The sequence below is a fragment of the Gouania willdenowi genome, chromosome 17 (assembly GCF_900634775.1).
Source record: "Gouania willdenowi chromosome 17, fGouWil2.1, whole genome shotgun sequence".
Lineage (NCBI taxonomy): Eukaryota > Metazoa > Chordata > Actinopteri > Blenniiformes > Gobiesocidae > Gouania > Gouania willdenowi.
This window is the reverse complement of record NC_041060.1, coordinates 11,983,597-12,054,897: the sequence shown is the minus strand read 5'-3', so window position 1 is coordinate 12,054,897 and position 71,301 is coordinate 11,983,597. Positions and strand designations below refer to the sequence as shown.

At 39.0% G+C, this 71,301-nt stretch overlaps 4 protein-coding genes across 8 annotated transcripts in view; all 4 read right to left on the bottom strand.

Moving 5' to 3' along the window:
- Positions 1-3,368, bottom strand: part of LOC114479488 (D-threo-3-hydroxyaspartate dehydratase) — a 9,682-nt gene extending 6,314 nt beyond the window's left edge. For 2 of the 3 annotated variants that reach the window (XR_003675999.1, XM_028473186.1), the window contains exons 1-3: positions 3,328-3,368; positions 1,184-1,339; positions 966-1,095 (exon numbers count right to left, since the gene is read on the bottom strand). Coding sequence is in view for 2 of the 3 variants with exons in the window: in XM_028473186.1 (XP_028328987.1) it covers positions 966-1,095; positions 1,184-1,339; positions 3,328-3,362 (321 nt within the window). In the remaining variant the exon portion in view is untranslated. Of the gene's footprint in view, positions 1-965; positions 1,096-1,183; positions 1,340-3,245 lie in introns of all 3 variants that reach the window. The other variant, XM_028473187.1, reaches the window with a different exon arrangement.
- A 1,587-nt stretch (positions 3,369-4,955) lies between these two features.
- On the bottom strand, positions 4,956-23,574 carry col6a2 (collagen, type VI, alpha 2). 2 transcript variants are annotated; one of them, XM_028472495.1, is made up of 32 exons: positions 23,360-23,571; positions 18,581-18,663; positions 18,347-18,447; positions 18,061-18,204; positions 16,344-16,709; positions 16,238-16,258; positions 15,065-15,130; positions 14,881-14,979; positions 14,755-14,781; positions 14,592-14,618; positions 14,465-14,509; positions 14,318-14,371; positions 14,172-14,234; positions 14,024-14,086; positions 13,870-13,923; positions 13,751-13,786; positions 13,607-13,669; positions 13,451-13,513; positions 13,270-13,332; positions 13,132-13,194; positions 13,003-13,053; positions 12,824-12,922; positions 12,674-12,736; positions 12,506-12,541; positions 12,380-12,425; positions 12,132-12,284; positions 11,964-12,058; positions 11,119-11,300; positions 10,874-11,052; positions 10,741-10,779; positions 7,049-7,380; positions 4,956-5,764 (listed from the first exon to the last, which is right to left on the bottom strand). In XM_028472495.1, exons 2-32 carry the CDS (start codon positions 18,654-18,656, stop codon positions 5,495-5,497), a joined length of 3,039 nt encoding a protein of 1,012 aa, XP_028328296.1. In that variant the 5' UTR covers positions 18,657-18,663; positions 23,360-23,571; the 3' UTR covers positions 4,956-5,494. The 2 variants fall into 2 exon arrangements, with proteins under 2 accessions (XP_028328296.1, XP_028328297.1); XM_028472496.1 differs by lacking the exons at positions 4,956-5,764; positions 7,049-7,380 and adding an exon at positions 7,390-8,711 and having other exon boundaries at positions 23,360-23,574.
- Positions 23,575-32,079: 8,505 nt separating this feature from the next.
- On the bottom strand, positions 32,080-61,412 carry col6a1 (collagen, type VI, alpha 1). Its single transcript, XM_028472633.1, has 35 exons — positions 61,172-61,412; positions 60,392-60,521; positions 59,192-59,392; positions 58,952-59,111; positions 56,221-56,334; positions 56,100-56,120; positions 55,205-55,225; positions 55,064-55,108; positions 54,906-54,959; positions 54,747-54,791; positions 54,005-54,031; positions 53,885-53,911; positions 53,752-53,796; positions 53,616-53,669; positions 53,028-53,090; positions 52,890-52,952; positions 51,997-52,050; positions 51,599-51,634; positions 51,457-51,519; positions 51,107-51,169; positions 49,424-49,486; positions 48,082-48,144; positions 47,882-47,932; positions 47,753-47,788; positions 47,005-47,067; positions 40,399-40,464; positions 37,505-37,540; positions 37,152-37,188; positions 37,045-37,053; positions 36,447-36,580; positions 36,075-36,172; positions 35,163-35,349; positions 34,901-35,072; positions 34,788-34,817; positions 32,080-34,661 (listed from the first exon to the last, which is right to left on the bottom strand). Exons 1-35 carry the CDS (start codon positions 61,257-61,259, stop codon positions 34,057-34,059), a joined length of 3,024 nt encoding a protein of 1,007 aa, XP_028328434.1. The 5' UTR covers positions 61,260-61,412; the 3' UTR covers positions 32,080-34,056.
- A 3,070-nt stretch (positions 61,413-64,482) lies between these two features.
- On the bottom strand, positions 64,483-71,018 carry LOC114479796 (zinc finger protein 345). Of its 2 annotated transcripts, XM_028473656.1 has the most exons (7): positions 70,710-71,017; positions 69,267-69,469; positions 69,094-69,186; positions 68,526-68,621; positions 68,313-68,423; positions 68,122-68,251; positions 64,483-67,381 (listed from the first exon to the last, which is right to left on the bottom strand). In XM_028473656.1, exons 1-7 carry the CDS (start codon positions 70,720-70,722, stop codon positions 65,502-65,504), a joined length of 2,526 nt encoding a protein of 841 aa, XP_028329457.1. In that variant the 5' UTR covers positions 70,723-71,017; the 3' UTR covers positions 64,483-65,501. The 2 variants fall into 2 exon arrangements, with proteins under 2 accessions (XP_028329457.1, XP_028329458.1); XM_028473657.1 differs by lacking the exon at positions 68,526-68,621 and having other exon boundaries at positions 70,710-71,018.
- Positions 71,019-71,301: the final 283 nt, after the last annotated feature.

Genomic DNA, 71,301 nt, shown 5'->3' with positions numbered 1-71,301 from the left:
GTTCTTTTCATGAAATGCTGCTCCTTTTTTTCTCCAAACATACCTTTGCTTATTGTGGCCAAAGAGTTCTATTTTAACTTCATCAGTCCACAGCACTTGTTTCCAAAAGTCATCAGGCTTCTGTAGATGTTCTGTTGCATATTTTTGACGTTGTATTTTATGATGAGGTTGTAGATAAGGTTTTTTTGTACAGACTCTTCCATGAAGGTCTTGTTTGTGCAAGTATCGGCGCACAGTGGAAGGGTGCACCACCACTCCTGAGTCTGCTAAATCTTCCTGGAGGTCTTTTGAAGTCAAATGTTGGTTTTGGTTTACCTTTCTGACCAGACTACGAGCTGTTCTCTCCGAGAGCTTCCTTGGTCTTCCAGATCTCTTCTTGACCTCCACAGTTCCCCTCACCTGCCATCTCTTAAATATGCCTCGCACTGTGGAAACTGCAAGTTGAAGGTTTTGGAATGGCCTTCACAGTCTCCCGACTTAAACATTATCGAAAATCTGTGGGTAGATCTTAAAAGAGCTGTGCATGCAAGACGTCCTAGGAATATTGCAGAACTGGAAGCCTTTTGCAAGGAAGAATGGGGAAAAATCCCAAATAATAGAATCCAGAGACTTGTTGTTGGCTATAAGAAGCGTTTACAAGCTGTGATATCTGCCAGAGGGGGTGTTACTAAGTACTGAAGGTACTGATGCTGTAGGGTGCCCCGACTTTTGCACATGCCAAAATTATGTTTTTCATTTTTGTAATTTTGTTCAATTTATAAAATAAAATGTAACTATGCATTAATGTTTCCTGACAATATTGTCTTTTTTCCCATATACCAGAGAGACAGTAAATATGAATATAACTTTTTAAATATATAAAATATGCTGTTTTTAAAGGGGTGCCCTGACTTTCGCACACAACTGTAGTTCCTGTTGTTATCGAAAGGATGTTTACTTGAGAAACACGATGAGTGGAGCCAAACCTTATCAAAGGGAAGAGAGTAAGCATACAGGATGTCATCAAAGCCGTGATCGGCATAGAAACAGGCCTCTGCGAGGGTGGAGACCACTATGCACCTCCGAGATCCACCCGTCATGACATCAGCACACTCTCTATACACACACACACACACACACACACACAAAGTGGATGAGAACAGTGCCTCTGTCTGCTAATTCACAGTACATGATGTATTCATACAGTGTTTTGTGGGTCTTCATGTGTGGTCTCAGCTGGACTCCCAGTTTGTTGCAACGCTGGATCATCCTTTGTGCATTCCTCTTCACTTTGTCCACATCCACTACCAGAGCAGGGGTGCACAGGGCTGACAGGGGCTCACCCTCCATACTGCCTGCACTGTTTACGCACACACACGCACACACTGCAATTAAATTCTTAAGCATGACTGCCTTCACTCACATAATAAACAGACAAAGATACAATGGGCCATAAAAAGGGACAAACTGGTGCCGTTTCACAGACCACAAAAATCACAACCCTCTTATGCACTAGGGGTGTGGAAAAAATTGATTTCACAATATATCGCAATTTTTTGGGTGTCAATTTAAAATACATTGTTTTTGTTAAATCAATTTTTAAAAAAACTATATATATATATATATATACAGTATATATAGTTTTTTTCTTCTTCTGATATTTAATCAATATATTTCTTATTGTATTTTTCACATTTTAGTGGACGTGTGTTTTCTACTGCTGGAGACATTGTCACTTCTCAGCGGAGCAGCCTAACTAACTACTGGGCATGTTGAGCAGCTCCTGTTTCTACATAAAAACCTTGACAATTGTGCCACTTCCGCACCTCCACTCCGGGTAGATGGCGCCGTAGAGCCACTTAGCTGTGTGTAGTAGAGGCAGTCACAGTGGCAGAAAGCGGACCGACTCATAAAATAACAACGCCTCCACAGTACAAAGCTGACGTTTGGAAGTACTTACGCTTCCAACTTAGAGGGAGTAAAAACTTCTGCAGATTTGCCTCGTTCCAGTGAAATATTGTGGGAACACGACTAACTTGCGAGCTCACCGAGCAAGACATGATGCTGAGGTGTTAGCAGAGAAACAGCCGCATCTCTACGTTTAATTTGAAATTAACTGGGTAGAATATCACAATATATTGTGATAATTTCATATCGTGACCCAAGTATCGTGATACGTATCGTATTGCAACACCCTTGCCAATACTCACCCCTTTTATGTACAGATTTGATAATAGACCTGTATCATCCAAACCATGTTTCCCAACCTTTTTTCAGTCCTCTCTGTCATTTAGCGAGCACCCCTTACTTTACATTGATTATTGTTGTCAGCAGTCTCGTCTTTTCCTCCTTCTGGTCCAAAATTAACCACTGATTTAAGCCTTTTTTTGATCCGTTTCTGATGTTTTGGCCAGTTTGATCTACTTTTTCCTTCCAATTTTTATTTTGTTTAGTCAGTCTATGAAAAAAAAAGAACATTCTGAAATAAAAGGAAATAATGAACTAAAGGAAGACAATATTTCTTATAGGGTGTATACAAAATAACATTTTTATATGCCAACCATTTCCCCCAGTTTATAATCAAATTTTTTTTCCCATCTCAAGAATATTATCCATAATCATCATCCATTGTTTGGGGTTTGGAAGTTTAATCTTTTTTAAACTTCACATTTTGATGTATTTTAAAAAGTTGTGCCACAATTTATTCCCGATGGATGAGGAAAATGTCTGTGTGCATGTCAAATTTGTCATTGACAAATGTTTCTGTGTACCCCCTGAAATGTGTTCAAGTACCGTTAAGGGTACGCATACCCCTGGTTGGAAACCACGGATCTAAACAGTGATATCCATGTTTAAAAATGTCTCTCTTCAAACTTTACATTTTGCAATGTCACCTATTTAGTCTGTATTTTGTTCAAGTGTTAAGCCTACAACTACAGATTTATATGCAACATTTCTTTCATTTTTACACCATTGAGTCTAGTTTTGTAGAGTTTCAGGCTTCAGAGAGCAACTGACCTTTGATCCATGTAAAGTAAACACAAGGGCAAATTAAATTATTTAAATTACGTCACAAAAAGGGTATTTATAAGAATAAAGTCACATAGTTAACGTTGCAGCTTCAGTATAGTGTCAATAAGGTGCATTAGCAGATAAAACGTCTCTGTGCTCGTCACAACGACAGAACACGGTAGTTTAAAAAAAATCAAATGTATCTTAAAGTACAGATATAAGCAGATTTGAGAAGAAGAAACACTTTTTTTTACCTTCAGCGAACAGCAGCAGTAAATCCGGTTTAAACCCTAACCCTGACCCTAACGAAATACATTAAATAGAAAGTGTACGTACGGTGTCCGAGAAGGGCCAACACTGCATGGAAACATGTCACATGGGCTTCACCGTTAGAATAAAACTATGCCATTAAAACTGTGTCAAACTACGACTTTGATACAAGAATGAAGTCAGTTTAGATGTGTTGTAGAATTTACAGAGTTTACACATTCATGTCATTATCTTCTTTCGTTTATCCTTATTTTTATTTATTTTTTTAAATCCTGTGAAATGTAAATTAATTTCATAAAACATGAATGGTATATTGAGATTTGCTGAAAATCTATCTTATGAAATCAACTAGGTGAATATATTTTTGTTTCAGTGGTTTACATGAAAAGGCAGACCTGTTGGATTTTTTATTTTTATTTATTTTTATTTTATTTTTAATGTATTTATTCATTTTCTATATAATGTTTGTTATACTGTGTAACAAATAGACCAGGATTAATGCACAAAGTGACAAGATGCACCAGCTCACATATTTTTATGCTGTATTTTTATTTTATCTTTTCTTCATCTTTTTTCTTCCTTTTTTATACTGCATTTTATTTGAACTAGTTTTAAATTTGAAAAAGGCCCTGCCCATTAGTATGTATATAACTGAGTCTGTTATTCTCACCTGTTACCTGTAAATATGTATATATCTGTATTCTTTATTCTTCATAGATTATTTTTCTATTTACATTTCTATTTAAATATATATCGCTTATTTTATTGTATTGTTTATTTCACTTGTTTATCTTCATTGCACTATTTTCCTTATGTTTTTTTTTTAATTTTTTTTTTGTCTTGCGTGTTGTTCTGTGTGTAGCCTTCTGCCGTCTTTTTTATTGCACTTTTCATTGAGCTGACATGCCAGTACATTTCCTCACTGCGGGATGAATAAAAAAAATCTCTATCTATCAATCTAAGCTTGTGTTGTGTTTTAATTTGGAAAAAGAATAATAATTAAAACAAAAACATTTAAAATGTATTTTAATCAGTAATTTTTTTTTTTTTTTTTTTTTACACATTCCAGGTGGCCCCATTTAAATTTCGGGCGACCCCATATGGGGTCACGGCCCCATGGTTGAAAAACCCATTGGGATCATATCGTGTCATAGTTTAACAGCTCATGTCCAGCAGAGGGAGACATTGTTCACTTAACAAGGACTCCTGTTAAATACATTACATGGTCCATGTGTGTTTCACAGCATTTGGGTAAATATTAGATGTCAGTGATGGAAATAGGGATTTCTTCAAATAATTACATAATCATGCTTTCTGGCTACTTGTATGCGTTGTAAATTGATATGAAACATCCAGGAAATCAAAATTTGCTGTGAACTAGCACCAACATAATAATTCCAGCAAGTTATTTTTGTCTTCTTTTTGAATAATATGTTTCATTTATTCAGGAGATCAAAGTCAATTTCCTGAAAAAAAGTTTTCTGAATAAATGAAACCTTAACATATTACCACAATCACGCCTTGTTATGACTGGGAACAACACTTATCCATGGTTTTTTAATGCTTTTAATCATTGTTGTAAATACATGTGTGGAAATAGTGGATAATATTGTCAGTGAAGTGAACAACAGTGACCTCTCAGTCACTATTTAGTCCATTGTCACTGTCGTCTACAAACCTCACAAAACACACAGTTGGGGGTCACAACATAAAAGTTTAATGACTTAAGAGTTAACGTTTACAGATTTGTTTTTTTTTTTCCCCAATTAAAAATACACATGTTGAATCTTTTGTGTGTTTATGTGAAATGAAAATGTATATAACTTATGCCCTGTAAAAAAAGACACCTGGTGTGTCTTTTTGTGTCCTAAACAAAGGAAAGTAGCAACAGCACAGCTATATATTTTCAGAAACAAAGGCTTTGCCTTTATTGTTTGTTCTTTAGCACCTTTATTGTGAAAGGGAGAGGGGGGTGACAGAGGATCTATTAAAAAAAAAGAAGCAATAAAACCTCCAAAAAATTACACAGTATGCATATACCTCTTCATTTGGAAGCTTTGATACTTTGGTTTGAAGTGCTGACCGTAGATTACAAATAAAGAAAACAACCATGATTCAAACAGTGTAATTGTCTGTGTGTGTGTGTGTATGTGTGTGTGTGTGTGTGTGTGTGTGTGTTGAATGAGCTAGTCCTTCAGTGGACTCTAATGGCGGAGTGTGTTACAGTTCCTCATTAGCATATCCAGCGGATGAAGCGTTCAAAGAACGAAACTTTGTTCAGCGTGGTGTAGTCGTTGCCCCTAAAGATGGCCGACGTGTCCCCGAGTGTGATCTTGTGCAGCACCTCCTCATCAGTTTCGGTTCCCATGGCGATCACAGTGGGAACACCTCCTGCTCTTTTCATGGCATCCACACCTTCACCCAGCTGTTCGCTGGCTGTGATGCCATCAGTAATGAAGACAAAGGAGAGCTCTGCGTTACGGCGCGCCCCGCGGCCATTACCCTGCAAACACAGACGTTAACACAGACTAAAATTTAACATTTTAGTAGAGACTTTTAAATTATAGGCAGCCAACAAACGACTGAATTGACATACATTGTGAAACATTTGGATTTGTGATGCAACAAAATTCCTGACACCAAATATTTTCAGCCGAAAACCAAAAATGTACTTCTGGGCGATTTTCGGTTGAAAATTTTCAGTGGCCGGAATTTCAGAGCATTACTAATCCATTCATCCATCCATCCATTTTCAGACCCGCTTTGTCCTTTTTTAGGGTCGCGTGCATCACTAATCCAACAAACACTTTTCTCACCAAAAAAAATGTCTGGAAATGGGCCAACTTTACGAAAGTGTGTTTTATGTTTCTGTGTGACTTAGATAGTTACGTGTAGCCCACGGACCCCTACGCCGCAGCCTTACGCAGTGCTGCGCATTGACAGCATCTGGTTTCAGAGTCTGTCAGTGCACGTTTCTCAGAGATCCTCTGGACTTTATCACGACTGTTCTTGGTCCGCGTTATAAAGATCATTACTTGGATGGGATTAAAATGCAACCAACGCGCACAAGAAATGATACACGTCGCCATCAAAGCACACTGAGCACATGTGCGTCTTGGCCAAGAATTCTCATTTTGGTGCATCCCTAATTTGGATACTTGATATTTTACGCCTTGGGTTGGAATAACCCAAAATATCAGAAATGGATAACAATGCCAAGAGAATGCAAAATTCTCAAAAGGTCACCAAAAAAACATTTTACACTGACATTTCGATCCACATTCTGATGCAAAAAGCAAGAAGCAAGAGTGATGGACACTGTAGGAAGTACCTTAACCAGATCATGCTGTAATGCTAGTATAACATTGGTGCAAGTGGCAGACCTACGCAATCAAATAAGATTAAAAACAAATAAGTATTCCAACAGTTTTCTGGGAACAGCTGATCAGCTTTTATATTTCGCCAGTCCATTTTCTAGCAAATTAAAAAGAAACTCTTTCTAAGAAGGTGGTGATTATCACTGTATGTTGGTTCTTTTTCGGCTTTAGCACATGTACAAGGAATGGTGGAAGAATGTTGAGCTTTGAGATTGTAGGGAGTTTGTGTTCCAGTGTGGAATTTTGAGAACACTGTCAACATGGTGGAGGCGCAAAATAATAGGAGTGCATGTTGGTTAAAGGCAGAAGGTTACACATCTGCACATCTGTCTGCACCCTGTGCTTTGGCATGTCAAAATAGGGCCCTTTATCTGTATTTTGTGCCACGTTTTGACTGATTTGGTCTGTACCTGGAACACCAGATTGTTGACAGCATGGATGATGGCACTGCCCAGAGCAGAGGAGGAATCCGTGTAGTTGACAGCTGCCAGCGAGTCAGCGATGACATTAAGATCGTGCGTTAGTGGGAATTCCACTTTCTGCTCAGTGGGACTGCCGTACTGCAGCAAAGCCAAACGTGCACTCCTGTCATCTGATGGACCATTGGCCAGGACTAGGCGGCGAGCCACGTTATCGATGAACTCTTTGGCTCTGCGGTGGTTCTCCAGTCCCATCCGCTCAGATCCATCCAGCAGAAAGACCACATCTACTGGACGCTGTACACAGCTCGCCACAGCAGGTTCTAGAACAGGCACACACACACACACACAAATAACAAAATGTTCAGAGGGTAACAGCTGGAGAACAGATGTACATTAGTTCAAAGCCAAACCAAAGTCAGGATATACTGTAATGTGCAGTATTTCCATGAAGTTAAGTTGTTTCAGTTCTTTCAAATATTCTCACTCCCAGGTTCAATGTCATCAAGAAAACCCTGTTTTTATTTATGTCTGCAGAGTTTTAATTATCTGCAGACAGGCAGAAAACACGAATACATTCTAGTTTAGAGAATACAGTACAAGATTAATGTCAGCAAGCTGCAGACACGTAACTCTAGAACACATGAACCTCTCTGAGGTCCACAGTTACAAGCCTAGCTACATGCAGAAAAACATGCACTCGGTTAAGGCCATGACATACAATAGCTCCTTCATAAAGCAAGAAAGGTGACTTATAAAAACATCTGCATACAGTACCTTATGACTCAATTACAGTAAACTATGATATGTAAGTATTTCCAACATGTTATATTATCCTTTGACCAATATGAGTCACTCATAAGGCAAAAAGTCAAAAGGAGAAAAAAAACGTAGCCATAGAAATGTGCAAACAGCAAAAAAAAAAAAAAGTCATAAATGGTGACTCAGAGATCTTGTGATCCATCATCATCAGTGGAAATTTCATCAAAGCGCTGCCGTTCCACCACAATTTTGGAGTCACAAAGAAAGCTGTGTCTTACAAAGGCCCTCATTTGTTGGACTTTCATCAGAGTAATACAACTATACACATAATAAAATAATCTGATATGAACACATGTTATGTGTGCACGTATGTTAGTTAAGTAGTTGCAGCATCAGGAATCCATATTCTCACATCACATACAGTAATCACACATTAGCTTATGACAGAAAAAAGCTATCTCATGCAGTTCTCTTGCATCAGCCCAGGTCTGTATTGCACTTGTGGAGGTAAAACAAATGCTCATAGTTTTTTTTTATCAACATAAAAAGTCCAGCATGAAGCTTTTTATTAGTCACTGTCGAAGGGCGTGGTTAGCATATTAGCTTCAGCAAAGATTTAATGCTTTCTCTGGGTCTCCCAATATGTCTCCATAGACATATTTGAAGGAGTCGATGAACAGTTGGGTCCACTGTTGTCTGTTGGATCCCTGGGCGAGTTTGGCTCTCTGGGCTGTGTACGCCATGGTTGCCACGCCAACCCCATACTGATGCTCGCTCAGGCCACTCAGCAGATTTGCCACAGCCCCCAAAGAGGTGGGGACAGCTGGGGGGCTGCCTTCCTCGGCTAGTGGCTTCCAGAGGGGCGGGGCTTGCCCTACAGTGCTGCCCCCTCCTGCAACAAGTGGGTGGAACAACATTGTGGGCGGGGTCCCACAAAAAATTGTATAACCAGATTACAAGAGTTTGCGCAAGCTTTGGATCACTGTCATGGATGAATGCTTTGCTCTGCAGTGCAGCTGTTTTAAATCCAGTAATCCCAGTATAACAATTGGTTCCTCAGCTGTTTGTCGGATGAGGAAATCTGGCTTTTTTTTTCCTTTATTGCACTACAAACATCACAAAGTTCATTCCTGGTGAGCTGTCCTGCATGTTTTAGATGCTACCATAGCCCAACAGCACAGTTTGTAAAGTAGGGGTGTCAAACTCATTTTAGTTCAGGGGCCAAATAGTTCACCAGTTCGATCACAAGTGGGGGGCAGATTTGAGGTGGGAAAATGAACAATTTCAACATTATTGTGCCAAAGTTTACACTTCCAGTTAAAAATTAGACAAAGTTTGAAAGGCATCAACAATATCTAAGCAATAAGTGACAGATACTTAAATGCCCTGTGATTTTGGGGGAAAAAAAATCTACTTTTAATTTACAATTTAATTATTTGGTAATTCACACAATGATTCATGTTTTCACTGTCATTTTCACTTTCTCCAGCGGGCTGAATCAGATGCTCTGAAGGGCCGGATTTGGCCCCTGGGGCTTGAGTTTGACATGTGTTGTAAAGGGAAGTTCATTATCAGGATGTCGGTCGAGCTGCATGATGACACTCATTAGATGCAAGTGTGTTGGTGCAGGGATATATCTAAAACATGCAGGACAGGTGCTCTCCAGGGCTGGACTTCAGCGCCCCCGGTGTTAGCTCTCATTTACACAACTCCATTAAGTTTATCAAACCAAAAATAATGAAGTGATCTACATCTTCAAAAAGCGACTTTATGTTTTGAATCTGTTTATTCTGTGAATCTGATGTAATTATAGCAATGATTCACTTCATTCAATGTCTTCTGACAAAACCAATTAACAAAATGTTAAAAAAGAATTATTGAAACATCATATTTTTATATGAACAGGAATTTTTCTTAAAATACTAAAAAATGGTTTGTTTATCAGAGTCCAAGTGTTTGTCCTGTGAAAAAGCAGTTTTTTTTGTTGTTGTTGTTGCAGCAGGACAGTGTGTGTTGCATTACCTCAAATGAAAAAAGTTAATAAATGACACATTAACAACAAACGTGTCCCACACACTCAAAATAATTCCACGTTTTATAAAAAGTAACAAAACAAACTACAAGAACGAATTCACACTGTGTTTAAAGAACTGTAAATCATTCAAATTATAGTGGTACACTTAAATAGTTCATAGAGGCATAACACATAGATGGGCAAGCAGTTATTATAAAATGGGAGCAGCATGTTTAGTAACTCCACAGTTCAAATATACCCTGCAGTCCACATATTTGTGAATAAATTGCATCACATTGCATTGAAGCTGTGTTTGTCTGAGTTGCAAAGATCTTCCTATCCTGCAAAAGTTAGGCCAGCAAACAGAATTCAGGGAACAAAGGGTTACTTGATCTTTTGACTTGATCACTATGTGACTCAATCACAACAAATATAGGAGCTGTAAACAGTGACAATTTTGACAACAAATTTAAATTTAGCCATCGTCTTTTGACTAAAATCCAACTCTAGTCATCAGGACTTTTTTAGTTATTGTCTAGTTTTAGTCACTTAAATTACATTAAGATTTTAGTCAACTAAATCTGTTGCAGATAGAGTCATCTAAAATATAAAGCATAGAAATGTATGCATTTTTTTTTTCAAAGATTCAATTACCCTTCATCAACCTGATATGAGATTATATTAATGTTTAATGTAAAAACACAAGTTCTGATTGGATTTCATCCCATGTGACGAAATTACAGTTTTCTTTCAATGAAAATATAAATGTATTTTGATATATTTCTTTTTCACATTTAAAAAAATGTCAATAAAATAAACACTGGTTGTAGAGATATGAACAGAAAACCTACAGAACTCGCAGAATACTGTGACTAGATGTGTGTTGTTAAAAAAGTCTTAGTCTTACCTGATTTACAGGGAAGATCAGGGCACACGATGATAGGTTCTATACATCAGATAAAGAAACAATGTCAGATACAAAATACAAACCTAAACTAACATGCAACGTGTGCTTTTTTCCCATAGGTGTGTGTTTTTACCTGGGCAGAGGACATTCTCAATCTTGTCAATGAACTCTTCTGCCACGAGGTCTGCAAAGCGTCTCATGCCCATCACCCGACCACTCCTCTGACAGGCAATACTCTTCAGGCTCTCGTTTTCCTCGATCTGTGCAAACATGTCTCCGATACCGATGGCGCTCACGTCCACAGTGGGATCGCTGTACACAAGCAAAATCATTGGTAAAAAATTTTTCTCTCTTTAAACTGTTAAATCTAACCCGTACCTGCAGAGGTAGGTGAGCAGCTTGTCATCATCTCTTGGATCGAAGCGTCCGTCGGTGATAACAACCACGGTGACGGTGGCCTTTTCCCTGCGGCTGTCTCTAATCAGATGGTCGTAGGCATATTTAAGAGCGGATGGAGTGAATGTTCCTCCTGCGATCCAATCCAACTGCTTCACAGCGTCCTGAAACATGGAGAAAGCAGGAGGTGAGCGATGGCCTTCAAATTTCGTGCAATGCTGGGTGATACGTTGTGAGTAAACTAAGTAAATATTAGGTCTGATATTGTTAAATAAAGGCTCAAAGGAAAATGGAACAAAGAAACCATCTGTGATACAGTCTAAGATGAACTTTTGTGTGAAATACGTCCCTGTATGAAAATAATAAAATAATAAAACAAGGCATGGTACGGAAGGTAGATTTACTCTATGTAAAGCAAAGACAAATAAAATGAAAAGTACTGTGATGTACAGGGCAATGGTGACATGGAATGCTCTTTCAGGACAAATTATTTAAGAAAATAACATATTAATGTAAAAAAAAACCCATTGAAAGACAATGTTTGAACAAAACAGCTCTAGGTGCCTAATGATTACAATCAAAGCTACTGAATACAAATAATTAGGATAAGTTTGACTAGTTGTGATCTATAAATGTGTATGTATATTGATAAATAACTGTAAATGTATAATATATACATTTACAGTACAATTTACATTTGTTGTGTAATGTGTTATATGTAATTGTATATGGCACTAACAAGACAATTGTATTGGGTGCGGACTCCAGGGAGAGTAGCAATGGCTCTCGCCAAAGCTAATGGAGAAACAAAAATAAGACAAAAAGACCTTAAAGGCAGATAGTGAGTCAATCTTGGAGTCATTGAGTCGGATGGCCTGGAACGTCCCGTTGTGACTGTACTGAACGACTCCCACTCTCGTACCTGAGAACACAATCGACATTCAAAGTATACGTTAAGCCATTATCTCACATCATGTTTCTGACTGTGTGTGTACCTGTCTCAGATTGAGGGTCTTTGGCAAACGATCCCAGTCTATTGATGGTGTTGATGACAAAGTTCTTTTCCAGCGTGAAATTCGTGAGACCAACAGACTCTGAGCTGTCAATCACAAACACAATGTCCAGGGCGCCGCAGCGTTTCTCGCAGTCTGGAGATTAAAAAACAAACAAACAAACAAACAGTATGTGATGATGAGATTGTCCCATTGGCAGTTCTTATATGTTGATGAGTTGCTGAGCTCACCACAGCAGCCACATGTCTCCCTGATGTAGTTCATGACATCACATTCCTGCAGGTTGAAAACAAATAATGACCATCTAATAATGTACTAATGTAGACAACAGTTGAGATGAGAAATAATGTACTTACAGTGAGACCAGGATCTCCTTCTGGGCCAGGGTCTCCCTGTGCAGCAAATAACATAATAAAGCAAGTTTTTGGCATTGTTTAGCTCTTTAGAATAAGGGTTAGGGTTAGTACTTTATGGAAGTAATGAACACAGGTTCAAACCATGTGTGTCAGTTCGTCTCTACTTACATCACGTCCAGACTCGCCTCTTGGTCCTCTGAGTCCAGGTTCACCTCCAGGTCCTGGATCTCCCTAGTGGCATTAATGAAAACATGACTTAACATATTTCTTTATTATATTTCAAATACAAAACCTCAGCAATAACCCAAAGGTCCATACTCCTTGTCCTGGAGTTCCTTTGACTCCAGGTTCTCCTTTTTGACCACAGTCTCCTCTGCTGCCACGAGGGCCACGGTTACCCTTATCTCCTCTCTCACCCTGTAGAGCAGCAGGATACATTTGTGAGTGTGTGCTGTGCAAGTGAAAAACTGATCAGAGTAATATGATGAGTATAGTACCGATGATCCTCTTGGTCCAGGATAGTTGAAGCCAGGTCTACCAGTGTCGCCCTAATCACAAATGAAGATTTAATAAAGACAAACAGCAGCTAAAGATGCAGCCACAGAAACATTAATATAGAAACTAACATTTGGTCCTGGCGGTCCAGATTCTCCTCTTGGTCCAGCATCACCCGGATCACCTCCAGTACCCTAAAAACAAAAGGTTTTTAAAGGAAACTGCAAATCGAGAAATCTTTTATAACCTGAAACTGACAATAAACTCACATTTCTTCCAGGCTCTCCTGATAGTCCTGGTGGTCCTCTTGGCCCTGGCAAGCCGTTGTCTCCCTGTGGACAAAGTTATCACAGGTTGCAACAGAAAAGGAAGTGAACAAGGAGTTCAAGAGAACAAGTTTGATGGAATAATTATTGTTTTCAATTTGTGTGGTGCAACAATTCTTCTAACCTTAGCACCTTTGCCTCCTGTTTCTCCTGAATGTCCTCTCAAGCCCTCTTGCCCCATTTCACCCTGGAACACAACAAGAAGAGTCATTTGCACCTCAAGGTGAGCAACAAAAAAAGCCCACATCATTCTAACTACAATCTACACAATTATTCATACCTTTTCTCCTTTAGTACCAGATGGTCCTTCTGCGCCCTTAGGGCCATACTCTCCTGTTCTCCCCTAGAATACCAAAAACCATAAGAAACTCTCAGACAACATAGAAATAGCACCTTAAAGAAGATGTAACTCAGGTTTTCCTACTGGTTCGCCTCTGACTCCTGGAAGTCCAGGAGTTCCCTAAGAAAAAAGGCACACAGATGAGAAAAGGTGCATGTGCATTTTTATCACTGAGGGTGATTTTCTGAGGTAAGGCATCTTACTGGGGTTCCTTTCTGTCCCGGTAGACCAGGTGATCCAGGGCTTCCCCTCTCTCCCTATGGAGGAAATATCAAACATGAGACTTGTACTTCCAAACTGGACAAGGGATGTACAATATATTCATTAAAACAAAGCAGCTCTAGATGTTTTGCTTACTTTTGGTCCTGGATCTCCAGGAGTGCCAAGGGGGCCAACTCTTCCAGGGCGTCCAGGATCTCCCTAAAAACATCAACGTTCTGTTAAACCACCTGTCTTATTTCTGAGGAGAGTGATTGCAGTAATTTGCAAGAACATGGATATGCACCTTCTCTCCATCAGATCCTGAAGGACCGCGCTCACCAACGTCTCCGGGATGACCATCAGGACCCTAAAGGCAATCAGTCCCCAACCATATCTTAACATGAAACCTAATGTAACCAGTTTCTGTTATAATTGTATTTCCGGTCATACTCTGTCGCCTGGGTCTCCTTTACAGCCTGGAGCACCGATCCGCCCGATTTTACCCTAAAACAGTGAAAAATAAAGAAAACAACTTAAAATTAGAATCTGTTTAGTTTTCTAAAGTATTTGATAATAGCAGTTTTTTTATGAGCCTACCTTCTGACCATCGGTTCCATTGCGTCCTGGGATGCCAGCAACACCCTATTGATTATTGAATTATTAGAAAATTGTAAATAGCAATAAATATAGCTCAACATTAAACAACTGAAAAAAACGTTCTTACCTTTTTCCCCTGAGTGCCAAACTCTCCCTGTGAACAGAAAAACCACAAGCAATCAGCTCCTGATTAAGAAATGATTGGCATATTTGATTTCTACACAAGCTCACTGCTATTGTCCAGAATTGTGTAAAGCACTCCAAACAAAACAGTAGGTATTGATCCTCACCTTTTCCCCTTTTAGACCAGATTCACCCTTTGAAGAAGAGAAAATACATAAGCATAAGTGAATACTCAGAAACAGCCATGAAACACCTTTTGCTGCAATGATGGTAGCTGACAGCGTGGATCTTACTTTGATACCAGGCTGACCAATGGGACCCTCAATACCAGGATCTCCTGGACGACCTCTTTCTCCTTTTGGCCCTGGGTCACCATTGTCTCCTTTAGCTCCCTGAAGTCAAAGATTAATGGTGAATTACTCGATCACAGGGAATGTTATGTGTGCAAAAACCCTGTTATGTTGGTGTAAAACTCACTTTTTGTCCTCTGTGGCCTTTAGGACCATCAGGTCCAGGAGTTTCCAGGCAGGACACTTTGTAACACTAGGCATAAACACAAAACACCAGTGTAAAGTAGTGTTGTGCTCAAAACCGCAATATCCGAGACCAAGACCAGACCAAGACTTTTGGGAGTCGAGACCGAGTCAAGACCGAGGCCATTAAAATCCATTTAAAAAACCATGACAAGTTTGAACAGTTAAAGAACATTCTCTCTTTAGTTTTAGTTTCTTTAAAATACATTTGACAGACAAATTATATTTATATTTATTGTTTTACCAAGTTATTCCTCTCATTATCACATTAGTAAAGTTGAAGAATTACAGAAATCAGTGGTGGTCTTGACCGGTCTTGACAAAAAATCCGGAGACCGAGACAAAACCAAATAAAGATGCTTTCAGGTCTGAGACAAGACCAAGACCTTTAAAGTCTGGTCTCAAGACCGGTCTTGAGACTGTCAGGGCAAAAATTGTTAGTTATGTTTATTAACATATTTACTCATAGACCTTATTCTTTTTAAGGCTTTAAGTTGAGACTTTTCATTTCTGCTGTCTCATGTTTTCTGCTCTCTTCTCGAGGTCAGCTTCCCAAAACACATCTTATCCCTCAGACACAGTGGCATCACACACTCACATGCCTACACACACTCACATAGTCACACTTAAACACCCAATACACATCCATTCATACACACAAACACCATACACGCACACACCTCCAACACTCACGACAATCAGGAGATACCAGAGAACTGGTTGTTTTGACCTAAAGAAGAAATTGTCTCTTTTCACCCTCTTCTTTCACCTCCTCTGTCCTCTTTATCTCCTGGGGGAGGAGGGAGGGGGACTGAGGGGGAATATACGTGATGAGTTAGAATTGTGGGCCACTCGATCATCGGACGTCCGCCCGGTCGGTCACTAATTTTGTCCATCTTTGTACTCTTTTTTATTTAGTTTTATAATAAACCTTTTTTATAAAATCATCAATGCCTCGCCTGGACTCCATCATTCAACCAGAGCAATAAATCATGCCTCCAAATGAGGTCAACCGCAAATTTGCCGTAACAAGACCAAGACCTGTCTCGAGCACGACAACACTAGTGTAAAACTGGGAACTGAACTTTTGTCATTTCATACTGTGGATTGGGATTACCTCTGCATAAGCCATATGTTTCTGTAAGACAAAAGGAACAAAGTAAGTGTAAGTGTGCAAGTATTTAGACAGTTTGTGTTGCACTGTGCACAGGTTCATGCATTACCATTGTTGCAATGATACGATCGATGGTGGGAGTGTCAATCACAGGCAGTCTACCCTGTTGCAGGTTCACTGCCTTGAACTCTCTCCTGAAAACCGTCACCGGTGAGTTGGCAATCTCCCTCAGCCCGGTCTCTTCGATATTCTGCGAAGAAGCCACGACAAACATCTGGATGCCTTTGTCGCGAGCCTCTTCGGCTGCGACTTTGATTCCCCCACAGGGGCTTCCAGTCACATGGCCATCGGTTATGATTACGGCGAATTTGAGGGACGACTGGTAGGAGGGCGAACTCAGCATCTCTTTTGTCATGGCTCTGAGAGCACAATCGATGTATGTGCCCTTGCCCAGATACTGGATCCCCCTGAGTCCCTGGAGAGACAGATATGAATGTGATGTAAATCAGTGGTTCTCAGTCTTTTATAGCTTAAGTACCTGTTTGTCCGTCTAAAACATTTTACTTTTTTACATTGAAAGAATCCCATTGTAAATAAGTAGAATGAGTGTCTCATAAATTGATTCATCTCTATAGTTTTTATCAGTCATATCCCACCTAGTGTGAGACCAAGACTGTCCCTTGTATTTTCAGTTTATGTTCTAATCAAGATTATTTACATCATCACTATTATGATTATCATTTTTAAATAGAAATAAAAATTACAAAATCATATTTTTAATGATTCATTAGTTAATTTTCCACTTTTTCTCTCTCAAGTACCCCCGTAATGCCAATGCGTACCCCCATTTGAGAAAAACTGATGTAAATGTCTCTACTTGTTGTTGGTGTTGTTGTTATATCTATAAATAATACTGTAATATTTTGTGAAAAAAAATGTAAGTTAACCAAAAGTCATAGACATGTAGGGATTTTATTTATAAGGTCCCATACAAATTTTTAGCATGAAAGAGATATGAAAGATATGCATAATTGCTGTAATAGCAATAGAGAAAGGGACTTTTATTTATTTTAATATAGGTAAATAGAATAATAGGCAAAACATTAGAGTTTGAAATTATTGATAAAAAGATTAAATCAACAATAAAATGATTAAAAATCTCCCTCAGTCATAAGCAGTTGAGAAAAGAAAAGCCTTTAACTTTGATTTAAAAATGTTCACATTGGATGCTGACTTCAGCTCTGCTGGCAGTTTGTTCCACTTCTTTGTAGCATAACAACTAAACGCAGCGTCACCATGTTTACTGTGAACTCTGGGCTCCACTATCTGACCTATGTCCATAGATCTGAGAGACCTGCTGGGTTCATACCTGACTAACATCTCACTGATGTATTCTGGACCAAACCCATTCACACATTTATAACCAGCAGCAGAACTTTAAAGTCTATTCTGAGCCAGTGTAAAGATTTTAAAACTGGAGTAATGTGAATCTGAAATATTTGCTCTGGTAAAGACTCCAGCTGCAGATGTTTGACGCTCTTTTAAAATAAAAAATAAAAGCTTGGACTAGCCTCTACTGATCTTTCTGAAAGATGATCATAATACAAAAATAAAATACATTTTTACCCAAACTTGCATTTTTATTTGAAAAAAAAAAAAAGACTTAAAATGCACAACATTTGAGCAAATACGCTTCTGTTCCTACAATAATCACAAAAAAGAGGCTAAAAAAAATAAAAAATAATTGTTAGAATGGGCTTCACACAATTAAAAATGCCTTTTTGCATGTGTGAGTTTGTGTGTATAGGTAAGTGTGTGCGACTCACAGTGATGAATTCGCTCTTGGAGGCCATGCGGCTGAACACTTCTTGTTTCTGGGAGAAGTGCAGTCCACCAATGTTCCAGTGAATACGAACCATGCCTCTGAGTTCTTCATCTTTCAAGCTCTGCACAAACTGCTCAGTAAAATCCTAAAACCGGAAGATATTCACACGTTAAAAAAAACATTGCTTAAAGAGTCACATTGGCTGCTGACATTGAGCATTTAAGCATGAATACACTCTCATTTATACTGCAACATTTTAAGAAGAAAAGTGTAAATAATCAGTGAACCTTGATGCTGTTCACAAGCGCTCCAGGAGGCGACTCTTGCAGGGCGATGGTCTCAGATGTGTCTATGGTGAAGTACAGATCTATGGGGCACTCCTTTTGTTCTGGAAGGGAACACACACCGACACACACCCAAAACAGAAGCTTTTTAGAAGCTTTTTGATGACAAAACAAACGATCCAACATTGTAATGAACAACAAACTTGTTTGGCGTGGGTGCAGTTTGTTGGTACTTACCGAAGCATTCTGTTTTTTGGCCATGACACAAAGCTCCAAGAAGAAGACAAAGGACGAGGACATCTAAACTCAACATGTTTCTCCTGAATATCAAGATAGATAGACACAAGTAACACACAGTCAACACTCAGTTAGTTCCTTTACCAAAAAAAAAACTTTTGAATTCTACAAAAAAATAAAAAAAAGAAACAAATATTCAACAAAGTCAATAGACACAACCAGCAGTTATGTTTGAATTAATAACTTTATGCAATATGATGTTAATAGTCGTAATGTTTAAACATAGATTAGTAAAATCAAAAGCACTTTAGGTCCCTTTGTATGAACACAAACTTAGTCAAATTTGGTTTGAAGTTAAGTTAGAGCATCATAGTGCTGTTAAACAGCTGCATCCGCCCACATTCTGCTTCTGCCTTTAGGCCTGTAACACAAAGCTGGATTAACAAATCCTGAGTTTCTACCTGCAGTTATTTACAAAGTCACATTCAACATGGTATTGTGATCTTAGGTTTCCTGTCTGGATTAATTCCTTTAACTAAAAAGTGTGGAGTTTGCAGTAATCAGCCCCTTATATGAAGGACAGTTATTTCGAACAAATGGAGCGAATAACAAAAATCGATGGAAAGGATTTGGGATATAAAACTATAAGTTCAACCATTTCCCTCCTTCCACTTTATAGTATATTTTTACAAGCTAAATTACTTTTCGGGCTTTATTCTAACATGGTTATTTTAACCAATTCTATATGAGGCTAATCAGTGAGACGTTACACAATGTCAAATTTTACAAGAAACAATGAAGTGTTATTGTTTCCATGATGGCATGAAAACCAGTAGTTATTTTTTCCAGGTATGAACACTTTAAAGTTTTTCCAGATGAAAAGCAGCACAGTAACAGATTATATAGCACTCCAGAATAAATAAAGATATTATAAAGAATGTAAAGTGTTGAACGTATTTATAGATTTAATATCTTTCACGTTTTAACATAGGTCATATCAAAGGCTGTGAAACTTGTACAATTAACAAAAATTAATTTATTCAAATTCTCTCTTTTTCAAAACAAGTGTAGTTGAAACTTTTCTCTATATTTTCAGCTCATCTGGTACCAAAACTGTCAGCATATGTTACATAAAAGACGTAGCTTCAGCGGCAAAATGTCTTAAAAAAAAAAAAAATCTATATTAAAATGTACAACAAAAATACACAAAAAGACTCAAATGAATATACATTGTTACAGAAAATGAAAATAGGATAATAAATGTTGTAGTAGGCTACGGTTTTTTTCTTTGTTATAAATCTTGTTGTGTCTCATTTCTAAAAATTACATCGAAAATCAACAGACACCTAAATATTGCAGTACCTTTTCTCAGCCTGGAGGTGGCACTGTAACTTTTCTACACATAAAATGAAAGCTGCTGTTGACAATCGCAAACATTTTTATCACACAGATAAAGACATAGTGTGGGTCTCATGAATCTCATTTCATTAGCTTTTATATAGTCAGGAGAACCACATTGAGATTAATAATCTCTAGTACAAGTGATTCCTGGCAATTAATTGAAGGTATTTCTTCTGAAAAACGGGAGAATTTAATCACAAACGAATATCAAAGGGTGAAATTGTCGCTCGAAAGATTGTTTTATGTCTCCATAACAAACACTGGGTTTGTTGACTAATGGTCATATGACGTGAGTTTTTAAAAGTCTCGTGCACTGCATTGTGGGATTGGGAATCCCATAGAAAAAGCAAAGATGGTAGGGTGGTGTTTAGTTTATTGATCTATTTGTCTTGAACAGTGTAACTCGAAAACTAATGGACGAATGAAAAGAAATTTTCAGGAAACATCCGACAATGAGATATGGAACAGGTGATTCAATTTAGGAGGGTTTCCAGATCACTATTCTGTATCTGGTTCACTTTTTAAAATCAAGAAATCTCTAATTGTCATCAGACGGTCTAAAATTAATATCTTGGTTTGTAATTGACCGATGTTGATGAAATGTAGAGTTGGGTCGTCTTATCACCTGCCCAAGTTTCATTTGGGTCGGATTGGGATAGCACATTTTATCGCTATTTTAAGAGAAATGGGGTGACTACATTGGAGCTATAGGGTTTCTTTAAAGGGCCCATGTTACGCTAAATCAAATTTTCTGTGCTTTAAACATGATAAAAATACTATTTGGGCTTCAGACACATGCCCAAAGTGTTTTTTTCATTGCTTCCCTCAGTCGTTAGTTAGAGGGTGATTTGCTCCTTTCTTACTGCAGGGTGAGCCCAAACACTTCACTCCAATTTGATGACGCGTTCCCACTTTGATGACGAATTTGACGCAGCACTGAGCTGGAGAAGCCGCGCCTCCAGGAAGCTCTCTGCCGTGACATGTAAACAGACACGCCCACGAAAGTGAGCATTTCAGTGTCCTTCGCACAGTGCCATGTATGTATTTTCTACAGTCTATGTATGTACCGGTGAACGCCCCGCCCCCACGCTCTGTCTCGTGTTTATAAAGCAGCATAAGCTCAGCTACGGAGTGGGTGGGAGGGGGGTGGGCCGTCCTCTGTCCCCACGTCACCGTGCGGGGAGGAGGAAGTCAGTGTCCCGTCTATAGACACGCCCACTCATGAATATGCATAAGTAGGCCACAAATCAGCCTGTTTGTGCAGAGTTGCTCAGAAAGGGACTTTTCAGAGGCTAAAACTCTGGAAAACAGGCAAGTTTGGGAAAAATAAACCTCAAATACTATGTTTTTGGGGTTCTTAGAACAAATGGAGATGGGTGAAAAATAGCATGATATGGGACCTTTAATAAACACTATTGGACAGCTGGGATGATGCCACATTGGAAGTGTGTCAATGGATTCTCAATATCTTTCTAACATTTAGGTGACAATGCAATAAGTGGGACTGCTATTGCATGGTGGGGATCTGCGCTCTCTGAGTGCTTTTTAATTGAGAAGTTTTCATTCTTGATGCGATTTCATGTGTTTCTTTGCCAAATAAGGAAGCCACTGATTCGCTTGATGACATATTTATCTGGTTTGTCTATGGTGCTCCCCATTATATGACGTCACTCTGTGAGACATTACATTTTGGCGGTATTCTGGTGTTTCCGTGGAAAGCCACAAACTCAGCATCTGTCATTGTTTTGGAGTTTTTAGAGGCAAACTAGCATCATTAGTGGAGGAAAACCAGTTTTGGATGAAATAGAGGTAGAGTAAAATGTTAGGGAGCAGCTTTAAAAGAAAGAGAATGGTGTAACACACAAACAAGCAGATAAATGTGCATGTTTAATAAGAAAAAATATTTATTCTAGTGTGGACTAAAAATACAGTAAAACTATTAGAGTGATCAGTCAGTCAGCTCTGAGTCAGTAAGGCATGACTCAGACCTTTTTTCTGCACTTTCCACAGAATGGAAAACTCTGCGTTCGTTTTTCAACAGTTATAGCTGCAGAGATCATCAGTTATGGCTCACAACACTGATCAAGCAAAAAAAAATAAAATAATGTATCATTGTTTATACAAAGTGTTGTTTAGATTTATACAGATCACTAAGAACCTGCTTTTACAAAACAGTTTTATGGCACCTAAATACAAATTCCATAGCAGTGTAAGTACCACTGAAGCTTGGTTTTGATCTATGCCATATAAATTACTTTTTTTTAATTTATTTAAATGATGGTACTTATCTCATTGACTTTTGAGCAGACTATCTGCATGAAAGCATAACCAAGCGTCTTATTTTTGGAGATTAGAGTTTAGTCATTCAGACTTAAAGCTGTCCCTAGAGGTCAGATCAAATAGTGGTTCTAAAACTTATTTAAAATAGGCAAAAACATCCTTGACTAAAGCAACGTACACAGCTAAATACATTAAGAAATCATCATCATTTACACCAAATAACCTTTTCTCCTGAGTTAATTTTTAAAAAAGCGCTGGGAGATATATCGAGATTGAAGATATATCAAGTTTTCTATTTTGGAGATATAGAAAATCACAATATATATATATATATATACATTTAAAATCTTTTTAGGATTCACTGCTTTCTCTACTTCTCAGAACGGCATGAAAAACCACAGTTAGATGGATTACTGAGTGCGTCTTAACCCAGACCTTCACCTAAACAGGCCACACTACCGAACTCACTCACACGTGCTGTCCCCTAGAGGAGAAAAAGCCTAAAGTGGCACATATTGTGCAGCAGTTTGTTAATAAATATGCTTGTGCGGCATTTTGTATTAGCAATTTTGACCCTGAATTGTCTTTCTTGTAAGACTTCATTTGAATTAAAATGATCAAGATTTATATTGCATATCGCCATTTTGAGAAAATATATCAAAATATACGTTTTGGACCATATCGTCCAGCCCTACTTTGAACATATTATGAGTAGCATGTTTTACTAAAGCGCCCTCTAGCGGACAGACAGCAGCTCATCACATCAGATTCTGGTGCAGATGCAGATTCTCATCAAACTTTTCCAACAGTGATAAAATAAGCACTTTAAGGATGTTAGCATTAAGCCAGTAAACAAGAGTGAGGGATAACAATCACAACATGTTTGAGTTGATTTAAGATTTCTAAACTCAAAGAATAAAAATTGTTAAACAATTGCAAACATTAAGAACGCAATTTTTGAAGAACAGAGCAGTTTTGAAGTAGGATATAAAAATAACAAAGAAAGAACAGATCTGAACAGGTGAAAGCAACACACACGCAAATGGAGCTTTGCACGCACAAAAAAAAAAAAAATTGTGCGTAAAAAGCGCAGCTTACCCGGACTCTTTTCCAACTTCAAAACTCTCTCAGCAGATGGTCCTCTGTGGATTATCTCCTCATTTCCACAGGAAGAAAACTAAAGAACAAAAGGGGAGAGAGAGGGAAATAAAGCCCTGGATGCGCGAATCCTTTCCCCGCAGAAGGTCCGTCCGTTCGCCCTCCTTGTCCTCCGGCCCAGCCTCAGACATGGAGCGCTCCTCCTCCTCCTCCTTCGTCTCACAGCGCACAGTGCGCCCTGTTAGCGCGAGGGGGCGCCCTGCCCTCACCCCGCTGCAGCACGCGTGTACGCGCGTGCACGTGGCTCTGCAGAATGTGGGTGAGTGGTGGAGGGGTGCTGATGTTCTCATGCAGAGGAAGCAGCTGAAAACTGTGTGTATGGATCGCAATGAGCAGTAAATGTGATGATGGTCAGGATGTGGCCCTCAGCAGAACACAAGGGGAGACCCTCTGAGGGCCCCCACTGATGCCAGGCATGCAGGAAATCTCCTACATGTGGAAGTCCTGAGCGAAACCAGACATGACGAAGGGCAGACATGTGTCAACCCTTAGACCTGCAGGAGAATTCATCCACTCTATAGCATGCAGGGAAACATTTTGAACATTTCACCTGTGGTTATTTATGTGTTTGTTTTCACTGTTAGCAGGATTTTGTCAAAATTACTTGACAATTTATTTAAACCAAAAACAGACCTTACATCAGTGGTTCCCAAACGTTTTTTTTAAAAAATTTATTTATTTGCTGGGCCCCCCTTTAAAGAATGAAAAACTCTCAGGGCCCCCCATCGCAAGAAAAAATGGTACAAAAAATGTGATCGATTTTGAAAAAAAATTAAATTTGGATTATTCTTCTGACGGATTTTGTCAAAATTTCAACCAAAGACAAACCTTACGTCACCAGTTCCCAAACTTGTTCTGCTGGGCCCCCATTTTAAAGAAAAAAGGGTTAAAAAAAAAAGGATGACCTTTTTTTGGAAAAAAAAAAAAATAAATTATAGACTATTCTTCTCCAAATCTCATAAAATTTGTACTCACATATTTTAGAACAATAATAAAGATCTTTACTAATGACGTGCAAAACAACAATCATTGGTAAGACTTCACTTGAAGTTTCACACACAAGGCTGACATTACGCTGTCATTACCAGTAATAAGGTGTCATGAAGGCTGTCATTAGGTGTCGTTCATTACCCTAACCCCTAACCCCACCCCTAACCCCACTAGATCCCTTCACCTAACCCAAAAAAATGCCAACATAGCTCCAAAGGTGTCTTAATTTAGCAATAGGTGTCTTAATTTAGCAAACAGCACGTAATGACAGCCTCCATGACACTTTATTCATGCTATTGACGACATAATGTCAGCCTTATGTATAAAAGTTAAGGTAAAGTGTTAACAAAACATTTTCTATTTTTCATAATCAAGGTTCCGCAAGGCCATTCTAGTGCCCCAATCCTCTCCCGACGGGGCGCGCCCCTAGTTTGAGAACCACTGCCTTATGCCATGGAAGTTTCCATTCAATTTTGGAGGAAATCTGAATCAATATACTAAATCTGAATGACTTTAAAAAATAAAAATAAAAATCCCTATCTCTCAATTCACATCTCGGTTTGTAATTTTTTATGTCATTTGACTCAGTTATGTCAGATGGTTCCGCAATTACCGCAGCAAGTATCCAGATTGTGCCTTTCATTGCGATTTTTCTAAAAAAAAAAAAAAATGGTGTCCATACATTTGGACCTAGAATTTCTTCCAATGTCAATGTCCGCTTTATGTATATAGCACATGAACACAGCCAGCAGCATACCAAAGTGCTTTACAATAAAAGGGAAATACATTAAAATATATAAAGCAATGGCATCACAAATAAAAAAAATAATATTAAAGCAACTAAACTCTGCCAAAGTAAACAGCTGCGTCTTAAAGGGGACATATCATGCATTTAAATCCTTCCTTTTTACACATAAATCATACAGTTGTGGTCTATATAAAGCTGAACTGCAATGCTTGGGTCTGAATTCCTCATTATTATAGCTCCACCCCTTTTCTACTCTTTTCTGATGTGCTTCTGAGAGCAACTCGTTTTGGTGCTGTCTCTTTAAATGCAAATGAGACACTCCATACCCCGCCCCCTCCTCAGGTGACACTCGGTTCAACTCCACCCTGCTCTGCCATTTTTGTAGTTTGATAGAAGAGTACGATTATGTAGCGGCGCATAAACTTTTTATTCGTTATTTACAAATTGTCAACAACAGAAGACTTGTCCATCCAGCCTTACATGTTCCAGCCAGAGTCTGACCTGGTGGAGCGAGATGAAAATGAAGATGATGAACCTGCAGAACCCTAACAAGTGAGCTAACACAAGCACCGAGCTAACGCTAGCGCCAAGCTAACGTCACGAAATGCATTTTAATACAGTCTTTTTGGAGACAAAAACGGCAAAATGAAATGACTAATGAAAACTTTAGACTTAAATTAAATCACGTAGGCCATATCATCAAGGATCTAAAACGAGCAAACAGCGCTAACATATGAAGACGGTGCAACTGCTAAGCAACTGCTAATGCTAACAAAACAATGACAGGGACGTGTTATCATCACACTTTTTAGCGTTATTTACAGCTTACCAAAGTGCTCTGTTCGTCGTCTCCAAAGATAGAAGGAATTGAACCCTCAATCAGACAAAGTCTTTCGGCAAATCCTTCTTTATACTGGTGGAGGTTGCTGAAGCAGTCATCCTTGAAGTGCTTCGCGCACACAAAAATGACCTTACCCACAGATGTGGGTACATTTCTATAAAAAATAAAACTCAACCAGGCACTTTGAAAAGGTTCTGATGCTGGGAGACGGTGTAATGAAGCATGTGCATTACTACATCCAACAACCAAACATTTTGACTTATCCTCTCGTAACTTCTGCATCCTGGAGCTTGGACTACAAAATCGCAGCGAGAAATAAAAATGGCGGATTGCTCGAAGTGTTGGGCCTGGAGTCGATGTCCTAATTTGGCAGTTCCGCTGCAAATACTGTGATGTAATAGTTCAAAAGACGTAATAGAGAATATAGAAAAATCGAAACAGATTGAAAAATATGAGCAAAACAGAATATAAAGATATCAACGGAGCACCTGAAGAGACTAATTTGATTTTTTCTGTACTTCTAAACACTCTAAATATACAACAAAATGCATTTAAGGGCTAAAAAAGTGGATTTAGCATGATATGTCCCCTTTAAGTTGCAAGCATTTCAAGTGTGAATAAACATGGTTTTACGATCAGGATCATTGATCAAAATAACTGCCAATATCTGGCAAAGAGAAGAGTTCACATAAAAACTTTCCATTGCACACACACACACACACACGCACACACACACACACACACACACACACCCTCCGTATGTGCGTCTGTTTGTAATTAGAAAGCAGAGTGAAAGGAGTTTATACCCGGGATAAACACTCACAGCCTGTCCATAAGTCTGCTCAGCATGTTTATACATCTTTAGGTGCTTCGCTAACCCCATGGCCTGTTTGTGTGGGTTTACAGAGTTTATGCACAGCATGCTGGGAGGTCTCCAGACGTGCAGCCTATGCACATCTGCACACTAAGGGCACTAACATGTTGTATTTTTTTCTCGTCACTTCAGATCACACCGGTCACACAGAGCTGTACCACGTCCTTACTAATGTGTTATCCATCCTTGAATCAGACACACACACGCACACGCACACACACACACACACACACACACACACACACACACACACACACACACACACACACACACACACACACACACACACACACACACACACACACACACACACACACACACACACAGACACACAAGTCAGGAAGAGGCTTTCACTGCAGTGATAAAACAGTTTTTGGACGACTGGATGCAGAAGTCGTTGATGGGAATGATCATCACAAAACCAGATATCTACTTGGGAAATCACATCCCGAGGAGGAAATGACCGTTTTCCTCTCTGGCACATTTGGGATTTAGTGAACATCACAAAAATCTCTCCATCAGATTGAACTAAATGTATAAACATAGTGAAACAAACCAAAGAGGTGCTTGGAGTTAACAGTGGACACTTTAGAAAGCACGTAGATGTAAATGAGCACGGTTATATCTGTCAACAATTTGTTTGGTTTTTTTTTTACTGTCTTGACAAAGGACAAGGATTTTTTTTTCCCCTTAAAAAGTTAAATACAGAAGAGTGGAACAGTTGGTCTGGACATGAGTTTGATGGAGGGAAGAGGCGGAGGAGTGTTCTGGTCTCTTTTACAGCTGTGACTCATTGAAGAGGAATGGCTTTCCTTCCAAATAAGAGTAAACTGTAGTCACTCTCTCTCTCTCTCTCTCTCTCCCTCCCTCCCTCACACACACGCACGCACGCACGCACAAACACACGCACGCACACACGCCTTTTACTCCCAGATTGGCTGAAATAGTGAGTTTCAGGGGGGATTTTTGCATAAGCTCATCCAAATGTGTGAACAATACTTCACCTTTTTCCTTTCTACTGTTTCACAGAAATTCTTTGCAAAAACAAGTTCAAATGAACTACGGCCGAACCCGCGGAACATCTCCGCCCCGAATAGCACGTACCACATTCCCGAGAATTCAGTCAAATGACTTAATTCCATTGAGTAAAAAAGGTCTCAGAGAGGCTCTTGACATCTGTTCATAGAATAGCCATGGTAAATGACTGCCTGATTCAACGAACATTAACGGCGGAGTAGTGATTCGAAAAATGGGGCCCCCTGGCACCCCCGTGACACGTACTGGGTAATGGGCCCCATTTATATATTGGTATGTACCAATGATTCGGTACCACCAATCGTGGCAATATTTGACCCGCAAATAAATGAGAAACTGACTTTCATTTTTTTTTTTTTTTTTTGGAGGGGGGGGTAAATCAAAAATTTTGCTCCGAGCGTCGATGCGTACACATCCATAGATTATACCTACCAAATTTCAGCCGGATCCGTTCTTGAATAACAGAGGAGTAGCGATTTTTACTAGTGTACACAACAACAACAACAACAACAACAAGAACAAATTGAGTGGCGTTTTGTGTCCGGTAGCCCGGCCTAAAAAGAAAGAAAAAAGTACTCCCTTCATGGCTGAGTTTGTCTGTGTGCGGATGAGAGTAAAGACCCAGCTTTGTGATGTTTTCCTGAGCAGATTTTAAATAAAAAAGTACAATGATTGAGAAGAAATACTGTGACATTAAAAACCAGACGACCAGACATCCAAGGGTTTCACACAAACACACGGCATTCTCTCAACACATGCACGTTTCTGTTTAATCACGACAGCTGGAAGTCATGGTCTATCTCTCTCTCATCATACTCACACACAAACTAGTGTGTGCACACACCAGGTGCATTGATGGTCAAGTGCGTTTGTCAAGTTTGTGTCTCTTTACATGTGATTGGAAATACTGTTGTGCAGAAAACAAACTGTTACTAAGAGAAATTGTTTATATTGAACAGCCCCCCAACTCCACATATAAATACATAAACACATGGATGTGTGTCATAAATCTTACCAACATGTGCACAAACATGCACGCAAACACAATCTCTATGGGATGATCTTCATAAATGCCGTTTAGAATCTGCAACCCTCAGGACTCCAAAAGACGAGAATAGACACAAAAAAAAAAAACACAGGTTTACAAATAGCAGGACTACAGAAATAAAAACAAGAAAAAAGAATAGAGACCGAGGTAATCAGGCCAAACTGCAACAGATTCAAATGTGTTTTTTTTCCTAAAATGTATGATTAAAACACAAAGAGCAAAAAGCATATTTTATGGTCAGGAAAAAAATCTCAGTCCTCACATAAACATGACAAGGAAAACCTTTCTTTAATCTGCTTTACTGTTGTTGCATGTGGTTTGTGAAGTCTATAAATGCAAAGAGAATTAAGGGGAAAAAAAAATATTTCAAAGCATTCTTTTATTTATTTACTTTGGGCGGAGCTACAGGGGTCACTTTGAAATTATCTGGAGCCTGATTGGACACCTTTGATGTCACCACTACGACCTCATGGTCAAAGTCTTGCATGGAAAATACATGGTCAAATCCAGAAATGATCTAGAGTAGACTACAGTAAAATACATAGCATTTATTGTACCAGTGCGTTTGTAAAAAGAGTGTCACCGTGTTGTAAATAATTAAAAATAAAACTCTGAAACAAAAAAAACAAAAAAACAACAACAGTCCTACAAAGTAAAAGATTAACATGGCAAAGTACCAAAATCCAAAAAAAAGACAATGCAACAGCATTGATTTAGTGATCAAACACTCCTTAAGTAGTGGAATAGAGGTAATTGGAAAATATAGGTACACCTGATCGACATTTCTCATCACATGCCTAATGGTTAAGGAATCAGGCTTCAAACTGCAGCGCCACTGGTTCAAAAAAGTTGTTAAACAAAGGTAAAGAAAAGAAAAACTACACACAACCACTGACGAGTTATAATCAAAATCCTAAAACAAGACCCACATATAGTCCAACAGAAATTCAAACTCACAACCTTTATTGTTTAAAGCCAAAACCAAACCAATAGCGCCACATAACAAGTGAACATATCATTGAAAAAGCAACACATAAAGGATCCCCAACATATCCACAAACCTTATATAATTACGCCAACAATGCTTTGATAGTGCACAAGAGTATTTTACGCTGAGGTGTTCATTTTATGACAAATAATTCCTCTTGCCTAATCAATGAAGCAGCATTAAAGTCTAATTCAGCCACTATTCGTTTTATTTCAAAATATTTTGGAAAATATACACAAATATATAGAAGGAATGTGCTCTAGGACAAGATTAATTAATTACTTTTATCAATAGTTACTAATTAGCCTACAGACGACTTAAGATGTTTCATCCATAGCTTCAGCTTTAGTGACGCTATTGACGAATGAAAGAGTGTCAGTTTGTCCTCAAATGACCAAACATAAACATTGCAAATGCTGGTTTAAAATACCAATGTTGTAATCTTTGTAAAAGCAATTACAGTACAACAAAAATAAATGACTTAGAAAGTCAGGTGATGCCCAGTAATCTACCAGAGCAACACTGCTCCAGCTTTACCCCAAAGGTTTGTTGCCACCTGTGATTATCTTTGGCTGTGTTCGAAATGGCATACTAACATACTACTACTCATAGTCTGACGTCAAAATGAGTATGTAGTGCGTTCACATTAGATAGTATAGAAAGATTGAGTATGCGAGAAATACCCGGATGTATACTATATCGGGGCATTTTTGAAGTATGCACGGTGGGCAGTGGGCACACGACTCATACTCAACCATCCCAAGATGCATTGTGAGCGTCATTTAAAATCGTCCTGTGACCGGCTTCAAACTAAAAGTCAAACATTCCCTTTTCAAAACAAAAGCATTTTTTCTTGTCTTCTAATAGGGCTCTTGTTTTTAAGTTAACCGGAAGTTTTGTCAGTTGCACAATGGCGGATCTGAAAATCTCCAAAATGTCACCATGAAATGTATTTCTACGAGTTTTATGGATCAAATGAGCACATGTTGATATTCTACTTATTCACTTTCTTGATTAAAATACTTTGGTGAATTAACAGAAATATCTAGCCTCAGTGTGCTTCAGATTCAGGTCTGAAATGCATCTTGGGAAACTTGGAAGTATACTCAGTGGGATCGGTCATCCTCCTTATCATACTTGTATATACACGTTATATACTCATTGAGTTTGTAGTGTATAGTACGGAGTGTGCCATTTCAAACACAGCCTACGTGTTGGCCTTTTAAAGAACCGGTGACCAGTCCAGGGTGTACTCCACTTTGCTGACTTTGATTTATTGTAAAAGCCACACAGAAATGTAACACAATGGATACAAATAATGTCAGAATAAAGACTTTCAACAAACAGAGTGAAGGCAATATTGTAGGGCTGGGCGATTTTGCCTGAAAAAAAAAATCTCAGATTTTTTAAAGAAAAATTCAATTTTCAATTCGATTTCTTTTTTTATTGCACTTAAAAATGACTGCACACATCATATATATTGTCAAAATTGCAACTTTATTGCTGTGATTGTCCTCAAGAGTTAAAATGCATAGAACAATCCCAAAATAAAAAGTAAATGAGGCTCTGTCATTCAACTATTTCACGCTTTATCCCAGGTTTAAGCAAAAGTGCAACAGCAACTTCACAGTAGCTTAAATTTTCTGATTAAGAAATCAGATAACTAATTATTTTACAAGACATAACATTACAATTAAAAAAAATTATAAACTCTTTCCTTAGCATCTCAGCATAGTGCAAATAAAAAACGTATCATGCCTGTGGCACACACATAGCCTCCTCAAAGGGTAAACACATGTAAACAAAGTGGGGGTTGGCTCACATCGGAACACAAAAAAGTCTGAAAAAACTGTGGTGGGAAAAACAAAAACAAAAAAAAAACATATATAAAATTTTTTTAAAAACTCGAATTTGCAAAATAAAAATCATTTTTATCTACAAATTCGATTAATCGATTAAATGGATTTTTTTGCCCAGCCCTACTATTCTGTTTCCATTCAATAAAAAAATATGCTGCACTAGATCAACAGTGTAATTGTAACTCACTGTTCTAAAATGAAATAGAAACGCTAGCTCACCGTTTGTAGATTTGTGTCCGTGTGGATGTTTTCGGATTAAATAAAGACATTGAAACACTTTGGTGTAGCAACCTTTATTGAAGGAGCTCTTATAACACGACTGAGACTGTGCATCCACAGTAAAAACACCTGATGCATTACAACTCATAGCACCACAGTTAAAATGACAGCTTAGTGAGTGAGCCACAAAAAAACAAAAAATAAGGAAGAATTTAAAGGGTGTGTGTGTATGTGTGTAACTACAGCTTCAGCAGAGAAACTTGGCAGGTTTCTGTCATTTTGTCACTTGAACCAATGACCTCGGCAACACTGTTTATGGAACGAGCGCTCAAGGCTAAACATAAAGATCCGACATGTAAATAATGGTCCACTTACAGCTATGGCCTGGCTCACCAACACACACACGCACACACATTGAGTCCAGCTGTTGACTCCTCATTACTAACAGGTGAAGGAATGAAGGTCTCTATTCTAGCCTCCAGTTTTTGGTGATCTAATACAGCCTTAAGGTGATATCAGGGGGGAAAAGATGTGAGAGAAATACGCGTGAACCTAAAATCACCTTCATGTTATCTGACTAATAAAAGTAATCAAGATGAAAGAAGAAACTACCAATGACTCTGCATCTATTCAGTATGCAGCTGGAGTTAATCACCCACGTTTCGAAGGTATGACATCTGACTAGACTTTAATTAATGGGGAGCTACAGATACCGACGATAAATCCTTAACAAAATTTTCCAACAGTAGGGGAGCTCTAGTCCTGGAGAGACAGAAAGCCTCTTTTAACCCTCACAGCTGAGCTGAAGTGAGACTAAAAACCGATCAAACTGGGAAATATTCTTATGAGGCCCGACTTGATGACTCTGCAGGACTTGAAGGGGAATCATGTGGAATCTGAACCTTTTTTCACCCTGAGTTTATCCTCCAAGGCAGCAGCGCCTTCAGACACACAGTATAACACAAAGCACTGAAAACTTTGAAGCTTTGAGCTTCATATGGTTAAAGAATCCTAACAAAGGGATTGGGATTCAAACACAGTCAGACATGGTTTATATTAGAGGCTCAACTCAGAGTAAAAAAGCTTCAGGGTGAGTGTATTTACATTTTTACGTCCACACAATCATTTGTCTTTTTGTGACCATTATAGTCCAGCAGCCACAGTGTGAACATTGCAAAAAATATCCACCAAGCAGGTTATGATTGATTTTTTTTTAGGGGAGGTTCCACAGAATTGGAATTTGAATGATGTCAAGCTGGCATCATTGAGGGTTTTGAGAAATTCAAGATGGTGTCCAAGATGGCCACCAAAAATACTCAAATCTATAATTTTGGTCCTAATTTGATCAGTTGTTATACGGTAATGTCGCGTAAGATATCAAATATAGGATTTTTGAGGTCATTTGCGACAACCACAAGGTTGTAGGTAATCATTTTATTGAGTTTTCGCCAGTAATAAACAATTTTGGTACACATAGAAGGAAATTTGAGTACATAAACATGGTATGTTTTACAGCACTACAACGTTATCTTTATTGAGTAGATGACATTTACATGGCAACAGGGTTTTATTATTTAAGAACAACAACATAATGACACAATTTCAAACCAGGAAGTCAAACAATAATTTCTACAACTTTTTTATTGTCATAAATTAATTCTTTGACTTCGAGAACCTAACATTTGATATATTGCACGACCATATCTGTCAAGAATTGACCAAATTAGGACCAATTATAGATTTTGGTATTTTTGGCGGCCATCTTGATTTTCTCAAAACCCTCAATGATGCCAGCTTGGCATTATCCAGATTCTGATTCTATGGAACTTCCTCTATCCAGAATCAGTCATAACCTGCTTGGGTTTTTTTTTGCAAGGTTTACATGAAAATTAGGGTTTGGCAACCGGACTATTAGTTCGCCTTTGGAAAATGTTACTTGAACACAGTGTATGAAATAAATGAGTGGAATTGAATATTCTTACATTGGGACTAAAAAATCAAAAGCGTGTTGGTCCTGTTCAATTGATCCCTGCGTTTAGGGCAAGGAAACCCTGCGGGAGACGGTTTGGTGGAAGATACCGCGTAACAAGGACGGATAATCTGGGACTCGGAACAGGTGGCGTTGAGCGTTGGTGATGTCGTCCTGACGGCCTCTGCTGACCAGCGTGCGCAGGTTGGCCTCGCTGACCTGGCTGCCAGCAGAGATGACAAACAGCTCAATCCTGGCTTCCGCCATCTCGCGAACACGCTTCTCCAGCACGGCCTCGGTGACGCCCTGAGACCGGCCGTCGGAGAACAGCACCAGCTTCTTCTTGCCCCCCGATGCGTCCCCGCGGCCACGTAAGTTCCTTTTGGCAAACTCCATGGCGCCCAACACGTCGGTGCCATCATTTTGGAAGCTCGATTCTTTAATCCTAGAGGATAACTCGGTTAGGTTTGTCGTCAGAGCTTGCTCCATTCGGGCAGAGCGACTGTACTGGGCCACGCCCACTTTGACTGTGGCGCCGCGCTGCTTCTCGGCAGTCAGGAAACGTTCGGCCAGTTGCTGGACAAAGGTTTTGCTGGTCTCGAAGCTTTTTTGGCCTACGCTGGCAGAGCTGTCCATCATCAGTAAAATATCAGTGCTTTCAGAAAAGGTGACTGCAAAAAAAACAAGACAAACCAAACACGTGGTGAGCTGCTGCTCCGTGAGGGTCTCTCAATGTTTGCAATGATGCAATGATTGCAAAAATGCAAATTTGAATACTAGTTGAACTGTAGACTTACTGGGACACTTGTAGTCTGGGCATTTCTTTGCTGGATGAGGGAACAATACAAGATATTAGCAACATGTCAGTAACTAATGTGTCAACATGTGTGTGTGTTGGGTTGGAACACACCTTGACAGATATGGCCAGTAACGTTCTGAAGGACGTTATCATTCAACAGCTCTGCAAAGTTGTCCAACACGATGGGAACACCTGGTTTGGGGTCACTTCTACACAACATAAAGCCAATCTGCTCATCGTTGGGCTCACGGCCAAAGTTATCTGTCAGTCCCAAACCGACCACCTGTGGATATAAGGTTAAAAATATATATATAGGCTGTTTCGGACCGAGGCACGTTTATTGTTTTATTAGTGTTTGTAGATGAACATCCACCTGAATGTTTTTTTTACACAGCGCATTGAGAGGACTCTTGTCCCTGGAAATATCTGAGCGTCCGTCAGTGAGAACCAGAACGACTTTGTTCTCCTTCCTCATTTCGCCAATTGTATTTTTCAGAGCGTACTCCAGGGCCTCCCCAGTGTACGTGGCCTCAGCCAACCAGCGCAAGTCTCGTATCGATCTGCACAAAAGGACACACTTATGAATAAAATATATTCCATATCAAACGCCTTATTTATGAAACAAAAACTAGATAGATTCAGAAGTCTTCTGTTCGGCTGACTCCTTTTATGTACAGGCAAGTTGCTAGTGAATGATATAAAACAATATTTGATGAAAAGGTCAAATGGTGATATGAGTTGTCCCAAAACCTGCTCGTTTTAAGTGTATATGATAGGAAGAGGAGAGCCACTCTTCCAATAACATTGGACTTTGTACTTCTGTTTCTGCTTATATACAGCTTTCCAGAAGGCTACATCTGAGCTCTGGGAATACACTAATTCATCAAAGGACATTATTCACATGATAATATCAGATAATATTCTATTAAGTGCAGGTTTTTTCCCTCACAGAGATTCTAGATTCTAGCCTGTTACTGTTTCCAACCAACTACCCTTGCACTGTAAGGCAGTGATGTTATCCATTAGTGATACTATAAAGGATCTTCTCTGCACAAAACATAGAAATATAAGCAATAGAGCAAATATGCAAGTGCTTTGTTAAAGTTAACCTTAACCTTGCAGTGAAGGACGTGAAATCTAAACACACCTTGCATACTAAAGAACAGGCACTTTCTGCTCTTCTGTATTGAAGTTATCCAATCATTTGATTAATTTCGTGTAGAAAAAGACTGGAGGGTGTGTTGAAGAGGCAGATCTTTCCAGTATGTATTGTGTGTGAACTCACTGTTTGAATTCGGCAAGGCTCTTGGTCAGTTTGACAGCCTCCTGGGCTCTGGAGCCGCTGTACTGGACGACGCTCACTGTGGACTCGTTCAGTGCAAACTGGAAAGAAAAACAGTTGCTGATGACTTCGTGTTTTTGGTCTGTGTGTGTCATGGCTACCGGCATGTGCTTTCCTCTCTCAACATTTGTGTGTCGCACCCATTCTGACTAATTACACCCAAAGTGGAAGAGGAGAGTCACTGTAGAGACATAAACATCCGCTTCAAAAACACAAGAAAGTGTGTTTCATTCAGTTCCTAATAACAGCTTGACTTAAAAACAGCTTTAACAGTCAAAATATCTTGAATAACATAATAAAGTTTTGTTCCTATACCTTGACTTGGTGGTCCTTGATCAGTCTGTCTACGACTGCGATGATAAAGTCTTTAGCGAGAGCAAAGTTTGTGGCACCGATACTTTCTGAGCTGTCCACGATGAACGCCAGGTCTACGGATGCACACTTGCACTCTAAAGAGACAAAAGATTCATAATCAATCTAGAACAGTGGTTCTCAAATGGGGGTACACAATGGCACTACAGGGGGTACTTGGGAGAGAGAGAGAGAGAAAGAGATGAAAATTTACAAATGCAAGCATTAAAAAAATGGGGTTTACAATGTTTATTTTTGTTTAAAATGATATTCCAATAATGATGATGGAGAAAATCTTGATAAGAACATGAACTGAAAATACAAGGTCCCACACCAGATGACAGGAAATGATAAAAACTGTAGGCACTAAACACTGTTACATTCCACTTATTTACAAAATGCGATTATTGTGTTATTATCACTAATTCATTCTATCATTGTGCGCTAGAGTTTTTTTTCATAGTATTCTGAGCAAAATATTATAGTCGGACAAAGGGGGTCCTTGGATACAGAAAGGGGGTACTTAAGACAAAAAAAGTCTTGATAATGAATAAAAACTCACCGCAGCAAGCTGAGAGTCAATCAGGAGAAAGGGACAAATACAAAAGGTTATATACGTGTAAAAAATGATTGCTATTAGCAGGTGTTTAAAGATAATGTTAAACTTACAGCAGAGCTTCATGATGATATCCAGAATTTCGCATTCCTGAAGAGAGAGGGTGAATATACTTTAGACATTGCATGACGCTAATCACAACACACGACTGGCTCCTAGATTGCTCCAAGCTGCTCCAAACAGAAAAGAAAACAAGACGATGGTGATTTTTGACTTGGAAGTCACAGATTGAGAGTGTGGGGGCTCAGGAAATTGGATGTGTGCTTTCAGCTTGAATATACAGTATCAATGCCACATTAAAAACCTCTCTTTGTCCTGAGGGGGAATAACGTCTGTGGTGTTTAAGGTTAAAATGAGGGCAAGGTTTCAGGTTAAATGGGTTCATTTGACTTTTTGATATACTTACATCAGTTCCTGCTGGTCCAGGAGGCCCAGGAAGTCCCTAGAAGAAAAATAATGAAATAAATAAGACACAGACAGATGAAATGATGTATGTGTTTGGGTTAGATGCATCTGCTTTGATTTGTTACTGGAGTTTTTCCCCCTTGATGATGGTTTGATTTAAAACCTTCAGTCCTGCGCCTGAACCCACTTCCGCACACCCACACATTGGTGCGCATGGTTATCACTATGCAGTAAAATTTGAATCCTACAAATATTTTGCTGCTATGGATTTAGCATTTTACACTCGACTGCAATGACAGCATCTGTTTTTCTTTAACTGACATTAAAATTAGTTTATGAGTCTTCTTCTGAGCAGTCTTTGCGGAAATCATGGCACACATAGAGGCAGCAAGAAGTACAGCAACAAATGGAGAGAAAGAGACAGTTGTTAATAGTAGAGGAAAGAAAATGTCCTCAGAGCATGACGTAAACACTCATACTAAGAAAGGCAGGAGGGACATGAGAACAGAGAAGAAGGGAGGAGGCAGTGTGACGAACTCTAAACGCTCAGACTGAGGGTTTCTTGTAACGATTCTGCCTTTTTTTTTTGTTCAACTTTTTTTCCTTTTGAATACCACAAGCTTTTTTTTTTTCCACAGTTGGTGAAAGATCTGGGAATAACAGGATTTTCCTACACACACAGCCAAGCTCACAGATGCCAATGTATTGGCATGTGGTTTGGTGGGTGGTTGAGTTCTGTGTTTTATTCATGTTACCTCACTAACTGAACGTCTACGGGGTCAGAGGAACCCTCTGTGGACAAGCTCAGCAGTTCTGCTATACACATGTTTGCTCTGAATCAGAGGACTCAAACTCAGGTTAGTTCAGGTCAAAATATTTGAAAAAAACCCGACCAAGGGTTGGAAAATGGATGAATGGCATTTAAAAACATACAATATTATTCAGAGGGTGCAAAACTTCCACCAAGAGCCAAATATCCTTTATGCCAGATATTAAGTTATCTGGATCAGTCATCCTGATCATAGTACCACGATTACTCACACTTTAAACTTTGAATAAATGTATATCCTTAGTAATAATGATACAGCAGGTCCAAATGTATGGGGTTAATTATATTTTTCAATTACAATTACAATTATCCATGTCAATTACAATTCAATTATGATTACGGAAACCAGATTTTTTTTTCCAATTACAAATAAATTAGAATTATTGTTTTTTTCCATGAAAATCAATTACAAATACGTTCTCATTTACTAAATTTCAATTACAATTTTACTAACTTTTATTCTTATAGCGTTGTGATAACTGTATGTCATTTTGGCGTCTTTACATTTTAGGCCAACTAGGACATTTAAAGCCAACTAGGGACAAGAGGTGGAATTTAGCCAAGCCCGACCCGAGTTTGAGCTGGGCTCGGGCCTCATTTTCCCATGATAATAATGTTATTTTTTAATAAACAGAAAAACACTTCTATATTGTTGTGGTATCATTTCTAAAGGGATATCTGCTAGTAATGAGACAGGATACTGACGACGTTGTGTTGCGTTTTGTTGTTCAGCGTTCACGTTCACTGAATGTTATTTGCTGATTTTGCTCTTGCTGCTGGAGCACAGGGAACAAATATGATTGCGTGCTTCAGTCAGGTCTGCGCTCCACGCACAGGCCGCCCGGTCTGGTCTGCAATGCTGCAACGGACTGGGTTCTATGTTCTGGTTATGTTCCACTTGTGTGTATTCAGTGGTTAACTGATACTGAGATTTCCCATGGCAAAGAAGGCATCATGGTTACGTGCAGCTTTCTCTGCCAATGTGTGTCTTTACATGTGTTCTGAGTGTCAATTGGCTGGGAGGCTGGGGAAAGGGCGGGCGTAAGTGGGAAAAGACTAGTGAACAATTCTGTTCCCACGGTAGTGTGAGTGTGTGACGGTGTAAGATGGTTCTTTGTGTGTTTGTTTATTTTTGGCGTGTTACTACGACCTCCATCAAAGCCTGTAAAACTGTGATAACGGCTCAAGTCACATCATTACAAAACCATTTGGGCTGCGGTGAGTGTGTGTGAGCGCCCCGCCCCTCCCTCCTCGCTGCACGACGCACCGCACTTCTAATCTACCAACAGCAATACGTTCAATAAAATGGCAAATGGACTTGATTTTATATAGCGCTTTATCACCACACTGAAGCAGTCTCAAAGCGCTTTACATATCAGCTCATTCACCCAATCACTCTCACATTCACACACCAGTGGGACAGAACTGCCATGCAAGGCCTACAACTTAAGTTAATGGGTCGGGCTGGATTTTTTTGGGCCCGATCTAACCTCTACAAAACATACGTTCAGACTATTGTTACTCTGTAAAATTGTATCGTCCCTATTCATTTATTTTTTTATTTATTATATCCTATAATATCCTTTTTGAAAAATCGTGATAAAATGCACAATCCAGATCCATTCGGAATGAAACTTGGTGAAGTAATTGAGCAACCAACTCGACATAACTGAGCCAAATTTCATAAAGATTGTTCATTGACGAACAGAGATATGAACTTTTGAAACTTTGCCAATGATGACAGATAAGGACTTGGTATACAGTATATGGATCTGGATCCCCTCCAGTTCGATGGAATGTTCAATGGCGTAATTTGGTTAAAATTGTGTCAAAATCTTTTATACTTTTGACATAAGCCTGCTAAATTGTAACACAGACAAACAAATATATAAATATTGTCTGATTGAAGGAGGTAAAAAAAAGAAAAAAAACTGATGTATATAAGTCATCGAAGTGAGAAAGTTGCCTGATTGGACCATTTCAGCTTTCATGCACATGCATACTAACATTGAACACAATGGCATGCTTACACACATACAAGCACAAACACATGTGGCCGCTCTTACTGGTTTGCCGTCGGGCCCTCTGTGACCTTTGGCCCCTTTGGTTCCAGGACTTCCAGGTTCTCTGTTCTGTAAGATTCAAAAAGAAAAGAGGACTGAGCTCATTTAGTTTCACATATGGTACAAACAAACCAGAACTATTTCCCTCAAATGTTTAAACAGTACTCAGTCTAAATGTATGCAGCTGTATGACCAACCAGTAATCTGGAGACCTCAATAATAGTTTCCTGTGACAGGCTGACTGATTTGTGTCCTCTAGGTGTGTGTGTGTGTGTGTGTGTGTGTGTGTGTGTGTGTGTGTGTGTGTGTGTGTGTGTGTGTGTGTGTGTTACAAATTGAAATATCTTATCATGACTGCAGGGGAGAGGTTGGCCTAGGGTTGCTCATATTTCATTGAGGCAAAAAACTGAAAAGATTTCAATGACAGCAAACCAAAAAAAATAAAATTATATATATATATATATATATACAGTATATATAAGAAATACATACATTATTTCATATAGTGCTGCACAAAACTATTATTACAGCTTCTGGGCTGGATTTTCCAGTATATAATCTGGGAGTTTATGTCACTGAAGTGGAACACAACTGGAAATAATGAGATTATTTTTCTTTCGATGATGGAGAGACACATTCTGCCAAAACCAAAAAAACTTGTACTGACCATCCGTCTGTTGTTTGACCTCAGAGCAGAAAAAAAAGTGGTGAAACATGCAAAGTGAATTTCTTCTCATCCACACAAAAGGAAATTTTGCTATACACGTATAACTACTGTGCAGAGAGCAAACTAGTGAAGCCTCATTGTTCGTTTCACTGCACTTCAGACTAAGACATCTTTGATATTCTATTAGTAGAACCACAAACCAGCTGCTTTGACTCAAAAAGAGCAGAGGATAAAATACTTGACAGTGCACATCAATGAAGGGAAATCACCCGTAGGTTTTAAGTTCCCACAGTCACAGTTATTTACTTTGAAGAACTGAGGGCAGCAAACAAGCAGCTGAGGAGAATTTTTGTTCACTTCACACCCCCATGCAAAATGGCAAATTAAGACCAGAGACGACACAGAGTGACCAAACACCCGAAAAATGTCCAGAAAAGCTGCAGATTGACAAGAAACAGCTGTTTCTTACATTTATATTTATTACAACACAAAGGAATTTTTCCTTCATTCCAGTTAAAGTGAAATCCTCAATAATATTAAGATTTTGGCCGGACTAATAATGCTTTATTTTAGTCGGTGGGAGCCTCTGATCAAATACTAAATGTGCTTTTTGGCAGTAAGTGTGAACCAACCAACCACAGGAGCCTAAACTGCATCTAATTCTTTTTAACGATTAATATTTCTCATTTGCAAACTTATTTTGAAGTCTCAGACATAGCATTGATTCCACTTACAGTTAAAAGGAAACTCGCAACAAAAAAAATGAACGAACGACTAAGCTAATCAGCGTTTTGATGCATTTTTTTATTCATGGGAAGCACTGAAGTTTAAAGAGACAAGCTAACTTTACTTTCACTTTATTTATGATAAATCAGTTTAACTTTTAATCTGATGCTGACTTGCACCAACCACAGATCGACACCAAATGAATCTATACCTATGAAATAGATACGAATGTAGAGGGAGAGAGAGAGAGAGAGTAATGCCAACCACCTGGCTTTTAACGCACACACACACACAGAGACACACACAACCTGACCTTGAATTTAGACCCTCACTCACACACACGCACACGCACACACACACACAGAAATATATACAGTACATACAACACATGTGGTTTCAATTACTGTAGATTCTCAACTTCAAACGCACTAAAGTAAAGAACATGGTCTCCATCCTTCACAACCACACACACATGCATGCATTCAAACACACATTGGAGCCATGACTTCATGGCACCACTGTTGATGACCCACAGCTCACATGTGGCTGTTGCTTGTACTCAGTCGAACGCACGTCTTTATCATTCCGCAGAGTCTTAGCTTGACTCTTAAAAATGGGGGTAAAAGTCAAAAGGTCCATCTTCATCTCCTTTGACACACCCCAGCCTTAAACCTGCTGTCCCCTCTGGGTCAGAGAATGAGCAGGCTACAAACTGCATGCCTATACAGTGTGAAAATATTCAAACAATCTGCATCCAATGGCTGGAAAAAAATAAAAAAAAAATAAAAAAAACAGCACACTGTGGCCGGTGGCACTGGAAATGTTTTTAGTTTCCAGTTAAATGACAATTTGTTCTTTCCTGTAAAGCCTGAAACAGTAGGCAATTGTGTTCTGATTGTTTGTGGAAACAAAAAAAATAATTCTGTTTAGATAATCACGGCCAGATTTTGAGAAAAGCAGAAAGCAGGATGGAGAGCCTGTCAGACTGTTCCACTATGTGCACATGTACAATTACAGATCCTACCTTGTGTCTATGTGAGTGATCTAAAAATAAGTCACTTTTCTGTCTGGATTCAATACTTGTTTGAGATGAGAAGACAAAATTTGAAAAAAAAATTAAATAAATACTATTCCACTTTACAACTGCCAAGAGGTAGTTTATAGTGGATAATTGAAGTGGAAAACTATGATGAGGGCACACAGGAGGCGTGTCTGACTAACGCGAGTGTACGGTCACACTGATTTTACTATATAGCCGTAAAATAAAAGTCCTCTTTGAAGCCTCTTCAGTTTGCCACACATTTTTTCCACTAACTGAGACAATAATATAAATCACTCGGTTTCAAATGCTTAATCCATTTGGCCACAGGGAACAACTGCTCTGCTGTTTTACTCTGTCAGTGTGGGTGTTTGATGAAACCAAATAGTATAAGCTCACAAACATGCACTTTCTATTAAAACATTTACTAATAATAAGCAGTGTCTATCTATAGAAATAGAATGCAGAGGAAAAACTCAAATACCACAAGTTGTTACCAGTTTATGATGATGATGTGCTAGTGTACCTCTCTAGTTTTTAGTACCAAAACTTCTCATAAAACTCAGCTTGTTGTTTCCACTTCAACCTCGCAGGGGAAAGTCAGAGTTTTGGCTGTGCTCAGGCGCAGATTTATCTTTTAAAGCCAAGGTTTGTGGTTGACCCTTGTTTTGAACGGTTATTGAAAAAGAATAGGCTGTTCTGCTGCTGCTGGTTTCAGGAACTTGGAGTAATAACATTATGACTGCCTGCCTAATATTGTGGAGGTCTCTACTCTGCTAACTGAGCCGTTGAGATGTGGACTTCACACCGCTGATGTGTGTTGTTGTATCTGCAACAGAAACATTTGCAGCACTTATTTTAAGCCTTGCTAAATGCAAGTGGGGCCTCCATAGATTACATTTGTTTATCCAGAAAATACTGCAAATACTAATAATAGTATTTTCAATGCAACTGTGATGCCACCTTTTTCATCCACCCATGGTCATGGCTAGGTTATAACAACGGGGTATCCCGATACAACCTTTTCACTTCCAATACGATGCCGATATTGCGACCCTGTGTGTTGTCGATACATATATCAATCCAATACGATATCAGCACGAATCAAACATACAATTATTACCTGTTTTGTAGCTTGGAATGTTAGAAAAGGCTTGATCAAGTGATATTAATCGAAAAGAGAACAAAAGTCGGCGACTGAAGGTATGAGAAAAACTGACCCATTTATTATTAACCAGTGGGTTCGATACATTTTGACCTTAAACATAAGATTTTTCTACAACTGAATAGAATAAATAAAAAATAAATAAGAAGACCCTAAAAAATTACCTCAATCATTCCAATAAAAACAATTTATATAATATATTGGATATTTTAGATGCAGGCCGATATACTCTAATAATGTTATATAGCCTTTTTTTTGTTGTTGTTGATATCGGACAAATATCTGATATCAATAACGGATCGGGACATCGTTGGTTATAACAAGTTAAGACTTATACCCACTCTATTTAAGTATGTCTTTGTTATTCTGTGACATGTTGGAGAAAAAAAGATCACCATAATCTTCATCATCACGTTCGGATGCTCTTCCATGCACATTGTTGGAGCCTGTGGCATTGGCACCCAGACAAACTCATGCATCTGTACAGACTCATACCGATTCATTCCTTTCATGGCCGTCTTTAACTACGGCAGGAATTTCAGTGACCCTAGTTTATCTGCCGAGTCAGCATACTCCTCCTTACTTTCAATAATGAGGTTCAACGTTTAACATTTTTCCCTCAACGTGGAATTCTCATAAGCAAAACATTTACTGGCAAAAGATGGAAAAATAAGTAAAACTGTGATTAACGAGTAGGAAATCTCAAAATTCTCAGGCCTCACCATGATCAAAAATTTATGCCATGTGCTATATCCAACTTAGCATTGTTGCTATTCCTACCCTGGTATCTGTGGGTAGTGGCTTCTTTCTGCAGGATAATGACCGTGATTTGAGAAGCAGAGCAATAAATTTGAGAAGTTGATTTGCCTCAAATGTTGAAAAATCTTCATTTAAACAAGCATCTGTGGGAGGCTGTGACTGTTTGTTGTGAACTGATGAGATTAGAAAGAGAACATGAAATACTACTAATACCAAAGGCAGGAAATCCTACTCCTATTACCAACGTGTCTTTTGAAAGACACTTGACTTCACGTTCGCTTTGTTGATATTTCCAACCTAACAGCGTCTGTAATTTTAGTCCAGAGATCTTTAGTGTTTTAATAGTGTTTATATTAGTCATATTGCACATATTCAAACTTGAGGGGGGACCAGGGTTTTCCGCTGATGCCACTTTCTGCCCTATTCGAGCACTTTTAAAAAGCGATGGGAGCAGCAGTATCAAAGCGACACACCACCTGTTTCCACACTCCTTCTCCCAAGCTTTTAACTGGTGATTGTTATGTGTTTTCTGTATATACCTTTATTATTTTTAGTTTCATTTTTTAACTTGTGTAGTTGTTTTTACAACTGTACAGTGTCTTTGAGTTTTATTATTGATGAGACATAGTGTGAATAGGACAGTATGAGTTCTCACAAGGTAAATTTGACGAGGTCCACCATTCACTAACCAGGTCCATGATTATTTTTATTAAGACATTATTTCAATTCAATTATAAAATTTGAAGAAAGTGCACAGGATGGACGGGTCAGTAAATGAAACCGCACTGATCAGCTGATTGATCACTGTTTAAAAAGCCAGGAATAATCTGAATTTTCAGCTCGTGTGCAGCATTAGCTTTAGCAGCTAACTCGGCATTTCTACCTTAGAGACCGATACCACGTTTTCGCAAAAACTCTTTCAAAGAATCAACGCTCCAGACTCGCTGTCAGCCAAGGCGAGTTTATCCTTCTTGACCTTTGACCTCATGCGCGAGAACTGAACGAGAGCGAGATTTCCGAAAGTGTGAAAAGTCTTATTGCTTACCTCCTAGGGGTGGGCAATACACTGAGTTCATGGTACGATACGATAAACAATAATAGATACCATATTTTTGGGAGAGGATGAAAAAAACTGTAGTTGGAAAAAATAACTGTACTTTTATGTGACTTTACTTCTCAACATAATTAAATACTCACTAACTCTGGGTGTGACCTTTTCAATTCAATAGGAATATAAAATTAAAGAAATATATTTTCCTTACAACCCTCTGCTCTCTTGATACCACCTGTATCCTCGATGATAGATCTTGCAACATTTTATTATCGCAATATTTTGCTACACGATATATCGTCCCACCTTTGTTAGCCCCTCAGAAAAAAGGATGAAGATAAGTGTTTAGCTTTTTGGGTGTCATGTAATCTTCAAGGTTAAAAATCATCAGTAAAGAAGTAGTAAAAAACACTGAAGTGATTGGGTGTCTCTGTGCCTGGGCAACACATAGGGAGTAAGGATACATCGCAATTTCTTTATTAGTGATATAGAAAATTACAATATCGCCTATATCGATATATTTTTATTTTGTAGCTCATTTTAGGAGTTGCTGCTTTTGCAATAAATATGGTGACACATAGGAGAGAGTGGGAAACAGTTATGGGATGCAAGCTCAGACTTGATCACCCTGTAGCTGACCACCTTTGATGAGGGTGTTTCGTGGTAAAAAGGCAGGCAAACATCCCTGATTCAAAGGAACGCTACTGATGATGCGTCCCAAATGACATCCTTCCCGTATCTGAGACACAGCTCCCACACCAGTCTCAGCTCATTTCCTCGTATCCTTGGCAACGACATAGACACAGCTGCATCAGCTCAAAGGCGTCATCGCCAGCGACACACAAACACCACACACACACGCACACACTAAATATCTTTAAATGAACTGAATGAAGCATTTGCAGTTGGAGAACAGGAGAAGATGCTGAGAGTAGAAAAGACGGACACATAATCTGAAGTTTTTACAAAGAGGCTAAAACCAAACAACGGGCAGCCATTCAACGATAAGATATCTTTCCACATTATGACACACTTCCAATGCTTCCGAAGAAACATTAACAGAAACTTATAAATGCGGCCATTATATTCCACATGTGACTCACATCCTGTTGGCAATCTCTGCCAAGAGGAACGTTAAAATGGCATCAAGAGTCGAGCAGCAGCTCCAAGAAGACAAAAAAAAAAGTCAGAGACCAACTCACATCAGTGCCTGGTTCTCCAGGGTCTCCATCATCTCCTTTGGGTCCAGGGGATCCCTTACCACCCTGGGGGTCAAATGGCAAATATTCAGGGTCACATCTGAGCATGAGCAGAGGAATCAATTGTTTACGACCAATGGAGGGTAACTACAGAGCATTCAATTCGGCCCATAGGAGAACATAAAAATGACAGATAAAACATGAATTATTGTGTAAATTACCAAATAATTCAGTTGTAGATATCTCATATTCACCAATTTAATGAAACTCCACAATATTTGTAGGGGCTTGCATTTTTCCTTTGTTTATATCACATGAATGCCGTCATTTTGAATTGGAAATTGTGGAAAGAACTCTCAAATTTACAATTTCTCACAAATAATTCCACAAATTTACTTTCAATTACACAAAAATTGGTAGCAAAATCAATCATTTTTATACGAATTGAACTGATATTGAAAAATAGGGCAAAATGATGTTAAAAATTTTGTTTTTCCCAACCTAAAATCTGCGGCCCACTTCAGATCAAACTGGTCCATATTTGGCCCCTGAACTAAAATGAGTTTGACACCTCTGCATTATGGCGTCATGTTTACAGAAGGGTGAACTAGTCTATCTGCTTTAAATACAATTTCTTCATTAAATAGGATGACATAAATAAAAGCACAATTCCAAAGGGTTAGATGAAAACCATCGTTCCCATTCAATCACGTACGTTTTACAAGCAATAAAAAACAAGAATTCAACTCACCGGCTCACCAGGGTCCCCACGTGGTCCAGGGTAACCCTAAAAAAACAAAACAAAAAAAATGGTATATGCATATATGTATATATACATTTATAAATTGTTTAAGACTTTTCAATCATCTGAATATCACACCTGGAAACCAGGACAGCCTGCTGTGCCATTTCCTGGGACGCCATCTGGCCCCTGATATACAAAAAGAAACTCTTAGACACTCTTGGATCCATCTGTAAGTCTCACACATGCACATGCACACACGCGCATACAACAACTTTATTGCTGCACAATTGATGGATGGCACACATCTGTCTTTTCTCCCCGTCCTCCTCACTCACCCTCTCCCCCATCTGGCCTCTGTCTCCTGGAGCTCCTTTGATTCCTCTCGGTCCTTTCGGTCCCTGAGAGACAAAAGGAATGATAAGATTAGAAACATACGATGGAATCGCAGGCTCTGGTCAGCAGACACTGTGTGAGCATGTGCATGAGGAAATGAGTGCAAGCTTTCAATTAAACCTCTCAAGACTACACCATGAAACTTTAACCAAAAAAAAAAAAACATCCAAGAACTCAGGATTCAGGAGCATTGAGGCCAAAATTAACAAAGTTGGAATTTCTATCAGACGCATACGACGGGTCACTGATGTGAAGGTGAAAACTCGCCTGTCTATTAAACACTGCAAAAGTAGAAAGCAAAACACAACCCTGCACAAACAGTGCAGTGAGACTGATCTCATTAAATGTGTTTTGATCGAAGTAAAATCCAGCTGGTTTATCAGCGTCAGGCCAGACAGTCTCTTCAACGACTGGTTTGAGCCTCTAAAACTAGCATCTGGTTTCATTTTAAATCCGGTCCTTGTTTGCAGACTCCAGGGTATAAATCAGGACTGCTTATAACAATCAGTCTCTGCCATCTATTGTTAATCCTGGCAGCCTTTTTTAGATCTTGCTAAGAACAATATATAAGTATAACTGAAGTTGGTAATAGATTATTGGATTTTGATTCATTTTGGAAATAGGATCACAGGCCCAATTGGTGCCGTCGTGATTCAGACATTGTTTACTGAAAACAACACATAACATCTACTACTTCAACCTTACACAGAAAAAAACTTTCCCACATTGAACATCTATAAGAGAGTCAATGACATGGTGTCTAGTTTATTATGAATAGTTAATGCGTCTTTGAAAAAAGGTATGTTACAGTAAGCCATAGTCAGCCATTGTTGGAAAATGATTCAAAATGCATCTGGTTTCCTCTCAGGTGCAGGGGTGGACTGGCCATCTGGCATGATGGGCATTGTGAGTGGAGGCAGACATGGTAAAAAATGTGGCCAAAAATGGTCCAAAAGTGCCAAAAAAAACGTGGCAAGAAAAGAACTTTTTGAAAAAGGGCAAAAATGAGGCAAAGAAAGTTGCAAAATGGTAAAAAGGGGTTAAAAGTTTTTTTTTAATTTTAAGGATTTCTGGGGGAACAATATTTAAAATTAAAACATAAAGAGACACATGTTGAGCATAACTGACTTAATAATGGCTTCTACATGGTGTCCGGCTGTCTGCTGATAATGTAGTGGGCTGGTCTGGACAGAAAATGCCAGGGCTGAATTTTGGTCCCAGTCTTCCCCTGCTCAGGTGTTTGTGCCTCCATCTAAACCTAGGATTGTGTGTTGTTGGACTCACTTCTGGTCCAGGGGGTCCTTCGTCTCCTCTGAAGCCAGGAGACCCAGCTCTGCCAGGCTCGCCCTGGAAAAAACAAACTGTTAATGAGATTCACGTAAAACACAGCCATCAACAGCTTCAAAGAATCAGCTCTGCTCAGTGTTCAGCCATAAAAACAACAAACTTTAGACAATCAGACTTTGTTTCAAAATTCATGAATAAATTCTTGAGGATATATTTGTCTTATTTAAAGTTGGATTTATTGACTTTTGAGCAACTAGAATTCCCATAAGTCTTAGTCAGGAGGGGGAAAACTGTTGGAGTTGGAAGGCTATGAGTAAAAGTTTCCCCTGTTGCAGCTGTAAAAATATCCAAAGGAAAAAAAACTTAAAATACAAACTGTACTAGTACACTTTTACACCACTGTACTCAGGTGGGTTAGGTTGAAAAAAGGTTTAAAAAAATAAAATAAAAATCTATTAAACTGGTTCAACTTTTTCAACACCTGCCTACTATAGGCACAAAACAACAAACTGTAATGCACTGTCACATCCGTGAGCCTTGGCCACTATGGACACTATTAGTGGATCAAACATTTCAGTCATTTATTTGCTTTAGATAAACGCTGACCACTGCAGATCTCACAGACTTCCAGTCTTCACTAAAAAGCACAATGAAGAGAAAATCTGGGTTGTGTGTCATAAATTTATACCATATTAATGTATTAACAAATATAAAACAAACCAAAGTCACAGTGTTTTGGTGACACCCCGAAATATAGTTTATTCTGTAACACTTTACTTGAAGTTTTATACATATTGCTGACATTACGCTGTCATTGTGTCCTTTGCTAAAATATGACACCTTTGGAGCTATGTTGGCATATTTTGGGTAAAGTAGGGTTAGGGCTTAGGATAACAAACTACACTTAATGACAGCTTTCATGACACCTTGTTCATGCTAATGACAGGTGCACAATGTCAACGTTTTTTGTTTTGTTTTACAATATAAAATGTGTCTTTGGATCTTGGGTTTTAATAGTCAAAAACTAAGTTTGTGATCATTGGGTCTATACAATGAGCAGTAAAATCTCAGGATGTGTGGAAGCCTGAACTTTCCTCCCTCATGTCACTTATTCCATGTTTCAGTTTTAATAGAGTTCTCATGATGAGGAAAGGATGAACAGTCGAAAGCACAAAAGATCCTTTGAACGCTCTGACATCACCGAGGCTATACCACAGCTAATGCTCCAAACGCATTATTATTATTTTACACTGCCGGGTGCCTTGTTAAGAAACCTAAGAGTGAGGCTTTGGCTGGAGCCGATGGAGAGAAGGACTGAGTCAGAGGGGAAAGAGTGAGTGTGGATGTTCCCGGGAGGAGTTGAATCTGAGAGGGAGTGAGGGGAGATGGAGCGGCGAGGGGTGGGCAGGTTCGCCTCTGTTTAGGCTCCTGACCAGTAAACTCCCCCTCCACAAGAAAAATGAATGCACATGCACAGGCATTCAAATGTGCACGCTTGCCTGGAAGTTCCCTCTCTGAGTCTAAGGAAAGGAATATTTCCAGAGACAGAAGAGTGGGTGGTAGAACTTGTGGCTGTGATTTCTCCTGTAACACCCTCCCACAGGCTAACGAGCAGCGCATCAAGCTGCTGTTTGGGTCTGTTTGAACTTGTTTAAATGACCAAAGGTGAGTATGTCTTACGGGGTCTCCGCTGGGGCCAGTTGAGCCCTCCCTTCCTTGCTCTCCACGGGGTCCTGGTTCCCCCTGGCAAAGAAAAGAACACATGTATATAAAAGCAACTAAAGGCACTTAAATCAGCAACAATGGCCAAGCAAAGCAAAGCAGATGGAGTCAAGTTTGACTACAGTTAGATCTGAAGAACCATACATAAAGTTACAAAATAAACACAATATGAGTCCTGTGTCAGTTCAGCTGCATGTGATTCAGTCCCAGAGCCAAAGCGTAATCCCCATGACTTTCAGGATAAATGAGATGAGACATTGAGGGACGAAGTCTCGTTACGTCTCGTCATTTTCCTGATCTCCACTCACCACATCTCCTCTTGGACCTCTGTTTCCTCGAGATCCCTGCTCTCCCTTTTCTCCAGGTTGGCCCTACAAGGGATTCAAAATACAGTATGTCACAAAGGCCTGAGGTGCTCACGCACAATCGCACACAGTTAATGTTATTTACCCTCTCGCCACGACCTCCATCTGGTCCAGGTGCTCCCTGAAATAGAATAGAATAGAATGCTTTTAATTGTCTTTATACACAAGGTACAACAAAATTAAGAAACAACTCTTGTGGTGCTAGATACAGACAAAAATAAAAACATAGATAGATAAGTATATTTACAAGGGGAGCCACTAAGATGATAAATAAACAAAAAATAAATAAACAGTGAGAATAATGAGGATAAATATAATGCACAGTTACAAAATGTCTGAACTTAACACCTCTCATGTGTTCAGTAACTGTATTGCACTGTGATAGAACGTGTTAGTGAACACACACACACACACACATCAGGAAATGTAATAACACTGACAATCCTGATGTTACAGGTGACAAACAAAAGCTGTGACACTCACATCGTCTCCTCGCTCGCCTTTGTCTCCATTCGCCCCACGAGGCCCGCGATCACCCTGTCAAAGCACAAATGTTTAAACATGTGTCTGTGTTCCTGCTCAATTCTGGATTCAGGGTTGGGTTAATTAATTACGTCTTCAACTATCCATGTTCAATTACAACTCAATTATGATGGCATTTTTCCCATTACAATTCTAATTCAAATTATTATGTTTCCCCTGAAAGTTGATTGCAATTACATTCTCAATTACTAAAGTTAAATTACAATTAATCACAATTACTGAGGCTTTAATAAATATCCCCATAAAACGTAACCTTCCTCTTGTGTTAGCTTTCTGTTAGCATGTCTTATGATATAACGGGTCAGATTTGACTTAAGTCTTAAATCAGCTGTAAAATACACTAAAAAAAAATATTATTTATCATCTAATAAGTTTTTCATGTTAGGCTTCCTAATCCGTGAAAATATTGGTATAAATATTTTTGGTGTGGGCGTCTGAGGCTTTTTTCTGTCTACCTCTAGATTTATTTTTCTTTCTTTCTTTTTCTTTAATGGCAAAATGATCGCGAACAGACAGGTCGTGTAAAAAGTTGATATGAAACATATCGAAATAATTGTATGTATACTACGTATGTGTGAGCCATAGAGCTGTAGCATGGTTTCCCAGGTTAGCATTTAATTCAATTGTAATTGTATATCATTTCCATGACAATTACAGTTACAAAGTCAGTCATCTGAACACAATTGCAATTCAATTATGATTACAACATCGACAGATTTAAAAAAAATTACAATTATAATTTTTCCATAAATGTAATTAATTATCAAGTACGCGATTATGATTATAATTGATCCCAACCCTGGTTCTGACTCTTCCTTATGTGACTTACTTACCTGAGGTCCCAGTGTGCCGTAGTTTCCAGGTCGACCTAGATCACCGTCTTTTCCAAGCTCTCCCTGAAAGAAATACACAATACTTGAGTAGTGACCACCAGAAACCAATCTGACATCTTCGGTTTCCTAGTTTCGTACTTTAGCTCCTTTCGGTCCATAAGATCCAGGGTCTCCCTTAGGTCCAGGCTCTCCCTGCAGGCCCTGCAAACACAAAGACAGCTTTAACACTCAGTGTTGATTTAATAGAAAGCCCATATATGAGTGTGTGTGTTTGTTTGCTTTATGAGTACATGGCTTCATTTAAACAGCCTGACAGCAGGGAATGTAAACTCAGCGATGATTAAAAAGCCGAGAGCTTCTGATGGCTCTCTGAAGAAAAAAAATCTTGAGAAACTGTGAGATGTTGGTTTCATTCCTAACCATGTGACTGTGGCCGATAACTAATATGTAAACAAAGAAACCGAGCCTTGGGTAGAGGCCAATGTGGCTTGTTTAGGTGAGTTTATGTGTGTGAAGAGGAAGTTATTCAAACCCAAAGCTCCAAATATCTGATTGACTTTCTATTTGAAGTGTTTTAAACCAGATGTCAAATGTCAAAATGTTTGAGGCATGTACTGATTCATTTCCATCTGGTTTTCCTTAAAACTGTTGGCAGCGTGTGTTATTAATGTTAGAAGAGCTCGAGTCACAAACATAACAATAAGATGTGAAAGATATACAACTCACGTCTGATCCTGGAGAACCTTTACAACCGGAAAGCCCTGGGTATCCCGCTTCTCCCTGCAGATAAAACACAGATTTTTTTTAACACATTTATCAAACCTAATGTAAAAAAAGGCAACACTGCACTGGTTGATCTCACCTTACGACCATCAGTGCCATCTCTTCCTCTTTGACCTTTGTCACCCTAGAAAAGAGGGAATAAAGAGTTAAGGAGGAATAAATGAAAGTAAACGTAAGGATGGTTTTCATCTTGTGCTGGTAGATCAACTCACCTTGTAGCCTTTATGACCTCTGTCACCCTGCAGAAAACAACCCACACAGTTATAAACCTAACATCACAGGCCTGGGAAGGAAAAATGGCTTAAAAAGTGTCGTTTTGTGTCAGATCGCACCTTTTCTCCTCTTGGGCCACGGTCTCCCTGGATGAAAAAAAACCACATTAAATATTGAAATTATAGAGCATCAGAGTCTGTGACAATGTTGACATAAAAAAGTTTTAATATAAAGACCTGTATTATCCAAATGTAAGGTAAACATCAACAAAAGGCCCAAAAACACCAAATATGTAAAAAAAAATTTTTTGTGTTAGTTAAATGTTTTTAAATTACAAAGCTGAGCATTTATCTCCACATGATGGTAAAGCTAGAATTTTTTACTTTGGGCGGAGCCTTTTAAAGAAGATCCACCCCTTTCAGCTTCTGTTAAAACCACGCCCCCTTTATTGAAGTGCTGCAAGCTGGAAATCACCACATCCTACCAACTTTTAAATTATTTGTGTAATGTTTTATAATGTTTTTTTTGTTTTTTTTGTGATACAATAATAATGCATTGACTTTTAACTCTTTGGGGAATTTTTTCTGTAATATTTTTTTATTGTGATTTATTGTCTTATTGGCAAGTTATAGTTTTTACATTTTACAATTAGCATGTTTTTTGCTACAATCTGAGATATTTACACCTATTGTTGTTCAAATAGATGTTCATTAATGTGCACTGTCCCTGACAAATAAAGAACTAAATAAATAATTATGAATAGATCCATCTGCAGTAAATCAGTATATCAAAATACTACAAATAACAAATGATCCACTCACACTATAAGTTCTGTGCAGTGTGTGTGGGGTTGCACTCTACCTTCATTCCACTGTAGCCAACAGGACCAGGATCACCAATGTTGCCCTGTAACATAGACAAAGAAAGATGAGATCATCTGAGGTCCATCAAAGCTAAAGAATACATACAATGTTAGTTGTGCAGTTTTGTGTCAAAGTACAGTGATGTGTGTCAACCTACCATATTACCCATATCTCCTTTCTCTCCTGGCATCCCTGGCCTGCCCATCTCTCCCTAAAAAGAGGAATCCAACCACATGAATGACTTCAGAATGGTGTGAATAGAATGATTAGAAGATTTGTAAAAATATGGGAGAAATTTTCAGATAAATAAAACACCTTCCCGCCGATGTCTCCCCCTGGTCCTTTGGGCCCTCCAGATGCCTGTAGACATGACCATATATCAGACGTGTGATAACTCAAAAACAAATCAAATACAGATTAGTTTTCCTGAGAATGACGTGAAAGTGAAATACTTACATTGCAGTCAAATGAGCAACACTGAAACAAAAAAGAAACAAAGATTAAAGAAAACAGGAAATGCAGCTTTATAGGTGTTTGCTTACAAAGATTTCTGAATGTTTTGTCCATGTCTAACCTGGATTAGTTCAGTATAATCTGACACATATGGGTTACAAAATCATCAAATACTTTAATGCTGATTAGATGGTGAAAAGTAAAGCAAGCTTCTTGTCTGGCATTAGTGAAAATAAAGTATTGGTGCACCTGTATTCAATTTATAATGAAATCTCATTCATAATCCATAGGTTTGAAATAATGACTTAAAGCTACCATAGCTTTACACTCTCGAGGACAGCTTTCTGAATGATATGAATCTCTAAGAGTTTCTTTATTCGATTATGTGAAGTCAGGTGCTGACGTTTGATGCTTAACTCACACGTTTCACACTAAATCATCTCATATGGCTTCTATCTGTCAATAATATCTCTATGAAACTATCTTTGTAGTGCAAGTTGGAGCAGGAAAGGTCAACTTTCAAACAGTTTTTTATAAAGTTGGAAGCACAAAATTGTCCAAATCATTTTGGTATGCTTAAAGAAATCATTAAAAAAAAAAAAAAAAAAACTATTCCACACAGTAATACTCCCTCCACCCAACAGTCCAGATGCAGAGCAGACACTAAAACCTTTAAAAGCCTTGAGTCTGCTACTTTGCGGATGACTTTTTGTTCCCAATTGACTTTACTTTGTTATGCTACCAGTAACAGTTAAGAATGAGGAAATTCCATAATAGAGATATTACTGATATCTCAGGAAGCCAGTGTGAATACTCTGCCGACGACAAAAAGCCACACATAATTACACAAAACAGTTCTCAAAATGTATTTTATAAAACACATATATGAACTACGTACCACATCCTTTGTCTCGTTTGTCTAGAAAAAAACAGAACAAAAACAACAACAAAGTGAGTGAAAAATGTGGTTTTCTCTGATAAAAATGTTTTAAAAAAAAGAAAAAGTAATGGACACTAACGATCATGTGGATGATGGATTGAATGGTTTCTGTCTTGGTGGATCGAGCCTGATCAGCAGCGGTGAAGTTCTGTCTGTAGGCCTGGTCAGTGGCGATGAGTGACAGCCTGGTTTCCTTGTGAGGGACAAAACACAAAAATCTTCACCATGGTTGTCATTGCAAATGGTTTGTTGGGTTCTTTTTAAACTTTCTACAAGTTAGTTGTTTAGCTTCTCTTGACATCATGAAATGTGGATTAAGATCCATTTTGTGCAACCCTTACCAGCTAAGGTGACACTGAAAGAAAAAAAACTCTTTAGATTAGATGTCTGACAGCAATAAGCCTAAAACCCAATTACACAAGTTTTAAAGCTCTCTTATGTAGATATACTCAACCTGTGGGCCAGGGCCCAAAAGTGGATCATGGACCTGTTATCAGTAAGTCCCGAGGTAGAGTCAGAAAAACACTTTTTGATTTTTGTAACACTTCTTAAAAATAATAAAATACGCTTTTTTACGCTTTTTATGAATGGCAGATAAAAGAAAGTGAACGTTACTATATAAGGCAGGGGTGTCAAACTCATCTTAGTTCAGGGGCCAAATACAAAGTGATTTGATCTTAAAGGTGCAGTCTGCAACTCTTATTAAAGTAACTTTTGGTCATATTTGCTCAAGCTGTCACAATGTAAGGGCATTGAGTCCCCCATGCTGCTCCTGTAGCCTTTTTGCTCAGTTGCACCGCGACCGAGCAAAAAGAACCAATCAGAGCCAGGATTGTGTTTGATGGACTATCTGACAGCTGTTGCTCACAGACCCCACCCAGTTCCGGTGGCTGGAGCTCCAGCTTTTTGACAGTGTATGGTCTGGAAGAGTAGAAGATGGAATTGGCGACTTTCCAGCTAGAAAGGTAATTACTGCTGTTTGATTTACATCCGTGTGGGCTGCTGTGAGTGACACTGTGTTGTTGCTGCTGCAGCTGCTAGATTGGTGTGTGCACATTGAGAGAGAGAAGCGCTGCAGTGATATGCTTTTAACAGTGCATGTTATATTACTGTGATATTGCTGTCGGGCTAACGTTAGCTTGTTAGCTCCTCTGAGGGAGGGACTTTGGAATATTTGGAGGCAGGGCAAGAGAGCAGCGGGGAGGAAGGGATCTGAGAGTTGTGGACTGCACCTTTAAGTGGGCCGCAGATTTTAGGTGGGAAAACTAGGAATTTCAACATCAATGTCACCAACTTTGCACTTTTCATGTAAGGTGCGGGACAATACAGGAAATAAGTGAGAAATATCAGTCCCTGCAGGAGTTTCTCTTTAAAATGTCATTGATTTTGTGACCAATTTTTATTTAATTTTGGAAAGTTATTCATAAATTGAGTTCTTTGAACATTTTGAGGTTTTAAAAAAAAGAGCAGTCCTGTGATAAAAGCATGGGAAAACTGCGATTCTCCAAATATTGTGGAGTTTCATTGAATTTGTGTATTTAGAAGGGCTGAGACATCTATTTATTAATTACTAATTCATGTATTCTTTTACTTTTTCTTGTGGGCCGAATTGGATTGTCTAAAGGGCCACATTTGGCCCCCAGGCCTTTAGTTTGACACATGTAATCTACGGGTTAAACGGCAGCATATTGTGATTTCAAATATTTGAGAATTTGAAAGTTTTCTTGACTTTGGTCACGTCTTGTTGTTCAGCATATGTGTTTCTGGCTATAAACAGGCTATACTATATTGCATATGGCCCTATGACCAATAGGGGGTCACAAAGCTGAGTCCTCTGCCTCATCTGAGGAGACTAAAACCTAGCCAATTTTATCCATAATCTGCTTAACAATAACTGTAGGATAAGATGAAGATAAACTGCTTTCATAAACTGTGGCTAGTGTTCTTGTGATGTAAAAAAAAAAACAGGTTGGACCACAGACTGTAAGACTCCAAAGTTGCACAGTGTACGATGTCAGCCAACATTATAGGGATGATTGACAGGTATTAATGATTCAGCAGTTCATGGACCATTTACAGTAGCAAAGGGTCCCCACACAGCAAGAACAAGGTTAAGGCTGAAACCAGACCAGTTGAGAAGCCTTGCTCTAAAACCTGCTAATTTCAAATATTTTTTTCATATATGACGATCATAGGAGGAAATGATTTTTTGTTTGGCTAATTCTTTTGCCAAAACACTGAAATAATCTTTCTGTCACCTCATTTAATGCACTTGTTTGCCTTCCATTACTTCACTCCACATCATTGCTCCTTGATCTTCATGCCACTAACTCTGACTTCATGATAACATGTTTTTCCCTCATTTTAATGTCACATCTCGTTAACCTGATAAAACCTTTTCTTCACACTAAAGTGATTTACCATATCTTGGATAGAGGAGTTTCCTCTACCAGACTTTTATTAGAGCATGCATTATTTGACACTTAACAAACAGTGGCAATCATTGGCACTGTGTCAAATATCTGAAAAACAACTTGATGGTAGGAATCCTGCTTTTTGGGACTATTCTTGGGAATTTAGAAATCCAAAATACAGAATAGAAGTGTGGGTTTTACTGAAATTGCCATGCAGAAGTTGTTTGATAAGAAGAAAAAACCTTAAGCTGGTAAAGAATACAGTCAGAAAATTAAAATTAACCTCAAAAGAAGAGCATTGATTATTTATATTTTTAAGAACTGCAATATCTTGTTCTACTTCCTGCCATCAAAGATCAGATTAGATGATTTATAATTAAGGATTATGAAAAGTACCTCCTGATCAGGCGAGATGGCCACAGCGAATACTTTAACCCCGTGTTGTCTGGCTTCATTGGCCGCCTCCTGCACACCTCCACACGGCTCCTTGTAACCAGTCACAGGGTGACCGTCAGTCACCACCACTATGTACTTGTTTTCGTGGTAGTGGGAACCCCTGGAAAACCAAACACACCATCAGAAACAGTGGAACTGATGTTATTGTGGTCAAAATGTCCAAGCTTGTGTCATCAATACCCAATGAGCAACTCGGCAAGACCCCTCTTGATGGCACAGTCGGTGTACGTCCCTTTGCCGATGTAGGAAATGGCATCAATGTCTTTCTTCAGAGCTTCACGGTGAGTGTTCATGTCGCTCAGTTCTCGCACGAGGATAACATCGTCACTGTAGTGCAGTGCTCCAGAGTTCCATGTCAGGATGCGATCACATCGATGGCGCCTGAAGAATTAAAAGAAGAATACAGTGGTAAGGATGGTGGAAATGTCTCAGCTTTAACTCTTTCCAATTTAGCTCAGCTGTTTTTGACTTTATAGGATAATATCTCTGAGTTAAAGAATCCTTGGGCAAGACACTAAACTGTGAATGTGGTCATGTAAAACACTTTGGGACAACTTACTGTATAGCCAATAACCATTTTATTATTTTACCTTTTCCTTACAGCATCAGTTCTTTGTTTAGTTTAGGTAACTTTAAAGCATTAACTGTGACTAGGTTTTGTAGTGTGAGTTCAAGTTCAAGTTTTATACTTGGCTATATCTACATAAAAATATTCTCCCCAAAGTAATGGGTAAGGACGTTGGCTCGTAATCGGAGGATCACTGGTCCGAATCCAACCTGGACCATCACTGTCGAATGTTAAGCAGCAAGTCCTTTAACCCTAACTGCTTGTGTTGTACATACAGTATCTTTGGTTAGAAGCACCTGCTAAATGAAATTGTTATCTTGTCATATCTTCCACAAAAGCTCATGCATTAACATGAAAGGCTGAAGGAACTCATCCAGGCCTACAGGTGGCAGTGTGACCTTGAAGCTGAAAACACCAAAATCTGGGGAAGAAAGACTGTGTGAAGAGTAAGTAAAATATGTGTCAAATATGCAGATGGGAATAAAACGAGATGAGTAAACGAATAAATATAGTGTGTAGTGTGTGATAACAGTGTAAAGGTTTTAGTTGGACCAGGGCCCGTCTTAAATGTTTTCAAGGATAGTGTTGCTAGGCAGCATTTCCTGCCCTTTGAGAAATAAATTCCATGAGCAGATTGTCAATAAATCTGCCAAAACACATACTTCTGAGGAAGTATTGGAGACATTTTGGTGGATTTTAAATAGTTTGGAAGGTGGGAAAATATTGTTTCCTGTCATCACTGCTTGTTAATTTGATGTGGTGTCCACATGGAAATAGCAAAAGTGGCATTTTATGACTTGTGTGTGTCTTACATGTCCTTGAGTTGATTAATGAACTGCTTGGCGAAATCTTTGATCTGGTCGATATAAAAGTTTCCAGGTAGCTGTCTGAGGGCGACACTCTCAGATGTATCCAGTACGAAGAAGAGGTCCACAGGACATTCTAATAATCAAACAGACAAAACTATTAGTGAACCTAGATGAACCGGCCCAGGTTGTCATTGTAAATTAGAACTAGTTCCCAACTGACCTTAACTGGTAAAACAATAATAAAATAATATAAATTAACCTAGATGTCTAAACAAGGTCAACAAACTAACACATGCCCAGGTAGTAAGCAGTAAAAATAGGCCTCATAGCTAAGAAAAAATAAGGTAGTTCATGTGTCACAGGTGTAGAACATGGGCCTGCAGACTTTTTTTTTGATTTGCTACGCTGTAGCATCACCCTGGCTGTTGAGAAACTACTATTCTAAGATGAAAAACAATGGCTGACAACAGCTGGATAATAGTGTAGGGGTGCCAGGAACCTTGACATGGTGCAGGATGAAGGTTGCTCCATCAAGTGTCTCATGACTCCCATTGTGGGACCAAGCATGGGCCTACTCTAACATTCAGTCATCATTTACACGATGCTTATCTTTTCAAGACTTTCTAATAGGCATGCAACCCAATAAAGGATAAAAACTCAGACTTGCACATGGAATAATCATCACATGCAGCAAAGAATAAAAAAAATAAAATAAAAAAAAAAACAAATAAAAACTATCAAAAAAATTATTTACATGTCTGAGAATATTCTTTGCAAACTTACCCGCAAATCTGCGTCCCTGGTTCTGCGTTTGCGCTCCAGCCAGGAAAACGCACAGCAGCGCAAGGAGACCTTTGAAAGTCCCCATCATTCAAACCACTAAAGAAAACTCTAAAAAAAAAAAACTATACCCCGACTTTGGGGAAACAAACTCCAAACCCAACCCGCTACCTGGGAAGTTTTTCAACGAACTTTAGGTGATCCAGCGTTCCGACGCAGTTTGGTCCAAGCAGGGACGCAGAGCGCAGGGAGGAACGGAGCGCACGGAGCAGAGGAGGAGGAGGAGGAGGAGGAGTCAACACACTACTGTCTCAGCTGAGGATGAAGAACAGACACTAACCAACAAAATGAAATTATTGGGTAACTTAGCAGGGTTTCACACACTAATGTTCCCACGGGGAAGACATTGGACTATTTCTAAAATGCAAAACATTTGGTAAATAAAGACACTATTGGAGGAAAGAACATTTTTAAGTTGCCTAATATTCATTATCTACCTATTTTCTAAACATTAAGACAGAAATGAAGAAATACAACGCAGAATAGATTCAAACTGAGCTGTTTAATCAGGGATAATGAGACGCAGCTGGTGACTTTTTGGACACACTTTAGTCTAGAAAAACGAGTGGGTGGAGTTTTCATACATCTGGTTCACTTTGGCATCCTAGACACTGAGATGAACTAAAAAGTAAAGGACCAATGGGGTGTGGGAGTTTGGGAGGCAGGGATGAAGGAGGGTGTTGGTCTTTAGTATGGCAGGAAGGGACACAGCGACACCTAGAGTTAGCCTGGGGTAGATTCTTTACGGAAAAAAAAAATGGAGGGGAGGGATGTACTTTTGGCAAAGTGTTGATGGGGGGGGGATGGTATGGTGTGTGTGTGTGTGGTCAGGTGGGAGTACAGGGAAGCTCTAATCTGGACTCAGAGTTTCCACTGAGATTAGATGAGGACATGGGAATGGGGGGAGGGAGGGGTGGTGGTACAGAGGTGTGGGGACAACATCTGGTAATGATCTGCATTTATTAGCAAGCTCCCATTGTAAATCTGCAGGTTTCCTGGCAGCTGTGATGGTATAATTTGACTGAATTCGCTTCCATTTCAAGGTGTTTCAATAGCAGCTTTAATCTGGAATGTGCAATTATAGGTAAAACTCCAGAGGACTGGGTGCATTTAACAAAGCTTTTTTACTGCTTTGTTTTTGGCAGGTGGGACATAAGTGCATTTAATTATCTCCCTGGAAAGTTAATACAATGCTATGTTAAAGAGCTAGAGAGGCAAAACCCCCACGTTTCCAAAGCTGTGGGGCTCTATTACAAGCACAGGCTGCTTTGTTTCCACAGGAACCTGATTCACTCTTAGGGGAGAAGATTACAGGCATTTCTGAGTCAGACAGGAAGAAGAAGAAGAAATACAGCTTGACTGCAGCCCAGTGTCCACACTCTCAATACTGCTGCTCACATCTTGCAATATTTAAGAAACCACCACATTCATCTTTTAATGGTTTGTTTTTTTCCCCCAGTGAACAGCAGATGATGACTGAGAAAATCATTTAAATGTAGCCATAGCCATGCATGATTGGCTATGGATGATATGAAAAACAAGCATGAAATAAGCAAGAAACTGGGCAAGAACACAGCTCCTAGTTCTTCTGGCAAACATATAAAAGTTTACACAGATGGGAAACATTTATCAAAGTTGCTTGTTATAACATATGAGTCAAAACTTGAGTTGAATTAACTAAAAGATTTCAAATTCGAATAGACTTTTTTTTTGCAAAACTGAGCAGCTGTTTGGTTCAATACAACTGAAAAACCTCAAGCGACTTCAGATTTGTGAAGGCCCAGAGGAAAACACTAAATTAGCGAGTAAATTACAGGAAACAGGCAAGATTAGCTTCCGTCGGGTGTCCCACAGACATGCCTTTATCTGAATTCTCTTCAGATCTCTACCGTCTGCAAACAACTTCTATTTTTAAAATGCTATCTTCAAATAAAACTTCCAGACATGAAGTTTGTCTTACTCCACAGAGCTCACAAAACCACTTTAAGAGCGAAAACAAAAGATTCACCGTGTCCTACTGCCATCTAGTGAAGTTTACTGTGATGGAATGATGCAGGTTGCACTACGACTTCTGTCTATGATCCTGAAAAACAGTGACCGAAAGATGGTGGTCACTGTTTTGTGATTATTTTGCTACAACTCTCTGTGTGACAAATTGATTACAGCGAATAAAGGACATTTTGTTAGATTTAAAGTGTAACTTAGGTTCAGTTGCACCAACTTCAATCAGCCTCAGATCTTCATTAACCCTACTGTCATATTTGTGGTCAATTTGACCCCATCCAATGTTTATCATTCAAAAAATAATATTCTCAAAAGAACCAAGCAATAAGAAATAAGCAAAGTACATGACACAAAACTTGGTCATCAATTGACTGGAGGCAAATATCACTGGGGTCCGATTGACCCCAAGGGTAAAATGTGTTAGTAATATTTGAGGATGAAAAACATTTGAGAATTAAAAACAATCTCCATTGTTACCAATTAGGGATGTCCCGATACAACTTTTTCACTTCCGATTGGATACCGATATTGCATCCTTGCGTATCGGCCGATATCGATATCGATCCAATACGAAATTAGCACGAATCATACATACTTTTATTACTTATTTTGTAGTGTGGAATGTTAGAAGAGGCTTGATCAAGTAATGTTACTCAAACAGAGAACAATAGTCAGCAACAGTAGGTTACTGTGTTGGAGTGTGAACCACAGTCACCTATGGATAGAAGTGCTGGAATATTTTATCGGAGCGCTTATATCGATGATTTTAGATGCAGTCCGATAAAATCCGATATTCATTTTCTGGCTGATGTCGGACCAATATCCGATATCAATATCGAATTGGGACACTTTATTACCGATATATATATATATATATATGCACAAATATTTATGTCTACAGAAGCGCTTTCAGAATTTACAAAGTTTTGTCTTTATAGTGATAAAATAAACTAGTTACCTGATCCTTATCTCCACAAAGAAAAGAACATGCAAACACTACTAAGGTCTTGACCTTTTATAAAAATCCATCTTTTGAAAGACATCATGACTCAATGTAATACCAACTGATGAGCTCATTAGACACCGATTACCATGGAAATAAAACAATACAAAATGCACATTAGGTAACTAAGTGTTTTAATCTGAATGAATCTTCAAACCAATCCGGATTTTTTCTTCTTTTACAAAAAACCATCACCAGGATCTATTAACATATACCTTAATAAACATATTCACACAGTGATCCCTCACCCAGCCCAGCCCACTCTCAAACAGTGTTCAGGTACCACAGTCAAACTTTCTTGTGCAATACATCTATTTATAACAAAAGTTAGTGTATTGTTTGTGACCATAAAATATTGAATATCTGAGGCACACGAAGCACTGACGATCGGTATTGGTAACAAGATTGGTATATTTCCTAAAACAAAATGTAAAGACAAACACTTCTGATTAAAATCCAATAATAATGTCAAAACATAGTGATCTTGTTAACACTGAGGACATGCTTAAAACCCAGGGTCAACTATTAACCGTTTACCAATCCTGAGTTCATGAAATCATTACTTCTAGCTTGTATTTTTAGATCTCAAGTATAAATAATCTCCAAACCACAGTCAGAAAACTTGTTATACTACTGTTATTTATTTCTGTAACAGCCATTGTAGTCATCCAATTCATTCACTTGCATTTAATACATATGGACTCTTTAAACTCACTGGTTTGGATTAGAAATGGGATTTCAATTCAATCTTAACTACAGTAGTGAGCAATAGTGTTGCTGTGTTTGACAATTTCTTCACTACAGGCCTCATTTCTTTAAACAGGAACCCCTTGATAACATTTCTCATGTTTGTTTTCGTTTCCTAATCTAAAAAAATGAAGAAACAAAATCTGACCAATGGAGAATTGGGAGGATTTTGAGGATTGCTGCACTCAAAAGTGCAAAGGCCAATGCAGCGGGTTGAAACAGTAGCACCTCCATTCTTTATACAGCTCTGCATCATCACGGTTATGCAGATAATATGAATAGCATAATAAACTAAAAATGCTGTACAACCGTTCCTATCATACTCTCAAATGGTGAAAAATGCATTAATATTGTGAGAAAAGGAACAGAGCAAATACGTGCAAAAGTAACCTGGTGAATGATGAGAGTAAAGCAGAAACATTTACGTCATTCAGCAGTTTTTACTGGGTTTAACTGGTCTTTTCTCGGCCATAATGAAGTGTATGAGTCTATGAAATGATACTACAGCAGATTCCCTGATCAGTTGATGTTTGAGTGGCTCTTTAAGTGCCTCCTCAGGTGGTTCAGACAGGTGTAGGTCTTGGGGCAGATCTGACAGTGATACGGTCTCACGCCCGAGTGGTTGAGCATGTGCTGCTTCAACACGCTTCCATCTGAGAACGCCTTCCCGCACTGTGAGCACACGTATGGCCTCTCCCCCGTGTGCACGCGCATGTGCACGGTCACTTTGTGCGCCATAGTGAAGCCTTTGCCGCACACGGTGCACTTAAACGGCCTCTCCCCCGTGTGCGTGAGCCTGTGGGTGCGCATGGCCCCCATCTGCGAGAAGGCCTTCCCGCAGTCGGGACAAACGTGCGGCTTCTCGCCCGTGTGCACTCGGGTGTGACTCCTCAGGCCTCCCGCTGTGGAGAAACACTGGGAGCAATGGATGCACTGGTAGGGCCGCTCGCCCGTGTGCGTGCGCATGTGCTGCTTCAAATCATAGCGGTTTCTGAAGCCGCGCCCGCACACCGGGCAGCTCTCTGGTCGCTCGTCATTGTGGCGCAGCTCGTGATTGGCCAAGCACTTCTCAGACAAAAAGCACTTCCCACACTCCTGACACTGGTACGGCTTTTCATGGTCGACCCTTTGATGATACTTAAGCTCACTGATGCCAGGGAAGGTCTCGTCACAGTACCGGCACCTGAAGCGGTGGTTGGGGCTGTAGGGGAGCTGGTGTTCACTCATCTGATGGTTCCGGAGCATGTGGGCCATCTTGAAGGTCTTTCCGCAATGGGAACACTCGTATTTAGTCAGTAGCTGCACGCATTGGTGTCTGACCCGCTCGTGCAGTGACCTGAACTGACAGCCGCACTTGGTGCATATGTGGGCTGCGTTTTTACACTTCCTCTTCCTGTGGCCGGACAGGTGAGCCTCTGTACGGAAAGCTTTGCCACACTGAGAGCATTTGTAAGGCTTCACCGCCGTGTGAAACCTCTGGTGCTCCAGGAATTCAAAACGATATTTGAAGCTCCGCCCACACAACGGACAGTTATGAGTGACTCTTCCTCGTGGGTAGGCGGCTTTGATGGAAGATTTCCTTTTGGAGAGAGAAGAAGAGGAAGTTCGATGAGCTGAGCCGCTCTTCCTGCGTTTACCTCCTCTCATCAGTTTATTATCCGTCTCCATTTCGCTGCCGTCTTCATGCCTTTGTTGATGTTTGGCCAGACTTTTTGAGGAGATAAAGCTTTTTCCACAAAGCTTACATTGATAAGGTTTCTCGTGATCTACCTGTTGGTGGTACTTTAGGTCACCGATCCCTGAAAAGCCGACTCCACAGTGGCTACATTTAAAAAGGCGGTTCTGAACGTGAGTTAGCAGATGTTCCTTTAGGCTGCTAAACTTGGGAAAACCCTTCCCGCACTGTCCACAGTCGTAACTGCGTCCCTGCTTTAGGCAGTTATGTCGGAATTTGTCCAATGAGGTTGGGAAACTGTTTCCACACTTGATGCACAAATATGCCGCGTTTTTGCATTTGCGTAGCCTGTGGCCGGCCAGAAGCGTGGCCGTGCGGAAAGCTCGGCCGCACTCCGAGCAGTTGTAGGGCTGGAACCCGCTGTGGACCCGCTGGTGCTCCATGAGGACGGAGTGATGTTTGAAGCGTTTGTCGCACTCGGAGCATTTGTGTCCTTCAGACTGCTGCCTACCGTCAGGGGAGGAAGGCGAGTCGGTCCTCTTAGGTGACTCAGGGAAGTCTGTTGAAGTGGAAGGATTCGTAGACAGTTCCTCGTCAAACATGACGATCTGAGGTACGTCGTTGTTTTCATCAACACAAGCACCAGGGTGGGAGGCTATGGCCACTTCTAGAGACGGTGGGAGGGAGAGGGAAGGAATCAAGAGATCATCCGATTGAAATGGAGCTATAGGGAAAGAATGGAACAAGAATACAAGTTATCCTCCTGCCAACACCTTGATTTCAAACATTATATAGTAGTGAATTCAGAGGGATCTTCCACAGTTTATACAAATGTGGCCTAAAACCTGTGAAATGTACTTCGAAGATTATGCACCATATTTATTTATTTGCCTATTTAAAATGAGACAACTTTACAGTTTTAGAGCCTGAACTTAAAATCATGTGATTGATGACGTCATACAGCCTTGTTTGCGTGTAAACATCCCATTGTTTCCTAATGAAGTAACATCAAAGCATCTACTGATTGCTTTGGTGTCACTACAAGTTATTTCATAAGAAAAGCAAAACAAATGTTTTTATCCTCTTTTGGTAAACAAAAGAGGTTTACATTGATATCTTTAACTTTTCTTGATTATTAAGAGCGACCAAAAGCAGCAAAAATTGTAATTTTGACTGAAAAAGCTGCTAAATGACCTAAAAAGCAGGCTGAAATCTTCACTTCAATAGAAAAAAGTGGGCTGTTTACAGGCAAATGGGGCTGTGTGATGTCATCAATCACATGATTTCAAGATGACCGAATACAGGGTCCAAAATAGTAAAGCAGTCCCATTTTAAAAAGTTAATAAAATGAGTATGGTGCAAAATATAGCATTTTGTTAGGCCTAGATATTCTAATAAGTACATTTTAAAGATTTTAGGCCACGTTTGCAAAAACAGTGGAGGATCCCTTTAAGGCAAACATACCAACGCTGGTCTTGACTATTTTTGCATGACACTGTTTGCTTTGGAGAAGAAATTTCAGGTCATCTCCATTTGACACACACTGCATGTAGTCCTCTAGAACTGAGGGAGCAGCACTGATCCAGGATGCTGTCTTTAGAGGGAAAAAAAGACAGTTTGGCTTGTTTTCACAAACTACTGGATATTTCCGTTACCTGTTTGAAATCTGGTATTGGAAGCAGCTCCTCCAGCCTGGTGAAGAACTCACAGACCAGAGTCTCAAGTGCTGTGTCAAAGTCAGGGCCATACTCCACTGGAAAAACATTCTATCACAATAATCACAGGGAGAAAATGCTTACACAACAGAACAGAATCAGTAGTAGTTTAAAACAAAAGCAAAAAACAAACAAAACCTTCAGAATGTTTACCTTCAGAAAATGCTCTCTGCCGTCTGTATCTTCAATAAGGCCTTGAACTAGCTTCATAAAGTTTGCCTCTGGTGCTTCAATGACAGGATCATTGGTCTGCATTACGAATAACATTGAAATTAATTATATTTACATTATTGGCATTTAGATTAGATTGGATTGTTTTTTTCATTTCAACATGTAAACAGAATATCATGAGAAACAAAAAAAACAGAAAAATTCTCAACACAATTTTGTAAATTTAGTTTACATTTCTGAAAAGGAGTGGGAATAAGTACATACTTATTTAATCCCACCCACCTTTTTGTCCTCACTATAGCTTTTGGAAGTAGTTTTTTTTAGTTGCTTCATGTATGGACAATTCCTGAGTCCCTCAACCATATCTTGTCCCCAAACAAAAACATAAAAGCTTTTCCTGGTAAAAACAAAACGTAGGAAAGTAGTGCTTATCATTAAAGTAACTTTTGTAAATCAGAAACAAAATACTTACATTAACAGTTATTTTTTTTGTATAACATTTTTTTTAAATAACAAAATAATTATTTACAAGTATGATCACTTTAATCACCTCTTCAATGTAAGAAGATCGAATTCTGTTGAGATGGGTCTCCACAGCCTTTAGATCCTCTGGGTGTTCAGAGCGCAGCAGTTCAAGCGTCGTCTGAAAACAAAACAAAGGATGTGATTTTAACGCACTCTCCCTTTTATCAACTGCTCTACTATAATAAACACTGAACTCACTCTCGCTCTCAGGCCCAGTGAGAGCAGCCTTCCTTCTCTTTTACTCATCAGTTCTGGCACAGCATCCGTTACCGTGGACACAAACTCCTCCAGTTTCCCGTAGTGCTTTATGTTTCGCTGGCGAACCACTTCCCACATCACAGCCGACATGAGACGTAAGGGTGGGACCAGCAAGGCCAGTGAGGACAGAGGTACGCTGAATTCTGTGGGACAGATATAAGCCAGGGACAAACTTAAAATGATGCTTGTAATGATGTTACAAGCAATGATGCTGCTATTTTGACACTATACAATGCAGTGTTAAAAGGTGAATTTATCTCCTATTTAAATGCAATTGCTATGTTTTTAAAAACAACAATTCATCAGTGATCATGGTGAGAAACTAAGAAATGCTGCAAAAAAGGGCATCGCCCTAGTTTTCAGCAAATGAGAACCTACAACTGGTGGCCATCATAATATTACTAATCCGCATTTAGTGCTACTATTAAGGCTGTGCAATTAATAGGAACTGGATTATGATTTTGATTATTACACTCAGCGATTACAAAAATGACAATTGAGAAAAAAACAATTATGTATATAATTTTTAATAATTTGCATGTTTTATATGCTAAACAAAACAAAGTTCCACGTTTTTGTATATCTGCAGAGAATAAAGCTTGGCACACATGAGAAAAAAATGATTATTAATACTAACTTTGTGTTGTTTAATGCACATGCATGCAAGCTCCTCCGCCTCACAACAACAACAACAACAACTTCTTGGTTGACAAATAATTGTGATTTCAATTATGACTAGAATAATCATGATTATTATTTTTTCTATAATTGAGCAGCCCTAGCTATACTATATCACCACAAAACAAGAAACTTTTATAACACTATCCCTACAGAAAAACAGCACTTGGTCCATCTTTATAAACTTTAGAAGCAATTAAACAACAAAAATAGTACAAACATTCTATGCACATTTTAAAATATTACAAGTAATATTTCCCCGTGTTCAGCTGAACAGTCAGATAATGATAAATGAGTATATTCGTAATGTTTCTGCTTTATTATCTTAGATAAAATATAATTTAAAAGCTGGTTATGATAAGGATGCTTATCTAACCACTGCTCTACACACCTTACATCTTTAGTTACAGTCTACCTAATTACACGTAACCCTAATTATAGGTAACATTTGTAAAAAGGCTTCTGATTAATAGCATATATATAAAACATATCGCATTTGTAACAAAGACGAATGTACAGTCACATCATCACAAAGCCCTTCACGTCTATCTCAGTCAAACCTGCTAATAAACCGGCCAAAACAATTCTTGTTCCAGGGATTAGTCGCGGCCTAAATAGCTTCAGCTAATCCAGCGCTTGTTTTAACATGAGCCGTAAATTAAGGAAAACCAAAGTTGTCACCGAGCGAATCCAGATAATACATACCCATCTCGTTCATTGTGCGTGCCTTGAGTGTTGTGAAAATAGATGAAATCTCAGCACAGAGGCTATTCCGTCATAGCATCAGTTAGCCTGCTAGCTAACACAGTGCGTAGCTTCAGGCGCCAACTTCTTCCTGAAACATTGAGACGTTCGTTCCGCTTTACAGGGCAGCCCAACCCTGCCTGATCAGTGATGCTCTTTAGACATTTTAATACATTATAATTATAAAATAACTGTAATATGTCGACCTCAGCATACTAAAAATATACATTATAATAATACAGTAATTTTCAACAAACGTAACCACCAAATAATGTTGCCAAACTGAGGAAAGTCTTCAGTTCAATATCAATAAATTAAATTATACAGTAGTTTTTGGCTGGAAAAATACAATCACAACAGGGCTCAAAATAAGGAATAGTCACATGAATGACAGGCGACACTAATTTTCCTTGATTAATAAAAATAAATAAATAAATAAAATATAATAAAAATCTAAAGAGAAGGTTTTTAATCTTTGAATTCACATCAATAATAAATTACGATTTAAAAAAAACAAACAATAATAATAAAAACCAGCATTATGGCAACCTGG

What these genes read in the sequence shown, in the direction of transcription:
- col6a2 (XM_028472495.1), bottom strand. Translation starts at nt 18,656, where the DNA reads ATGTTGAGTTTAGATGTCCTCGTCCTTTGTCTTCTTCTTGGAGCTTTG. An exon ending in CTGGTCTAAAAGGGGAAAAG is followed by an intron (nt 14,619 to 14,754) that starts GTGAGGATCAAT and finishes TTCTGTTCACAG; the next exon opens with GGAGAGTTTGGCACTCAGGG. An exon ending in ACTCACTATCTGCCTTTAAG is followed by an intron (nt 11,301 to 11,963) that starts GTCTTTTTGTCT and finishes TCCATGTTTCAG; the next exon opens with GACGCTGTGAAGCAGTTGGA.
- col6a1 (XM_028472633.1), bottom strand. Translation starts at nt 61,259, where the DNA reads ATGATGGGGACTTTCAAAGGTCTCCTTGCGCTGCTGTGCGTTTTCCTG. An exon ending in CCAGGGACGCAGATTTGCGG is followed by an intron (nt 60,522 to 61,171) that starts GTAAGTTTGCAA and finishes TTTGATTATTAG; the next exon opens with AATGTCCTGTGGACCTCTTC. An exon ending in GAGGCCAGATGGGGGAGAGG is followed by an intron (nt 47,933 to 48,081) that starts GTGAGTGAGGAG and finishes TTTGTATATCAG; the next exon opens with GGGCCAGATGGCGTCCCAGG.
- LOC114479796 (XM_028473656.1), bottom strand. An exon ending in CACTGGGCCTGAGAGCGAGA is followed by an intron (nt 69,187 to 69,266) that starts GTGAGTTCAGTG and finishes TTTTGTTTTCAG; the next exon opens with ACGACGCTTGAACTGCTGCG. An exon ending in CAATACCAGATTTCAAACAG is followed by an intron (nt 68,252 to 68,312) that starts GTAACGGAAATA and finishes TTCCCTCTAAAG; the next exon opens with ACAGCATCCTGGATCAGTGC.